Raw genomic sequence first — 72,089 nt, forward strand, 5'->3', positions numbered from 1 at the left:
GTCCTTTGCCTTTTGCTCAATGTACCTCACTCGTCCTCTTCCACAAGGAAAAAGCTAGATAAAATTTGCAGTGGTTGTCGTGGACTACTTTTCTAAGAGGGTCAAGGTCGAGGCCTTAGCTATGATCACTAAAAAGAAGATAATGGACTTTATCTTGAGAAATATAGTTTGTCGCTTTGGGAGTATCATACGCGATTGTCAGCAACAATGGGAGACAATTTTACAATGTCGCACTTCGAAACTTTTATATGGAACTCTACATCAAGCACATCTATTCTTCACCAGCTCATTCACAAGTTAATGGCCAAGTTGAAGCAATCAACAAAATCATCAAAAGAAATTTAAAAATCATGCTAGAAGGACTTAAAGGGCCATGGGTTGAGAAGCTTATCAGTGTATTATGGGCTTACAGTGCAACATCTCACACCTCAACTGGGGAAACTCCTTTTCCTCTATCATTTGGTTCTAAAGCGATGGTTTTGATAGAGATCAAACTTCCTTCTCCGAGAGTAGGGCAATTCGACCTACAATAAAACTAGGAGTCCATACAACTCAACCTTGACCTATTAGAAGAACATCGAGGGACAACTCAACTCTGAACAACGAAATACAAAATTGAGTCACTCAATATTATAACGCGAAAGTCAAAGAGTGCAGCTTTTAAAGAAGGTGAGTTCGTCCTACGAAAAGTCATGCAGAATACCAAAGACGGGACTAGTGGAAGCACTGAAACCTACATGGAAAGGCCCATAAAAGGTTGCTAAAGCAGTCCGAGTAGGCACCTATGCCTTAGAAAACCAATATGGTAAACCTGTATGTCCTCCATGAAATGTTGAGCATCTTAAGGTTTATTACCACTAGCTAAGTGTTCTATTTTATTTTTGTTTCATATAAATATCATTTCACTTTTAACAAAGGTATTTGAATTGAACTTTATATACTTGAGAAAATTTTCTCTAAATCTTTAGAGATCTCCTCCACTGGGAGCCAAGTGAGTAGAAACATTCCATCAAGGTTAATCAAGAAAGTCGAAGGGTGATAAAATGAAAGCAGGCAAACAAGCTAAGCTGGTTGTTAAATCGAGGGTACTAAAACCGAATGCAGGCTATCTAGTAAATATAAACCCTAGGTGATTAAACTTAAAGCAGGCGAATAAGCCCAACTGGTTAACCTAAGAGATTTTATCATAAGCTAACCGAGAATTGCTAATAAAGAGTAATCAGCAATGGATGACTGACAAATAAAAGCCTACTGGAAATGACCAACCCGTGAACAACACAACTTTTGAATTAAACCAAGCAACAAGTACTCTAAATATGGAAGTCTAGAATTTCATTAAAACTTATTATCTTCTACTTTGAGATTGGGGCTACTGTTATGGGAAAATGAAGCTAGTTCTGACAAATGAGATACGAGTCCACAAGTAGGGAGGAAACTTGAGATGGGCTCAAGTTCAAGGAAAGAAAAGCACAGAGATCCAGAGGTCCAACTAACGAATATCACCACCAGACATGACCATGTCTAGGGTACGACCATGTCCTGGGCCCAACCAAGTCAAATATCTCGATCAGGTGTTGGTCGACCAAGTCTCGCCCAACCAATGCTAACCAGGTCTTAGTTAACCAAGTCTAGGCCGACCAATGCCTACCATGTCCTAGCCGACTAGGTCTCAGTTGACCAGATCCTGGCTGTCAGGTCATGGTAGCTAGCCGCGCCATGCATGATATTGTGCTCCACTAATAAGCCCAATGATGGGTCGACTCCCACTCGCTTGTACTGTCCGGCCTATAACAGTGGTATTTCAAAAGCCCTAACTATTTGAAAAGAGAAGATATTCTGTCAACCCAACCAAATATTCATCATATTACTCGATTGATAACAGTTTTATATCGATGCCTAGGGTTCTCATATCTATAAATTTTAAGAGAGAAACTTCACGATCAAGGCATACTACAAAATTATACTTATTGCTACGCTTCACACCAAATTCCAATTATGACTTAAGCATCAGAGTGTATGTGGCTAGTAAAACATCTAGGAGGTCACCCAGCCGAAGATGGCTCCAAAGTCAAGTACGCTTAACTTTGGAGTTCTTACGATTGAGTTATTGAAAAGGAAGGTGCACCTTGTTAGTATAGGTAGTAACTATCATTTCTTTTAAGCTTTCTTAACCATACTTCTATGGTCTCAGGATCCCTCTCATTCAGATGTGGTATCGATTCATTCATGTACCCCTCATTTCCTAGTCGGGCATCACATGTCCACAAGCTTCCTCTTGGTTAGTCCCTGAATCACATCATACTGGGGGAGGTTCCACTCTGATACCATTCTGTAATGCCCCGAGCCCCAAATTCCGAATCCTGGGCCTGGGGCGTTACAGTAGGTCTGTCGAATCATTTTTTATTCTAAAATATTGGTGCAAATTTGGTAAATCCCATAAGGCCAAATTTCTACATCAACATATAACAATTACTAGTATGCCCCATTTCTTTTCTTTTCTTTTTTGCTAATTATACATCGGTGCTAATCTTTTTTTAATTACAGTAAAAATATATTTTATTTTATTTTATTACTATATTATTGATAGTGAATATTTTTCATTATAACAATTTATTTAATATTAAGAAATAAAGAATAATCAAAATAAAATGAGTCATCATTTAATATAAAATATTATTAAATTTTTATTATTCTAATATTGAATTATAATGAATTCTATTTAAAAAATCTATTGATATTAATTAATAATAACAAAGTAAAATAACAAACTTAAAAAATTTAAATATAAATTTATAATATTTTATAATAAAATCATATCGACCTTGGGGCCCATGGACTAAGGAATGAAAATATGATTGTTGAGATTATAGGGGAGAAATGTGATTGAATCATTTGATTCCATTACAACAATTTGGTCAACACCATAAAAATGAATTCTCATTTCTTTGAAGTAAACATGACCTTATAGTCTGAAAAATAAATTTCTCGAATGAGAGATATGATAAAGACTGAGTTTGACCTATCTTCTAATTTAAGTAGTTAATTTTTTTATTTCTAAAACATTTTTTATTCTAATTAAAAATTACTTACTTGTGTTAGGTTATATTTTCTTAAGAGTGATTTTAGTCCCAAGTTTTATTTGGGTATGCACTATATTTAAAATGGTTCTACAAATACTAAATTATCAAATATGCTTTTTGGAATATTAAGTTGAAAGTAACCATTAAAAGAAAAAAAAGATTTAAATCCAATTGGATTATTTTCAAATTGATTTTTTATGTCACTAAACACTCTAGAAGTTTAAGAAATCACTTCAGCCTTCTAAAATCACTTTAAAAAGTTAATCAAAGCACACGCCAACACTTCAAACAATTTTCATTAGGTTATTTAATTAGCAAAAAAGAATGCAACGTATTCTTCATGAGAAAAGTGCATACAATAGAATTTCAAAGAAAAATTGACCAAACAAAATGCATGGTTTGCACATAATTTGACTGAGGACTTTGGCTAAAGATATTTCACATTAAATGAGTCAAAAGTTTGAAAAGGAAAAAGAAAGATGCCATTTTGTTAGGAAATGCATGCAATTAATGCATTGAAGATTTATCAGCTACATTTAACGCATGGGAAGGCAGTTTGGTGGGGCAGGTTTGTGGCGGCAGACTGATTTGGACTCTTCTAAATATACCACATTTGCTTTGATTTCTTTTTTGTTTTTTTTTTTTTTGTCTTTAAAATTTCTACTTTCATATTTATTTTATTTCTATTTGTAAGTAATTTACTTTGATCTATAATATTTTTATAAAAATTTAGTTTTATGTGATATATGTGAACTTGTATTTACAACCCAAAATTTGTCATAATTTTGGTAGGTGTCTTTGTTGTTCAAGCACTAAAATGAATAATGAATTACCTTCTTTTGACGTATCTTTAATTCAAGTGGTCATGAGTTCAAATCTCTTATCCTCGCTTTTCGTATTAAAAAAACAAAAAAATTATACACCTTCCCTTTTAATTAAATTCTCAAGCCCTCCTAATATTTTTTAAGGTTCGTGGCTTGAGTCTAGAGAAGCCTTAGGACTAGAGTTTTGATGTTTTTGTATCATGTTTGAGGTTAATATTAATTGTATTTGCTTTGATAATTTATATTTATGTAATTATCCATGTTGCATTATATAAAATATCATATTTATTTTTGAGACCTATGTATATGATCACGAATAAAATCCTAGAGTTCATAGTACAGTACAAGGGGGCTATTGGGCCTATCATCAAAGTTGGGCCTAATCCTGAAATCATCTGAAATGGCTAATTTTAGGAAGGAAATTCTATAAATGTCCACCTTTTACATTTATTGTCAGAGCTTTGATTTTCAATTTTTTTTCCAATATTGCCCTTATTTAATGTAAAATTTTAACATTCATTTTATAATAGAAAACAATTTATTTCCAAATAGGTCTATATTGAAATTGATGAATTAATACGTTTTTATTTGTGATAATGTCAATAAAAAATTGGTTATATTTTAATTATATTTTGTAATTATATTTTTACCATTTCAATAAGTATCTAAACTTATTTTAGATTGGTAAAATTGTTGGGAATCTCTTTCCATTTTTTATCACCTTTTGAATTTCTTCTTTTGTCTGGTGGTTTACCATTCCTTCCGGGTGGTTTTACATTTTTTTTTTCCAATCATCCATTGACTTTATATTTGTTCACTATTATATTTCGGGGACCTTTTATAATTTCTCGACGACCCATCCCTTTTTCCGCAACATATTTATATTTTCTAGTGACTCAATATTTTTTCCTGACATATTAATTAGATTATATAATATATAGCTTGTATTGTTATATAGTTATATAATATATACCTCTTTAAATATTATATAAATAGTACTTATTTTCCAACAAATAATTCCTTTTTCCGACGAACATTAGATAATATTATTGTTATGAGAGAGAAAAATGGAGCTGACAAAGCGACAGAAGAGGAGCTTAGGCCAAGAGAGAAGTGCACGAAAAGGTAAGCTCTAAAATATGTCAACCCGGGTCGACCACAGCCAACCCATGGTCGACAGAGAAAAATGGAGCTGACAAAACGACAGACGGGGAGCTTAGGCCGGGAGAGAAGTGCACGAAAAGGTAAGCTCTGAAATACGTCAACCCGGGTCGACCACAGCCAACCCATGGTCGGGGCCGACCATGGGTTGGCCGTGATCGACCCCTACGCAGTATAGTCCTAACAAAAAAGAAGGTCTCGGGGCCGAGAACCCTCCATTGGTCTTCTCCCGACCCTGCGCAGCCCAGTCTCACTCTACCTTGACCCAACCGTGGATTTGTGATTGGACCCATTACGAAACGTACGAGCCCTAGAAGTCCAAATCTAGGGCACAGTAGGATTCAACTTGGGTAATTCCTAAAGAAAGGAGGATTCGACTCCTATAAATAAAGTGGAAGCAAAACCTTAATGGTATGTTCACAATACCCTACACTCTATACTCAATTACTTTGATCCTAACTTAAGCATTGGAACCTGTGTGGTAAGTCTATACTCAACACTAGTCTTAGTGTTGTTTTGTTTTGCAAGTCTCGTCATTCTCTCTATTCTAGAAGATTGGTGCGAATTTGGCGGAGTTCCATGAGACCAAATTTCTTGCATTTACGTATATGCCTTTTAATATAATCTACAATTAATATGATAAATGATGATGCAGAAATTCGGTCTCCTCGGATTCTGCCAAATTTGCACCAATCTTCAAGAATAAAAGGGATCGACGAGACCTGCAAAACAGAATAGCATTAAAGACCGGTGTGACTCTTGCCACACAGGCTCTGATGCTTAAGTCAGAATCGGAGTAGTTGAGTATAAAATTTAGAGTGTTGTGAGCATACCTTTAGGGTTTAGCTTACTTCCCTATTTATAGAAGTTGAATTCTGATCCCTCTATGGATTGTGAAATCTGAATCCTGATACATCTAAGAAATCTGGTTATCATACCTTCTCCTGAATCATAAGGCCATCAAGATATATCTTCCCTTTTGAATTCCTTAAATAAGGGGAATTCGAATTGTAGAAAGTAGAGATTTTCTCATCCATAACAATAGTCCCCACTCTCAAAGTTGAAGATTGTCAGAGTTCTGCTTTGAGAGTATTTTGTCGTTCATGGGTTGACTATTTTTGTGGAATAGCCTCTTTTTGGTCGATGTTGATAGTCGTCTTAATTAGGCTGACTTTCCTAGTCCTCAATCTCTTTTATTGTAGTTGGATACCATCAAGTCTCTTAGCATTGAGAATACTTGTCGTCAGTTGTCGCTTTTTATGGGCTGACTGTCATAGCCGCCATTTTCTTTTGTTGTAGTTGGCTACAATCGAGTCCCTTAGTGTTGAGAGTATTTGTCGTTATCAGTTGTCGTTTTTATGGGCTGGCCTGTTATAGCCCCCATACACTTTTGTCGTAGTTGATTGTAGTCAAGTCTCTTGGTTTACTTTTGGGTTTCCAACCTACTTGGCTTTTGCCAATGGTTTTATACCTTGATCCCAGTCGATATCTTTTTTGTTGTTGTTGGTTGTCGTTTTATGGACTGGCTATCATAGCTCCCATTCTCTTTTGTTGTATTTGGCTACAATCAAGTCTCTTAGGCACTGCTATACGGTTAGTTTTTACCGTTATATTTTGGCCTTGGGATTTAACTTCTCAGCAGGGTCAGTGGTACTTCTTTGGCTTTCTAACCTATTTGGCTTCTGCACATGGTTCTATACCCAAGATTCACTCTTGGGTTTCAAACCTTCGCCAATGGTTTTATACCCTGAGTCTAGACAGCCTTGGGTTTCTAACCTTTTAGCTTTTGCCGGTTTTTTACCCTAAGTTAATCAACACCCCTGGGTTTTTAACATATTTTGGTTTTTACCAAATGGTTTTCTACCCCTGGGTTTCATTGATTGGTTAGGCTTGCTTGCTTTTTGTTTTAACCTTGCTGGCCTATACGCATGCCTTTTTCAGCACCTTAGGATTCTTTTCCCAGGTTTCACTGATTGGCTTTTAGCTTATCAGTTTGCTTCTAGGTCTGTCCCTGTTCGAGTTCCTTGACCAGCTATTGATTTACTTACCCATGCCCCCACTTGAGGATTTTCATTTAGAGTAAAAGATAAATGCTCAAGTAGTAAAGATGTAATTATATTTTAGATGTCAAAAGTCTTATTCATAATATATAAAGAGATAATTGCTTAAGTCATAAGTAATTAATTAAATTTCAGATGCTAGGAGCTTTTTTAAAACTCAAATGAGTAAGTATCTTTGGAAACATAATATCAACACCAAAAAATCAGTCTTAAATTATGCGATCTACCAAATATGCGGTTACCAGAAAATTAAATCTAAACTCTCGTAATCATAAACAACCAGAATTACACAGCAAACTTACCATCGCCTAAAGTAGAAACACCGTATGTTAATCATTTGCTTTTTCTTTTCTGGGATTTGTTGACTCGTTTATCCCACAAACAAGATTTCTTGTCTGCAACCGTGTATATTCGTCGAAATTGATTTCATGAGCTGCTTGTCAGGGAAGGTCAGCAATTAGCGAAAATATATCGAATCCTCGAGCTTCTCATCGAAGGTGAGTAATCGCCGGAATTAGACCGATTCCTTTATTTTCATGTTGGCAATGGTGAATAATCGCTTAAAATAGAATGATTCCTCGAGCTTCTAGTTGGCGGCTTCTTTGTCTTGTGCATATATTTTAACAAATGCGGCCAAATAATGCTTATTTCATGTTGATTACGCAAATAAGGGTCGAGTATATTTTGGGCAAGAAATCGAAAATCAAGGGTGTTTGTGCCCAGAATTGAATGAGCTCGGACACGATTTAGATCGGTATGCTCAGGACGAGTTATGGCCAACGGTCCCGCGCCTTCCTTGAACACTTCTTGAGACCTGCAAAACAAAGTTAGCACTCCGACGAGCAAGTTAGTTCTCGTCCGAGCTAACCTGCCGAGTCTACTTGGGATTGCGTACCTTGCATTTAAGGTAAGGGTTCCTATTTATAGAAACTGGGCCCGACAGGGATTCTGACGCACCCTAAAATCGCGGCGTGTTGTCGGGCACGGAAGGGACACTGTTGCGGACTCTGTATCAGCTCAGCTCGGCACCATAGGTCCTACCCTGATTGCCGACCTGAGTATTTTGGAGCCGTTTACTTCATTTCGCCCTTGCGTTTAACCAACCCACCTTTTCGATCATGACACGTGGCAAGCCAGGATTCGCCTCCAACAAAGGGGATGCTTGTTTGAGTGGTTTTTCCAAGATTTAAGGCAAGATTTTTGCATGCTTGTTTATAACAAATAGATTTGCATGGGTAATTTAGTAATTTATATAGAAGCTTTTACATCAACCGGCCCAATTATTGACACAAACTTTATTTTATTGAAATTAGGCATATATGTTATTAGGATGTAAGAAATGGTCTATTTGTGTAACTATCCCTAAAATAAAACACAAATTTTTAATACACTTCACATTAAAGTAAACTGGCATGAGAGACAGAGACCAGAGTTTGGAAGATAGTAACTCGAAATGATAAATATCACTACGAAGAAAATTGCCAATGGTAGATAAAAACATGTAGGCAAATCCTCAATTTTTTTTTGTCGACAATTTTGTCACGATAAAACTGATGGCAAAGAAAATTGCCGACAGAAATTTAATTTTATTGCCATAGGCTGCTATGTTGATGAAATAGAAATCGTGGGCATATACACCTATGCCGACAAAATGACATTGCGCCAGCATAAGTGTATATGTTGACGATTCCTATTTTGTTGGCATAGCAGTCTATGACGACCAAAAATGGATTTCATCGCGAAAAGCTATTTTGAAAAATAAATAATTGAAATGTACAAAATAATTTTAATTTCAATTGAAATCTAAAAATGATTTTAAAAAATATATATCCTACCCTTGACTCCTCAAAATGTGAAGAATTGTGGTCTCATCCTTCCAATGATTGAAAGAGGTTTGTTCGCACTTCTCTCTGCCTAACTCTTGCAACTTACTGACTTCGCTCTTATAACTTACAGGGATATCTCCACAACTAAAATTTTTTATGAGACGCGGAGAGCTGCTTCTCTCTGTAGCCTCCAAGTATTCCAAAACCCATGGGGCAGGTCCCAACTCGCTCCTAAAGAAGGTTGCTCGCAATTAAAGTTTGAGCTCTTAGGTTTTAAAAGTGGGTCATGGTCAAAGTTTGACTTCTAAAGTTCCCACTTCTTGATTGAGGACCCCAAAGCTGCGCAGCACTCCCTAGATATCTTACTCTTGAGTCGTTTGCTTCTCCTAAGCTTCCTTAAGGGGCTCTGCAGGTTCCGCCCCCTCCCAGACTATATGAGGTGGTCCAGATCGCTTCTTCCACTACTCAGCCTGAGGAACAGCAAGAGGGTAGCAACACGTCACCTTTGTAGCTCGTGTCTACTCCCCCTACTGGGTCGCCAATTGAGCGCTTTGGTGAATCAATCGGACCCTCAATCAGAGAGGTCGAAGTGAATTTGTTGTTCTCCCTCATCGTCTAAATATATTAGGTGTTGTCCATGATGCACAACATTGAGCATCGTTGTCAATGATGTGCGGAGGCAAGTGTCACCCTCCATGGTGGCTTCATCGAGTGGTTACCTTTGTTAGTCTCTAGACCTAATAGCCAACGTAAGTTTTATCTTTTCCTACTTTACTTACTTTGCCCCCACACATGACTCAATCCATTGTTTTCGTAGGCGCTCATGTCTTGTTGCTATAGTGTGGTGATCATTATTTTGGAGCTGGGGAGGCTGGGTAGCCGTAGCAAGCGTGGAGTCAACTAGGTCATTAGAAGTAAGGACCTCGTTTCTAGGGCAGAGGAAGCCCTAAAGCGGGTTGCGGAGCTCGAGCTTGAGCTAAAGACTTCGGATGACCTCTCCACAACCTATAGGGGGAGGTCGAACAATTCTGAATGCAACTATAAGTATAGCCTTAATCCTTGTGAATGCGACTTTGTTTTATACTACAATCGATTATTTTGGTATACACTTACATCGATTTTCACGAAGTTGTGGATATGCAACAAATTTTTGGCGTTGTTGCCGGCGACGAAGTTTTCTTTAGTTCGATTTGAGTTATTTAGAATATGGAGCTTAAAGAGCTCTCTTAACCTCTCTCATATTGGTTTTTATAGTAAATGAAAGATTTCCTTACTTTGGAATTTGAGTTTGACCTAGAGATTGAATGAACTTTTAGAAGGAGAAGGGTCAAGCAAAGATTACAGTGTAGAGAAGAAGTCGAGATGAATCCACTAAATCCACAAATTCAACCCGAGTTGGGAGCAAAGAGACTACTAGGTGATGTTGCCCTAACACCTCCTCTGAGCGTTGTTTTGTTAGCAGATGATATAGAGCAGGAAATACGAGCATACACGGCCCCAAATTCTATGACTTCAACCAAGTAATTACAAATTCTATTATTGAAGCTGATAAATTTGAGCTGAAGCCAGTTATGTTCCAAATGCTCAAGACCGTAGGACCATTTCATGGACTTTCATAAGTTTGGAGGTGTGACAACTCTCTATAAGAGAGTATTTTGTGGGATAAATTGGGCAATTTTGGTGTGAAAACGTAAGAGTCCTTAGGTAATTAGCAAGAAAAGAGAAGCATTTAGCTAAATAGACGCCTAAGCTATTTAGAATTCTCAGTATCCCAATTTGAATGAAATTGAGCTGATTATCTTGTTATTTTGGCGTAATTTGTAGAATTAAGAACATTTGAGCTAGGAGCTATGAAGGCGGCTGAAGTGCTGCTAGAGCCTAAACAGAGTTTCCATGCTGGAGCCTGTCGAGCCTGCTAGATGCTCTAGTATATGTGATTGTGCAGTAACTTGTTGTCCCAGTTGTTAACCGTGTTCGTGCAGCTTTCCAGTGTTGCCCAAAAAATAAAGGCATGATACAAAATGGAAATAGATGCCTAGCCGCAAAAGGGGAGACAAAACAGATAGTCATTTTTTTACATCAATTTCAGAGAACATTCCTTACCCAATCACTTAGCTGGGGAATTTCCACCATTACTGAAGCTTCTTTACTCAACAGACTTCATTTTTCTTCTACTCACTGTTTTATTTTCTTTTAACTTGAACTAAACCCCACCTTCGGGCGGGATGAACTTGGTCTAGCTTCCAATTAACTGTGTTTTAGTTGCTTTTATTGCTGATTTAATAGAGCTGTTTCAATTCTTTCATCTTACTGATTTTGCTTGGTTAGCATTATTAATTTGTAAGCTCATTTGAGGCTTGGAAAAGTCTCTTTAATGCATGTTTTCCTCTATTTGCGTTCGATTCCTCTCTTTGAAATAGGATGGTGCATACTCAAGGATAACGCTCACTATTTAGTGCCTATAAACTGCTCATATTGGTTGTTCATTTCACAGCGGGAGTTGGAGTGAACATATTTGGGTATCTCGAGAGAAACCAAAGTCTGTTTGGGCATTCAACATTTGATTTTGCTAGAGCATAGTTAGCCGTGAGTGAGAGCAGTAGAGTGATTCCCCCTCGATGGTATACATCACATCACATAACTCATTTTAGTTTGTTCTCTGTTTCAAATGCTCCAGCACATAATCATATTATCATTTTTGTTCTTGCTCATTTACTATCTTTATCATTTTCTATTAAAATATTTATAATTTATTAATCTTATTTTTATTTTTCTTTTGGGTATTCTGTTTTACTATTTCAAAGTATGGCCTTAGTCCCTGTGTATACGACCTTGTTTTATACTACAACTGATTATTTTGGTGTACACTTGCACCAGTTTTCATATAAGTTGTGGACACGCAACACGCGGCCACCTGAGTTGTGAGAACTGCCTAGTAGGGAGGAGCCGCACCCACACCCACTCGTCCAACACTTGACGTAGATCTACGATTGGCTGTCAGCCAGAGACCGTTGTTGTGTTCAACTGATCGCACAAATCTCGTTGTCGGTAGGCCTGCAGATCTTCGATTGCGGCCCTTTGCTGGCAATGTTCCTTTGAAGGACCCATCGGATTTCGTCCTGCCACTAATCGATTTGTACGTCTCTTCATGATCAGTGGCCGGACACGAGTGCTTTCCTCGTCTTGGATCCTACTAAAGCAAGGGATCTTCTGTTCAGCAACTCTCAGCTCAGGATCATGAAGTCGGATTCTCCTTATCACTTGGTAGTGATGGTGGAATGTTACGCATTAGTTGAGTCAGCACCGTCATTTCTGCGCACAAGTGCGCTACTACTTGCAACTCGACTCTACATTGGCCCAGTTTTACTCGTATTTCTGCCAACTCGTCTTCCACATGATTGATTTGATCTACCTTTGAATGGCTTCCTTGTGATCCCACGTGACCCCCTTTGATCCAAGGGTGAGCGCCTAGGGTCGTTTTGGGTGGTAGCTCTAGTATTTCGTCGAGTGCTAGCTCTTTTGCCAAGCTATCCTGGTCATTGTTATTTTATGGATCGCTTTGTGCCATCTTCCTCAAAGAATTGGACTACAATTTCGTTAACACATTCCCACAGGCAGCACCAGATGTTCGTCCATAAAAATGTCCATCCAAGCAATAATACTTATCCATTCTGTAAGTCGGGTGACCTGCAAAACATAGGTGTAGCAGTTTGATGCCTGAGTCAATAATGATCAGAGAATTGTGTAGTATATTCAGAAGGGATTCTAACATACCTGGATAATGGATTACCCAAACCTCTTATAGGTGATTGAAGTTGGAATTGATTGGTAAGGAAGGGTGAGGTTCTCCCCTTTAATTTCGGTTGTGCCAGACTGGTGATGGGTGCAACCACGCTCAGTCAAGTCCGCCCTTTACGCATGCTAATGGTAATAACGACAAGGCAAGGTTGACCTGGCTCGTCCCTACGGTCCTGCTGAAGTCAACAGGTCGGCGTACCCCATTGGCTATTCGACACGTAGCTGCCAAGTTTTCCCTTCATAACACCTAATAGCAAACATGTTTTCTATAGTTATATTTCAAGGAAAAGGTTTGCAGACAAACTTTAATTTTATGGAAAAGAATTTCTTAATAGATATATCAAACCACAGTTATGCTGATAAGAATTGACCATGAGTGAGTCCAAAAGTTGAAGCCATGAACCTCGAGATAGAATCCATGATAGCTAACAACCAAGAGGAACCATATGTAATTGAAGATTTTGATACAAAAAAGAGGTATGAAACCATAAACCTTGAGATGAAGTCCACATACTTGAGTTCTATCCAGAGGAAAAGAGGTGTAAACATGAAGGCAAGGACCTTCAAAGCGTGACATATGACCGAGGCTGAAATTACAAGGAGATTGTTTCCATTGTTGTCATGTTACAAATTAATATCAAATAAAAACTATATCATATTTAAAATTGATTTGAGTGAAATACAAGCATAATAAATAAATAATCCCTTTTAATCTCTCTAAATATTTGTGGGTCTCAAGGATATGGTAATTCTCCAATCCTTATCTTATTTATTTCGTAGCTCTCCTTCATTTTTCGAATATCTTGAAAGGTTAAAAATTATATATTGGGAAAAAAAATACAAAAAGCTAAGATAGAGCTAAAGATCTCATTAAATTGGTTTACTTTTCTAACGCGAAAACATCAATTGAAGATGGTGTTTAATGTTAAACATAGGCCTTATTTGATCTCAATTTCTGATACCGTGTTTGTTATGCTGACTTGTACCATCATTGTTGGAAAATTTTTTATACTCCCTTCCTTTACACCACAATTTTTCATTTATAAATAATTTTTTAATGGTTCTTGTTGGTAGACCCCACATCATTTTCAAAAAATGTTGACGTGACACACTATAAATAGTATTATTATAAGAAATTTTTCCTAACACTAAGGAAAAAAAAGATGGGAAAGATGCCGAAGAAAGGTTCATATTCCAACGAAGGTAGTCAAAGAAAAAGATGATCAAATTACCTCTACACAACTATTCCGAAATTGATCTATTTGAATATGCCTCTACAAGAAATAGCATAATTGATTTGTCTTTTTTACCTATTTATCTAAGCTATGAACTTAGATTTGGTAGAGTTGTAACGTTTGGGTAGAGAAGTTCATAATACTTCTTCTTGTGTGGTTATATTAACTAGTATTCATTTAAAGTTATCATATTAACAATAAAAATCAAACCAAAAAATTAGTACAAAAATAACAACTAACAATAACTCAAGTATTAAAAAAAATGTCAAATTATAAATTTGGGCTCTATGGCTTTGGACATGGTTTTAATTTGATCCTTATAATTTTAAAAGTTTCAATTTAGTTCCTATAGTTTGTCATTTGGCCTATGTGAAGTTTTCAAGTGGATAAACAATAGCGACTAAATTAACACTTTTAAAATTTTAGGGACAAAATTGAAACTATACCCAAACTATAAGGACTAAATTTGCAATTTAATAAAAAAAAAATTCAGTCAAACCAAATATGATACCTAATAATGAAATTTGTACAAGATTTCCATTTTTTCTCTATGGTCACTGGTGTGATGTTACTATAACCTCTTAGTAGAATTTTATTTAATTCTTTCAATTTCATGATTTGATGGAAGTGATTGGAATATACAAATTATGACTTTTAATGAATAAAATATCTATTCTATTATCACCGCACGGAACTTATCCTTTTGGAGCTGACGTAACAAACTCCACGAACCTCCCAACGGAGCCATGTATATTCTAACCATGAAAATATTCGAATTTAGGCCCCAAATAAAACATAATGGCACACAAATTTAGCACCAAAATATCCAAAATTCAATTTAAAAAAAATATATCTAACATGACTAGAAGAATCTAACAAAGTGAAAAAAAATAGTATCTTCCTACTTTATAACAAGCCACAAATCTTAAATCTCAATTAATTGAAAGTATTAATTTCACCACTTATACAAGATTCAAGTTTATTTCATGAAATCAAAATAGACAAATCACAAAAACCACCCCTAAACTATGGTGGTTGTTGCAATTACACCCTTAAACTTTCAATTGTAAAAATTAAACACTCAAATATTTATAAATGAAAATATTAGACTCCAGTGAAATTTAAACCCTTAAACTTTAATCTCTCTAAACATTTATGGGTCTCAAGGATATGGTGATTCTTCTTATCGAGTTTATTTTGTAGCTCTCCTTCATTTTTCAAAATTTTCGTGTAGTCTTTTTTATTATCTTGAAGGGCTAAAAATCAAACCCAGTATCAAATAAAAGGGAAAAAAAAATGTAACATAGGGCTAAACATTCCATTGAATTGGTTTCGCTTTTCCAACAAGGGATGTCTTTCCGGCAACTCCCTCGTAAGAAACTTCATTAATTTTTCCATTCATATTAAAAAAAAAAATTGTAATTACTATAAAAATGATCAAATAGACAGCCAAAAATAATAAACTTTTTTTTTTATAACTAGGAATCAGAGCTTTGCTCTCCTATATCCAAAGGAACCTGTAAGAGTTTTGGTATTAGGCTCATCGGAAGGTGGGACCTCTAAGCTAGTATGACCAAGAGATCTCAAGTTCTTACCAACCGAACAAACATTAAAATAGCATCTAAGAAAAAATAAAAATGAAACAAAGCAACTTAAGATTAATAAAGGGACATGTGAAGCCCCAAATGAGACTCTAACTCCAACAGGGATCTGGTGCACCTTTTAAATACAGAAAAGGAGAGATTCCATGACAACAAAAGCATGAAAGTAGAAATCAAGATAAGGAAGGAAGGGAGAGTATTTATTTCAAGAATTGCATGCCTTTGGCCCTCTACGATACAATAATGAATGACCCAGAAGAAAAACACTCTTGAAAACCAACTCAATTATAGTCCATCCGTTGCAGTATGATGAACTTTTGCTGATCCGCCAAGTTAAGCAACCCCAAAAAAATAAATTCCCTTCCTCAGATCTTGTAAATGTATGTTTTTTTTTGTTTTTTCCCATGTGAGCTAATAATGAGGGGCTTTGACTTCACTTTGATTGATACAAAAGCTTGTACTGCTTCAACAAAGGAGGAATTGAAATCAATGAGATTGATTAACGTGTAATCAAAATATATATATATTTGATTGGGATTAGATAAAATCGAACTGTCTATAGGCTAGCACTCAAGTATAGAACATAATTGGACATTTTTAGAACCGTAGCTTCTCCACCAAGCATGTCATTTTGCTGACCTTTGGAAGGGTAGTTCTGTAAATTCACTTGGAGAGAATGCAATTCTTATGATTGTGTCCCTACTTTTGCCACCTCTTTTTTTTCTTCACCACCAAAATTTCAAGTCCAAGAGCAACAACCACTTCTAAAGACACTATAAATGTATTCCAAAAGCACCACAAAAGAACTATAATCACAATTTTCCACTGCTTCTGCTTCAAGGCTCTCGACTCTCGGTCGAGGCAAATCGACAAATATGGCTCGAATGCTTACTTTCCTGTTCTGTCTCTCTTCCTTGACGTTTCTTTATGTTGCCCAAGCAGAAGGCAGAGCCCCTCATGGGTTGGTATACGAGAGCCCAGTCGCGTTCTCTCCAATGGCATATGATTTCTTTCATCCAAGCACCCAGGATTCTAATGCCAAAGACCCATGTGCTGCATCCAAATGCTCCCCCCTACCCCTTGCAGCCCAAGTGAAATCTACTCCTGCACAAGAAAGCAAATACTCCACAACAGTCCAAAAAGGCAAGCACCGACTTGAGGCTGGTGGGATTCTGGGGATTGTGTTTGGCATCACGTTTGCTGTGTTTTTGGCAATGGGGGTCTACTATGTGTTACGAATCCGCCAAGCCAACGCAAACCGAGCAATTTCTGCACAACCAGGCGCTTGACATGCTCACTACTCAATGCCAACATGTTTATGAGATTAGACAAACACTTTGTCACTTCTCTTCCTCTCTTTAGTTTCTCATCTCTTTGTTCTTTATTTCTCCATGTTTGGTGGAGGCTATGGCTATACATGTTTTATAAGTAGGAGGCTATTCTAGAGCCATCATCTAATTAGTGCTCCCTAAACTTTTCTTCTTCATCCCCCGACCCCGATATGTAAAAATTGAGTTTATAAATTTTTTTCTCCTTGAAAATTTCTAGCTCTGATTCTTCCAATAAGGCAGACATGAACGCACGTCCCAAAAAAAAAAAAAAAAAAATTAAACTCACCACATTTGAATGAGACCTTCCAGAAACTGAAGTACATCCAATCAATTATGCCAAAAAATGAGGAAATAGTAAATACAAAATATGTACCATTACCGCACTAAATGTTTCATGTTTGCAACAAAGAAGTGACAACAAAAGTTCTAACCTCAATATAATGAATTTGAAAACTCGGGCCAGACAAAAAAGAAAATGACCGTTAAATGAGAAAAAGTTTCACTTCGAGAACACATATAATGCACATGGTTCCATAGAACAAAAGTCTACAAATATAAATAATTAAAGTCCTGCAATATTACCAGATCAGTGCCAATTGGATCATAATGACAAATGAAACAGGTAACCATTAGCATTGCACAAAAAATGTTTGATCTCACATAGAAGACTAGGATCCATTCAGCTTTCAAGAGGCTCAAAGTTGGAGATTGTAAATATTTTAATGGTCAATTAAATGGTTGAAGGATATCAAGAGTAACTAAAAATATGAAGTACAACATTTATAATCCTATTACTTTTCTGTCTCACAAACTGAGATGTCCAACACAGATGAAAATGAAGAAATTACTCGATATATCTTAACATGCATGAAACTAAGAGCCTGTTCCGAGGATCCGACCATCTGGTACCCAACATTGTTCGACTGGCACAGAATCTTATGAATGATATTAAGAAATAAGGGTTCTCTCATTGATCTGAAATATTCTGAAGGGTGGTAGTTGTGAAAGAGACTTAGTTGCCGGTCTGTACTAATCTTATCCATTAGTAGCCGTTAGTAAGTTATTATTATTATTATTTTTTTAGAAGCAATTTCATTGATGATATAGATTATAAAAGGGAGAGAACCCATGAGAGGGGTTACAAAAAAAGCTCTCCAATTTACTAACAATGAAGCAAATGTTGGATATATTTAGTCACCGAACAAAAGGAAAAAAGTGTATGAAATATGTAGAAATTCCAAGAGAGGATGCTTCTCGAATGTTTGAAGGAACACTTATATATTCTCTATCTGTACATATATAAATTGGTTACATAATTTGACTATTATAGGCAGACCACCCAACCTTTGATTCATTATGCTACTTCATCCACCACTATTTCAGTTGGCATCTAAGAGCCACCGGTAGACCGTTTACTTCATTACAGATATGCCTGATGATCTTCAAATTAAATTCCTTCATGCCCGCCCACATGAACATAGCTCAAAAGTTTAGACATCTTGCTTGTTCTCTAGAGGTAGGAGGTTCAACTCGTCATCCCCACATTTGTTGAAAAGAAAAACTCCTTCATGCCCAAAAAATTATGAAAAATAATGCCGAGAAGTGAAGGAGAAAGAGAAAGATGGAGTTATGCAGTTGGTGACATGGCTTACCTTCGGCTTCAACCTTCCTTTTACAGAAGATGGCCACCACTCAACATAATTCTAATCTGGCTCCTAAATTTTGTGATACCAAATTTTGGAGCTTATTGGGAAGGTTGCGTACAAACTCCAGTTGTCGAAACATACAAAATACATCCTGTATTTCATATTTCTCAACTGAAGAGAGCTACTGGACCAGATTTGGTCCCATCTACCATTCCACTGCAGCCTCAGCATGTGTTTCAGAGGGAAGATGGCAACCTTCATCTTTATTGAGTGTCCTTCCAGCAGCTGAATCGCTAGAGCAAAACCCAACAGGTTTTAATTCAATGGGAAGGGCAAAGCAAAGAGGATGCTGCTTGGGAACTTCCGTTGCACATCAATTTCCATCTTTCGATCATGAGGACAAGGTCAATCTAGTGGCAAGGGTAGTGATAGGCCTCAAGTCCATCACACCTATGTTAGACGTAAGAATCGTAAATGATAGAAAGGATGCGAGCAATTAGTAGCTTGGGTAGTTATGGGAGAGGCTTAATTGGTGGTTTGTAAAAATCTTATCCATGAGTTGCAGTTAGTTTTAAAATATATATATATGAGAAACTATAATTTCATTGAGAAAAATGGAAGGAAATACAAGGACATACAAAAAACCAGCTCTCAAAAGGAGTCCAACCTAACAAACATGCTCCAATCCAAAAGAATAAAACCTAACTAATAATAATTACAAAACGATTTTGAAACCGAAACCATAAATGGATTGGTTTTATGTGTTGGATGTATTTAGTAACCAAAAGTGTGTGAATTGTGTAGAAATTCTGAGTTTATAGACCTTTTTAATGTCTAAAGGAACATTGTATCTTCACTTCACTAGATAAATAAACTGATTGTGTATCAATTTGTCACCAAAGTCCAAAAGAAGCTCCAAGGATGGAAAAGGCTCCTTCTCTAGAGGGGAAGACATACCCTTATTCATGCCTGTCATTTAGCCCTCCCACTTACAATGTCTTGAGAAGGTTTTTTGTGACTCATTTGAGAGACCTTACTTAGTAACATGGAACAAAGTCTCCTGCCCTACATCCTCGGGAGACTTCAGTTTGGGCAACATCTTTTTGATTGTTGGCTGAATGACCGGTACATCAACTCTTAGAAGGGTCCTTGAAAAGACATTTAGAAAGCGAAACCCCATCACTTCCAGAGTCTCTTATAAAGTGAACAGTAGCCGTAACATCATAGTATGACTATTTTATTTCAAGGCTAAAACCAAGAACTTCAGGATTCACTCTCCCTGGTGAGCAAGAACTAAAGGCTCCTTTCCTCCCCCGTACAGGAGTCATGGCATTGGCTCTTGGACCCTTCTAGATGCATCAATTGTACATTTCTCCATCAAAACTTGGGCTATCTGGACCTTTATCCAGTGTTTTCAAGGCGCAAGGCGCACCTCAAGGCAACGAGCCTTGTTATCGCCTTAAGGCGAGAGGCGACAAAAAGGCGTCGCCTGAGTGAAGTGAGGCGCACTTAATAAAATAATAAATAAATATTATATATAGCAATTTTATGTATTAAAAATAAAAATATTTATAAATCTATTTAATGTACAAATAAATTTTAACTTAAATAATTAAGTAAAATAAAAAATTTTAATTTAATAAGATATTAATAAAATTAGTGGTTAAATAGAATACTAAAATTAAATAAAACTTAAATCATAAATTAACTTAAATAAAATAATTTATTTCACTCTTGCCTGCAAGATGGCAAAGTAATTGCATGCAATTAGTGCCTCTAAAACCTAAAAGGGAATAGGAAAAGACTCCACCAAACCTCAAATACCAAAATCTCTTTAATTCTACTTTTTATTCTTCTTCTACTTCTTCCTCTTTTTCGATTCTTCATCTTCAGTTCTTCTTCTACTTCTTTCCCGAGCACAACCCGTTCATAGGTGAGTGAGACTAGATCTTTTGGTTGTCTACAAAGAAGGAGATGACTTCATAATCGTACAATGACCAGGCAAAGACAGTGGCGGTGGTGGCAGTGAAGGATGAAGCAGTAGTGGCGAAGGAGGAAGGTTTTCGGGTGTGGGTATTTGAATCTTTGGGTGTGGGTTTTCATCTTTTTAGGGGTTCTTTCATGAGTTTTTAACACTATAACAAAAAAAAAAAAAAAAGAGTCGCCTTGCTTCTAAGAGGCGCTCGCCTCACCTTATGACAATGGCGCCAAGGCGCAACAAGGCACACAAAGGCGAGCGCCCGATTGAAGGCTCTCGCCTCAGCGCCGTTCAAGGCGCGCCCAGGCCAAAATGCCTCGCCCTCGCCTTAGGCGAGCACCTGGGCGCGCCTTGAAAACACTGCCTTTATCCCATTGTGATCTCTTCCCAAGTTTATGGAAAGGTAAATTTCCCAAGATAAAAGATTTTTCTCCTGGGAGGTGCTCATGGACACCTGTGACAACATCTAGAAAAGATGACCCATGTTGGCACTTTCTCCTAATTGTTGTCCTCTTTGCAAACAGGAAAGTGATTCCCAAGACCATATTTTTGTCCACTGCTCCTTTGCACCCGTCTTTCAAAATTCTCTTCTCGAGGCATCCAGTTTAGATCTTTCTATATCAAGGACATCTATTACACATCAAGCAGACTTGTGGAGAAAAGACAAGTTGAGGGTTTTGTCTTTGAACTCTGTTCATCATGTTATTACTTCCATGAGCCAAGGACCATATAAAGAATTTGGATTTTTTTGGAGCTTCGCCCCTCCCAAATAATTTTGCTCAAGCCAAAATCCAGAAAGACATCAGAACACAAGACACTTTGATGGCAGATTTAACCAAGAAAAAAATCAAAAAAAATAAAATCTTCCACCCTTCAGGAAAAAAATCAAAAAGAATAAAATCTTCCACCCAACAACTCTTCACTGAAAAGAATTTAGAGTTAGCAATGAAATAAAGATATAGTAAAGACGTACATAGGCCTTGCGAGGATATCCACAAATCTTCCTGCAGCCTGATTTTGTGGCCATTTCCAACTTGAACTTAACATTCTTCTCCAAGAACATCTATATTAGAATCCATATAAATGAATTAAATTTACCCAACCCATCAGCTTAAGCTTTTGAGTTGAATGGTGGTTTGTTCATTCTTAAGCTGATGGGTTAGGTAAATTTAATTCATTTATATGGATTCTAATACTCCCCGTCACTTGTGGGCTTGGAAAACAACATCAAGACCCAACAAGTGGAAATTATAATAAATGGGGAGGAACAACAACGCAAGGGGTTGAAACACAATCTAGTTTTATAAGTATTTTTCCAAGGGCTACAAGACCCTTCCACCATCCATACCCGAGAAAGCCAAAAGAAAGCCTCCATCCCATACTTGTTGATCACAGTTTTCCATAGAGCTTTGCCCGCTTGAGTTTCAACAAAAAGGCCTTTGTTATTCTTTCTAAACTCACAGATACTAAGACCTCCCATGGATTGAGGGATTAGTAACCTTTTTCCAGTTAACTAGATGGCTCCCACCAGCTCCATCCCAAATAAAATCTCTAACCATTTCCCCCAAGGTATCAGTAGTCATTGCCAGAATGTGAAAGATGGAGAGGTAGACAAAATTGAAAGAACATATTTCTCTAAGATTAATTTCCCTCCTTTGGAAATAGGAAACCATCTCCATTTTGCTAAGTTTCCTTGAATCCTGTTGACAACCAGAACCCAAAAGGAAAGAGTAGAAGGCTTACACAAGCAGTACCTAAGAAGCATAGACACTTAAGTTTCGGTAACTTATCTGCGTCTAACACATGCCACACACTCGAACACTCCAACAAAAAAATCTAGGACATGCATTAGACACTCTAATGCTCTAACACATCCTTGTTGTGCCTATGTCCTAGATTTTTGAGAAATGATGTGTCATCGTGTCCGTATTATGTGATATTCGTGTCTGGTGTCCGTCCTTCTTAGAGCAATACTCTTAAGGCTGGAAAAAGGAAAGGAATCAGTGCTACAACGGAAGATAGCTGCAAATCTTTGACCATGTCTTTTCTAACATTCATGCCTATCAAGGCTCATTTTTGAAGATTAATGCTTAGACCCAAAGCTTGTTCATAAAACTTAAAGAATTTCCACCAATTTTTCAAAGGGGTATTTTCAGCATATTGAATACGAGTTATATGAACTTTGTTCTTCCCAACTAAGAAACCTTCAATAATGCTCTTTCTTCTACAAACCTCAATGAAATGACTAAATGAGTATACAACAACAAGAGTAAAGAAGAATGGGAAAGTGAATCCCTTGCGTTATATCCCAAAGCTAAAAGTTTGCCTCTCAAGTCTCAACCTGTCATTTATCTAGAGAGAATAGTGAGCCCATAATCCCATGCCCGCACCAAATACCAAACTCTTTTTGAGCCTGCATCCAAAAACAGTCAATATCATAAGCCTTTTCAAAGTCTATCTTCAAATTAAGCATTCCAACTTCTTGTTAACATACTCATCAACCTTATCATAAGTGTTTTCAAAGGATATATTATGTGAACCTAGGAAGCATGAACACTCCATTACAGGTGGAGTGTCCATATCAGATGCGTATCAGACACCAATACGTCCGGACACGCTCCGAACACATGTCCAACACGCCATTTGGCGTGTCCAATATTTTTTTTTTATGTACAGACACGCCCTAGACACATGCAGACACGTGGGGAGAGACACGGGACACAGCCCAACAGGCCTGGGCCCAAATTTCTTTGAATAAAAAAAATGAAAAAAGAAAAAGGAAACAAAAAAACACAAAAACCCTTGTTCTCTTCTTCGATTCACGTCTGCTCTCCTTCTGCCTTCCACACCAAATTAACAAAATCTTATCGTCAACCCTCACTGCCACCAACACCGTACCCCTTGCCACCCTCACCGGCAACCATCGCCGCCGCCATCTCCGGCCACCTCTGCCTTCATCTCCGGCCACCTCCGCCACCATCTCCAACCACTTCACCCGCCATCTAGGTTCATTTGTTTTGTTTCTTTTTTTGTTTTACTTTTTTTTTTAATTAATGGTTAGTAGTTAGTTATTTAGTCAAAAGCTGAAGTTTTTTTCTACCCAATCAACTCCAACCGAGCCATCAATTTCTAATTCTAATATTGAGGATGATTCAAAGCCACTTTGGCACTATGTAACAAAGCATCAAAAATTAAATGAAAGAGGCAGAAATATTTCATGGCAATGTAACTTTTGTCATGAGAGTTCTTATCCAAGGGTTAGGGCTCATTTATTGGAGATAAGTGGCTAAGGTATTGGAATTTGTCCTAAAGTTACACCAAAAGATATCGCCGAAGACGAGGCAAAGAGTCGTGCCACTCAAAAGACTCCGAAAAACATTCCTTTACCACCTTCAAGCATAACCATTGGTGGAGTTAGTATGAGAAATGCTCCTACTCAAGCCAAACAAAAGGAAGGGTGCTTCAAGTACATTAGAAAAGTCATTTAACATGGCATCAAGGGACCAATTACATGCACTAATTGCTCGGATGTTTTATTCTTCGGGGTTGCCTTTTCATCTAGCAAGAAATCCACACTTCATAGGTGCATTTTCTTATGCTGCAAATACTTTATTGTCGAGATATTTGCCACCTGGATATAATTTGTTGAGGACAACTCTTCTTCAGAAAGATAAGGCAAATATTGAGAGATTATTGCAGCCTATTAAAGACACATGGTGTAAGAAGGGCGTAAGTATCGTGAGTGATGGCTGGACACGACGATACGCCAATTTCTAAAAACATAGGACACAGACACGTTGGAGTTTTTTTAAGATAATATATGCATATGAATTGATTATAGTAATACTTTTGCATAAATTAACCACATAAATTGAACAAAAACAAATCAAAATATACTTAACATCACAAAATCTAATATCCAACCTACATTACACTTTATATTTCAAAAGAAGTAAAATCGATCTTTCATACCAAAAAAAAACTAAAACTTTCATCATCTCATCTCAAACTTCCACAATGTCTTCATCTCGATCACTACTAGGTCCACTACCATCACCATCATCGGTAAAAACCACAGCCTCTAAATCAGGTTCATCCAACGATAAATTAGCTATTTCAAGCATGTCAACGTCCTCAAAAGAATCAAAAAAATCTGCAGCAATGTCCCATAACTTTGTCTCTCCACGTAAATATTCTGGAATTCTTCTTCAAGATTACTATGGATGAATATCAAATCACTGCACGTTGTGGCATCATCTTGTTCCATCTAACAGAGTCAATAAATGAGTACGTGCTCCAATTTCTCTCACAACATAAGGATGATGAAGGTTGCACTAGTAGCTTAAAAGCAATTGATTGAAGGATAGGTGCATAGACACCATGGATGGCCCACCAATTTTTAGCATTCATAAGATATCTATCAACCACAGAGTCACAATCAGAAAAATCGTTTGACCTCTTTGAAATACTAGCAATTTCCAAGTTCACTTTTGCATGGGCTTCGGCATTAAAAAAATTTCAGACACTTAATCCTTTCACGAATCACTTCAATATCTTTATGTGGATGTACTCGATTAGGATCCTCTCTACGCCATGGCTCACTATAGTACCTAAATATAAATTTCGAAAATTTTGAACTCTTAGATAGAAATCACAATATAGATAAAATGAGAATAGACAGAAAGATGTAACAATGAAAATATACCTCGGATTCAAACAATGTGCCAGACAATGGAATGGTGTATTATTCTTGTTCCAACGATCGACAAGAATATTATACACTACATCATAAAAATAGGACACTTTATCTCTACGTTTTCCTTCGTGTCTATAAAGTTTCGTCTTCACCTTTTCAATCATACTATCCCACATGTCATACACCAAATGAAAACTAGGTCGATCTGTTTCACAAATTCAGATCGTGTCATATATTGTTGAAGTGAAGGAAAGGATACAATCAATTTTGTCCTACCACATATCATCCAACACCAACTCTTTTACATATCTCGCTTTACCCACGTCATCATCTCTATAACATGTCCATTTGTCACTAATAACCATTGCTTGCCGACCTCCTTTAATGAGTTTAAACCTCTTAAGCATAATAATGTGATAGGAATGGCTTGAAGGGTAATTAGGGATATTAGTAGGGTATTGAGGGTACCTTAGTAATTAGACATAGAAAGTTGTTAGGGGGAGTATTATAAATAGAGTGAGGGTGTAAGAATGAAGGTATCCAATTAATGAGTATGGTTTTGGCTTGAGTGATATCTCAAGAGGGAGGGTCCAAGTACCTCTAATACTTGGTAGCTATTGTAATTCGTTTATCTTTTATCTTTCAATATATTTCGAGTTCTATCAACTAATAGAACCCGAAGAAGAAATATATTGAAATATAACAAAGATATAAGAACTACAATAACTACCAAGTAATTCGAGGTACTTGGACCCTCCACTCTCTTGAGTATTCTTACTCAAGCCAAAACCATACTCACTAATTGGATACCTTCATTCTTACACCCTCACTCTATTTATAATACTCTCCCTAACAACTTTCTATATCTAATTACTAAGGTACTCTCAATACCCTACTAATATCCCTAACTACCCTTAAAGCCATTCCTATCCATTGTTGATGCAAAGCGTGTTTCGACCACAAAAAGCAATTTCAAAGATAGAAACTCATTAAACATTGCAAGTCTCATCGAATGATTCATAATGAAGTTCTTGACCACCATTACATCCAACAGTTGTAGCTATCCAACTACATTCTTCATATACTACCTGATTGTCTTCAACATTTTTTTGGTACACATATATTCTTCAATGCCAGATTGAGAGTATGAACTACACATGGTGTCCATATAATTGTCAGGAATTGTGCTTCAATAATCTGCCTTATAGCCTTACAATTAGCAGTATTATCATGATTACTTTGACTACATTTTGAGGTCCAACTTCAGTAATTACTTCCTTCAACAAATTGGCAATAAAGTATTTATCTTTTATCTCACTTGAGCAGTCAACTGCTCTTAGAAACACTGGCTTACCATCTAAAATTGCCATAAAATTTATCCAAGGTCTTCTTTGAGAATCACTCCGGCCGTCACTCACGATACTTACATCCTTCTCACACCATGTGTCTTTAATAGGCTGCAATAATCTATCAATATACTTTTTCTTTCTGAAGAAGAATTGTCCTCAACAAATTATATTCAGGTGGCAAATATCTCGACAATAAAGTATTTGCGGCATAAGAAAATGCACCTATGAAATGTGGATTTCTTGCTAGATTAAAAGGCAACCCGAAGAATAAAACATCCGAGCAATTAGTGCGTGTAATTGGTCCCTTGATGCCATGTTAAATGACTTTTCTAATGCACTTGAAGCACGCTTCCTTTTCTTTGACTCAAAAGAACTTGAGTAAGGTCATTTCTCACACTAACTCCACCAATGGTTATGCTTGAAGGTGGTAAAGGAATGTTTTTCAGAGTCTTTTGAGTGGCACGACTCTTTGCCTCGTATTCTAATTTTTGATACCGGCACTATCTTTTGGTGTAACTCTAGGACAAATTCCAATACCTTGGCCACTTATCTTCAATAAATGAGCCCTAACCCTTGTAAAAGAACTCTTCTTTATAACATGGCAAAAGTTACATTGCCATGAAATATTTCTGCCTCCTTCATTCAATTTTTGATGCTTTGTCACATAGTGTCAAAGTGGCTCTGAATCATCCTCAATATTAGAATTAGAAATTGATGGCTCGGTTGGAGTTGATTGGGTTTGACGATTATTGCTAGAGGTAGCAGATGTCATCTAATATTAAAACAAAAAACCTAAAAAAAGCTTCAGCTTTTGACTAAATAACTAACTACTAACCATTAATTAAAAAAAATCAACAAAACAAAAAGAAATAAACAAAAAAAAAATGAACCTAGATTGCAGAGGTGGTCGGAGATGAAGACAGAGGTAGCCGAAGATGGCGGCGGCGATGGTCGCCGGTGATGGTGGCGGCGAGGGTCGACGGTGTTGGTGGCAGCGGGGGTCGACGATAGGGTTTTGTTGATTTGGTGTGGAACGCAGAAGGAGATCAGACGTGAATCGAAAAAGAGAACAAGGGTTTTGTGTTTTTTTTAAGTTTTCTTTTTCTTTTTTCAACTTTTTTATTCAAAAAAATTTAGGCCCAAGGATGTTGGGTTGTGTCCCATGTCTCCCCGCGCGTGTATGTAATTTAAAAAAAAAATGGACATGCCAAATGACGTGTCGGACACATATCCGGATGTATTGGTGTCCGATACGCGTCCGACTCCACCTAAAATGGAGTGTCTGTGCTTCCTAGATTGCAAGGCTGTGGGGCAGATTATTGAAGCACAATCCCCCACAATTATATGGACACCATGTGTAGTTCATACCCTCAATCTGGCATTGAAGAATGTATGTGCACCAAAAAATATTGAAGACAATCAGACAGCATATGAAGAATGTAGTTGGATAGCTACAATTGTTGGTTATGTAATGGTGGGTCAAGAACTTCATTATGAATCATTCGATGAGACTTGCAACATTTAATGAGTTTGTATCTTTGAAATTGCTTTGTGGCAGAAACACGCTTTGCATCAGCCATTATTATGCTTAAGAGTTTTAAACTCATTAAAGGTGGTCTATAAGCAATGGTTATTAGTGACAAATGAACATTTCATAGAGAGGACGACGTGGAAAAAGTGAGATTGTAGAAGAGTTGGTGTTGGATGATGTGTGGTGGGACAAAATTGATTATATCCTTTCCTTCACTTCACCAATATATGACATGATCCGAATTTGTGATACAGATGCCCCTAGTCTTCATTTGGTGTATGACATGTGGGATAGTATGATTCAAAAGGTGAAGACGGCAATTTATAGACACGAAGGAAAACATTGAGATGAAGTGTCCCCTTTTTATGATGTAGTGTATGATATTCTTGTTGATCGTTGGAACATGAATAATACACCACTCCATTGTCTGGCACATTCTTTGAATCTGAGGTACCTTTTCATTGTTGCATCTATTTGTCTATTCTCATTTTATCTACATTGTGATTTTTATCTAATAGTTCAAAATTTTCGAAACTCATATTTAGGTATTATAGTGAGTCATGACTTAGAGAAGATCCTAATCGAGTACCTCCACATAAAGATATTGAAGTAACTCATGAGAGGATGAAGTGTCTAAAGAAGTTTTTTAAAGCAGAAGACCGTGCAAAAGTGAACTTGGAATATGCTAGTTTTTCAACGAGGTCAAACGATTTTTCTGATTGTGACTCTGTGATGTGGCTGATAGATATCTTACGAATGCTAAAGATTGGTGGACCATCCATGGTGGCTATGCACCTATCCTTCAATCAATTGCTTTCAAGCTACTAGTGCAACCTTCATCATCTTCAGGTTCTGAGAGAAATTGGAGCACATACTCATTTATTAACTCTGTTAGACAGAACAAGATGATGCCACAACATGCAGATGATTTGGTATTCATCCATAGTAATATGCTTCTTTTATCAAGAACTCCAGAATATTTATGTGGAGAGACAAAGTTATGGGACATTGCTGTAGATTCTTTTAATTCTTTTGAGGATGTTGGCATGCTTGAAATAGCTAATTTATCGTTGGATGAACCTGATTTAGAGGTTGTGGTTTTTATCGATGATGGTGATGGTGATGATAGTGGACCTAGTGGTGATCAAGACGAAGACATTGTGAAAGTTTGAGATAAGATGAAGAAAGTTTTAGTTTTTTTCTTATATAAAAGACTGATTTTACTTGTTTTTAAATTTGAAGTGTAATGTAGGTTGGATAATGGATTTTGTGATGTTAAGTATATTTTGATTTGTTTTTGTTCAATTTGTGTGGTTAATTGATGCAAAACTATTACTATAATCAATTCATATTCATATATTATCTAATAAATAAATAAAATAAAATAACTTGTCCCCAACGTGTCCGAGCGTATCGTCGTGTCCATGTCGTGTCGTGTCGTGTCCGTGTCCATGCTTCTTAGATGTGAACCAAGGAAGCTCCACTGTCATGCCTCAAGGACCCATAACGAGATCAAGAGCCAAAAAGCTTCAACAAGCTTTACTTTATCATGTTCAACACATGGTGAGCTCGAGTAGTGATCAAAAAGAGAGATGAAACTTTTCAACTCAACATCTTCCAAGTAGAGCTTAAGGGAGGCGTTGCATTAAATGAATTCTAAGTTCATTTAAAGGAGCTGACTCAACTTGCATTCAATAAAGCCAAGTTGGATTCAAAGATCTCAAGTTGCATTAAATGAACTTAAGTGCATCTCAAGCTTCATTTAATGTAAGTCAGTCATCAATTAATGGAACTATACTTAAAGCTACTTCAAACTACTTCAAGTGAAGCTTCATTTACAATTGAGAGGTTACAAAGACTTTGAAGCTGACCAAGATTTCAATTCTCAGATTCAAAGGCCTTTTTGTCATATTTTCAGTTTTATAACCTTTCATACTTGTATTCAGATCAAAAGAACCCCAGTGAAATGGGGGAACAACCTAAAGGTGTAGGGTAGAGAGAACCCTCCCCAAAACTCTATACAATCCATGCTCTCCAATCTTGAGTAAGCAAAAGAATATTGTAGTTAAAAAATCTTCCTATGGGATAAGGCCCACCAAGAAGCTATATTCCTAATATTCACACAAAAAGAATCAAACGAAGTCGACTTATCTTCAAAAAGACGACTATTTCTTTCTTTCCAAATGTGCCAAAGTAAAGCCCGTGCTGCACAGCTCCAAAGAACCACTGCTTTACCTTAGACATCCTCCCTCAAAGCCTTCAGCAATAAAATCCTCTATCTTGCTACGGATACAAAGAGAAACATCTATGAAAGAAGCAATTCTCCCCCAAGCCTCAAAGACAAAAGGACAAAGCAAGAAAAGATGATCAACCATTTCCATATTCTTCATACACATGCTGCACACAAAGGGGGAAAGAGCCCAATGTGAAAATTTCCTTTGAAGCTTGCCTACAGTATTTAATCCTCTGTATAACTTATAAGAGAGTCCAAAGAAAAATTTTGACTTTCTTGGGAGCTTTGAAATTCCAAATAATATTAGTTGTAGCCGAGTTCAATTTGGAAGAGTGGGAAGTAAAAGCCATGAACGCCGAACTTACAGAAAAGATACCGGAGCGATCGGCCTTCCAACACAGTTTATCCCCACCACTCCCTAACACCACCCCTTCAATCTTGGTTGTGAACAAAGCCCATCTGTTGAGCTCCCTTTCAAGAAATTTCTTCAAAAGCCCAAATTCCATGTCAAGTTTCTACAATCCTGCAATCTGCTATAAACCAGTGTTTTCGGGGCACAAGGTGTCATGGTCATGCTTGTCCACGGCCTGTTGCCTGTGGCCGCATGCCCATAACAACCTCTTTCCACATACTTTTATGCCATGTATTTAGTTTTACTTGTTATTTTGTTTTCCTTGTACTTTTGGTGGCGAGTGACTCCTCGCCACTTTGCATGTTCACGCCTGCCAAAGGCAAAATGCTTTATAATCTACCTTTGGGGGTACACCTAGTCATCCTCCCTACATTGCGTTGTATTCTTGTCTTGCCGCTAATCTATTGTCTTGCATCCAAGCTTACAACAACTTTCTAAAATGTTTTCAAACGTTTTCCAAAACCTTTTTCTCTAACCCCGTTTTCCAAAACCGTTTTCTCGAGAACGGGGGCGGAGGTTGCGACATATAGCCTTTGTGCCACCGGCTATTCGTTTCCGCATTGGCTGACTTGCTAGTGGGTGAAAGCAAGTGCCGCACAATCGCTTCGTGAGTGCTGTTAAAGTGCGATTGTGACAGTTGGTATCAGAGCCTAGTTGGCTCCTCGAATTGGAAAACAGCAACCATGTCCGCGACAAAGCAGTTGAGCAAGTCCCACGTCGACAGACTCGTTGAGATCGAAGAACAGCTGTTGTTCTTGAGGGAAATCCCTGACAACCTTAGATATGTGGAATCTCGGCTGGATGAGATCTCCACCAAAGCTGACGGAATTGACGTCGTGAATGCCCGCATAGATGGGCTTGCTATACGGGAGTTAATGCTTCGGGTTGAGACCCTTGAAGACAAGGTTAAGCGAACCGATAACCTTGAGTGTGGCAAAAGCTCATTGAGCTCAATCGCCCACATGGAGGAGCGTGTCGAAGAAATAAACATCTCCCAAAAGACTATTGTGCAGATGGTCAGTGAGCTGACCGACGACTTCAAAGCCACCATCGACGACATGAGGGCGGAGATTGCCGAATTAGGCACCAAAGTAAATCTCACCATGAGAGCGGTGGGAAATCAGGCCCCAGCTGGGGGACCGATTCAGTTCAACAAAGTGAAAGTTCTCGAACCCAAGCCGTTCTGTGGGGCGCGAGATGCTAAAGTTCTTGAGAACTTTATTTTCGACCTTGAGCAGTACTTCAAGACGACAAGCACGGTGACAGAGGAATCGAAAGTCACACTAGCCACAATGCATCTTGCTGACGATGCGAAGTTGTGGTGGAGAGCGAGATATGTAGATGTACAAGAGGGCAGATGTACCATCAACACGTGGGAAAAACTAAAGCAGGAACTCAAATCCCAATTTTTCCCGAAGAATGTAGAGATCCTTGCCCGCTGTAAACTGCGTGAATTACGACACACAGGAAATATTCGAGACTATGTAAAGCAGTTTTCAAGCTTGATGTTGGACATCCGCGATATGTCCGAGAAAGACAAGGTATTCGCCTTTGTGGAGGGCTTGAAACCATGGGCCCGGGCCAAACTGTATGAAAAGAAAGTACAAGATATCCCTACTGCTTACTCAACAGCCGAACGACTGTTCGATCTTAGCAACGATACATCACAAGAGTAGAGAAAGACCCAAACTTGTTCCAGTAGTGGAAACAAACCCGCTAGATCGGGGTCCCCTAAAAGTGGGGGAGCTGACAGAAATGGAGGAGACCGCAGACCCTTCCAGCAGAGAGGGGGAAATACATGGAGAGGGCCAAACCCACAAAACAATAACAATCGGACAGGACCATCCTGCTTCATTTGTAAAGGACCGCACAGAGTATACGAGTGTCCGAATCGAGCTGCCCTCCGGGCCTTCCAAGCCACACTGACGAACGACCGAGCGACTGAACGGGAACGCCCCGAAACAGATACTCCTCCCGAAGACGTCGACGACAATCCCCGTATGGGAGCACTCAAATTCTTATCGGCGCTTCAGAAGAAGGCCGAGAAAGTGAAGGAACCTCTGGAACGTGGTCTGATGTATGTGGAGGCGTGGGTCAATCAGAGAGCCGCAAAAAGCAGTATGGTAGATTCTAGTGCCACCCACAATTTCATGACAGAAACCGAAGCATGTCGGCTGAACTTGCGATGGGATAAAGATCCAGGAAAGATGAAGGTGGTCAACTCGGCCGCCCTCCCCATCATGGGAGTTGCCAAAAGAGTCTCAGTAAAGCTAGGGACATGGAGAGGACAGGTCGACTTCGTGATAGTGCGGATGGACGACTTCGACGTAGTATTGGGGATGGAATTTCTGCTAGAACACAAAGTCATCCTCATGCCCCTCGCTAAGTGCCTGGTTGTAACGGGTTCCGATCCCACAATGCTAGCAGATGGCGGGCCTCCGCTTTTCTTTTCATTAATGAAACCTGCCAGTTATTTATTATTCACTCAAATAAAAAAGACAAAAAATGAGGTCTTTGTTCAAAAAAAAAAAGACGTGGGTGGCATTATGACTGGGGTGTCAGTTAGAAAGGTTCTTACAATGTTCGTTCAAATCAAGCAGCATTCTTTTTTTTTTTACTTAAGGAGGGCTTTCTAAGAAGGGCTTGGGACCTATGAACGAAAGAAACAAAACAAAAAACATGAAAGAATGAAGCAGAATGAACAGGAGGCGTCGGAGGAAGGACTGACGAACTACTTACTTGTTTGGTTAACTACTTTACTGACTTGGGGTTCTTTCTCGTAAGTGGTATACCTACACCAACCGGTTAGGTTGACTTTGACTTTGGAAACGCTACGTTGGACCGGGTGAAGAATGAAAAACGTCCGCTAACGCCCTTTGTTTGAAAGGGATAAGATCTTTTTTAGATCAGCAACGAATGTCTTGTATCTATGAAGAAAGATTTCTCCCCGCGTTCAGACCCTGAATGCCATACCTTGCTGAAGGCGATTCTCTCGCGAATCGCGCATAGTTCCGTTTGACCGAGATGTGAATGCCCGTGATCTGCTCGGTATAGTGATGGATTTCATGGCCGACGTCTAACCGGCACGAATACGCCGACATGAAACGAGTTCCCCGCGAAGCATTTTTCTTTCGTCCTCGGATGTTCAGACGTTTTGTTAAGACCAAAGAGGCGGGCGGAAAAGGGGGGAAAGCTCTCCGTTCCTGGTTCTCCTGTAGCTGGATTCTCCGGAACCACAAGAATCCTTAGTTATAATGGGATTCCAACTCAGTACCTTTTGAGATTTTGAGAAGAGTTGCTCTTTGGAGAGCACAGTACGATGAAAGTTGTAAGCTGTGTTCGGGGGGGAGTTATTGTCTATCGTTGGCCTCTATGGTAGAATCAGTCGGGGGCCTGAGAGGCGGTGGTTTACCCTGTGGCGGATGTCAGCGGTTCGAGTCCGCTTATCTCCAACTCGTGAACTTAGCCGATACAAAGCTATATGATAGCACTCCATTTTTCCGATTCGGCAGTTCGATCTATGATTTATCATTCATGGACGTTGATAAGATCCTTCCATTTAGCAGCACCTTAGGATGGCATAGCCTTAAAGTTAAGGGCGAGGTTAAAACGAAGAAAGGCTTACGGTGGATACCTAGGCACCCAGAGACGAGGAAGGGCGTAGTAAGCGACGAAATGCTTCGGGGAGTTGAAAATAAGCGTAGATCCGGAGATTCCCGAATAGGTCAACCTTTCAAACTGCTGCTGAATCCATGGGCAGGCAAGAGACAACCTGGCGAACTGAAACATCTTAGTAGCCAGAGGAAAAGAAAGCAAAAGCGATTCCCGTAGTAGCGGCGAGCGAAATGGGAGCAGCCTAAACCGTTGTTCAGACAAGCATCAAACAACCAAGCGGAGTGAAGACGATATCAGCACTTCAACTAAAGAAAGGTCTCGCTCGTGACGAGCCAACGTTCATGGCCATCCCTGTTGTGGAAGGTGGAAATTCTGAAGAGCCAGTTCCCAGAGAAATTCAGCGAGTCTTAAATGTGTATGCCGATGTAATACCAGACAACCTACCCAAAACTCTACTTCCAAGACGAGGGATAGACCACGAGATCGAATCATTACCGGGGGCAAAATCGCCCGCCAAGAACGCCTATCGGATGGCTCCTCCCGAGTTAGCCGAACTGAGGAAACAACTTGATGAGTTACTGAATGCTGGATTCATCCGCCCGGCTAAGGCTCCCTATGGGGCCCCAATCCTTTTTCAGAAGAAGAACGGAAGCCTCCGCCTATGCATCGACTATCGAGCATTGAACAAGCTCACCGTCCGCAACAAGTACCCTTCGTCAATCATCACAGACCTTTTCGATCAACTCCATGGTGCAAAGTACTTCTCTAAGCTGGATCTGCGATCTGGGTACTATCAGGTGCGCATCGCAGAAGGAGACGAACCGAAGACGACCTGCGTCACTCAGTATGGGGCCTTTGAATTTCTTGTCATGCCCTTCGGCCTTACGAATGCTCCCGCCACCTTCTACACCTTAATGAACCAAGTGTTTCACGAATATCTCGACAAATTTGTGGTGGTTTACCTAGATGATATAGTCGTCTACAGTCCAACCATGGAAGAACACCAGGTGCATTTACAGCTTGTTTTTTAGAAACTCAAACAGAACCAGTTGTATGTTAAACGGGAAAAGTGTTCTTTTGCTCAAGAACGCATCAGTTTCTTGGGTCATGTGATAGAATGTGGTCGAATAGGCATGGAAGATGGAAAGGTCAAAGTCATTCAAGAGTGGAAAATTCCGACGTCCATCACAGAACTACGTTCATTCCTCGGATTAGCCAATTACTATAGGCGATTCGTGGAAGGATTCTCGAAACGGACCGAGCCCTTAACGAAATTACTAAAGAAGAACCAAAAGTGGAACTGGACTCCGGAATTCAAGCCGCATTTGAGAGTTTGAAAAAGGCGATGATGGAGGGGCCGGTGTTGGGAATTGCAGACGTCACACGACCATTCGAAGTCGAGACTGATGCGTCAGACTTCGCCCTGGGAGGAGTGCTTCTCCAAGACGGTCACCCCATTGCATACGAGAGTCGGAAGTTGAATGATGCTGAAAGGAGGTATGTCGCCTCCGAGAAAGAGATGTTAACAGTAGTCCACTGCTTGAGGGCCTGGAGGCAATATCTCCTAGGGGCCAAGTTCGTTGTCAAGACCGACAACAGCTCAGTCTGTCACTTCTTCAACCAACCGAAGTTGTCGTCCAAGCAAGCTAGGTGGCAAGAGTACCTTGCCGAGTTCGATTTTCAGTTCGAACATAAGCCGGGTTGAGCAAATCAGGCAACAGATGCCCTTAGCAGAAAGAGCGAACATGCGGCCTTGTGCATGTTAGCTCACCTAAAAGCGAGCAAGCTAACTGGATCCATTCGTGAAGCCATCAAAGAGAACTTACCGAATAACCTAGTTGCCCAAGCGATAATTCAGTTAGCCAACGAAGGGAAGACTAGACAGTTTGGGTGGAGAATGACCTCCTCTTCACCAAAGGTAACCGTTTGTATGTTCCTCGTTCTGGGAACCTGAGAAAGCTCCTACTTGGAGAATGTCATGACACGATGTGGGCAGGCCATGCTGGATGGCAGAGAACTTATGTCCTGCTAAAGAAAGGCTACTACTGGCCGAATTTGAGAGACGACGTGATGCAGTATACCAAAACGTGTCTCATCTGCCAACAGGACAAGGTCAAGCGAAACAAAATTGCGGGTTTACTGGAACCCCTGCCAATCCCATCACGACCGTGGGAGAGTGTGTCTCTCGATTTCATCACCCACCTACCTAAAGTCGGGGAGACAGAAGCGATCCTCGTGATAGTTGACCGGTTCTCTAAGTATGCTACCCTTATTCCAACTCCGAAGATGTGCTCGGCCGAAATGATTGCACAGTTATTTTTCAGGAATGTTGTGAAACTATGGGGTATCCCTGAGAGCATCGTGAGCGACAGAGACGGACGCTTCACAGGGACATTCTGGACAGAACTTTTCCGCCTATTGGGATCCAATTTGAACATCTCTTCGAGTTATCACCCACAGACAGACGGACAGACGGAACGCTTCAACAGTATGCTGGAAGAGTACCTCCGCCACTTTATTGATGCTCGGCAAAAGAATTGGATCCAGATGCTCGATGTAGCTCAATTCTGTTTCAATTGCCAAAAGAGCACCACCACGGGAAGAACCCCTTTCGAAATCGTATGCGGGCGACAACCTGTGTTACCTCATGTTGTCGACCATCCTTATGTGGGCAAGAGCCCTCAAGCCTACAACTTCACTAAGGAATGGCGTCAATCCACCGAAGTGGCTCGAGCATACCTAGAGAAGGCATCTAAACACATGATAAAGTGGGTAGACAAAAAGCGAAGGCCATTAGAATTCCAGGCAGGAGATCAAGTCCTCGTGAAGCTGAGACCTGAACAACTTCGTTTTCGAGGTAACAAAGACCAACGCCTTGTGCGAAAATATGAAGGACCCGTCAAACGTCCTTCAGAAGGTGGGCAAGACATCCTATAGGGTTCAACTACACCCGTGGATGAAAATCCATCCAGTAATCCATGTGAGCAACTTGAAGTCTTACCACCCCGACACCGTCGACCCTACACGAAACGAGGTAACCCGTCCAGCAGTCACGTTGACAAACAAGGTTGACAAAGAAGTTGAGTCAATCTTCGCCGAAAGAACACGCTGAGTAGGAAGACCACGAAGGGATGTTATAGGAATTCCTAGTCAAGTGGAAAGGGCTCCCAGATGACGAGATAAGTTGGGAGCGTACTGAAGACCTGAAGACAGCTGCAGCAGCAATTGAAGAGTTCGAACAGCGACAGTTGACGGGGACGTCAACCATTTAAGTGGGGGAGAATGTCATGGTCATGCTTGTCCAGGGCCTGTTGCCTGTGGCCGCATGCCCATAACAACCTCTTTCCACATACTTTTATGTCATGTATTTAGTTTTACTTGTTATTTTGTTTTCCTTGTACTTTTGGTGGCGAGTGACTCCTCGCCACTTTGCATGTTCACGTCTGCCAAAGGCAAAATGCTTTATAATCTACCTTAGGGGGTACACCTAGTCATCCTCCCTACATTGTGTTGTATTCTTGTCTTGCCGCTAATCTATTCTCTTGCATTCAAGCTTACAACAACTTTCCAAAATGCTTTCAAACGTTTTCCAAAAACCTCTTTCTCTAATCCCGTTTTCCAAAACCGCTTTCTCGAGAACGGGGGTGGAGGTTGCGACATATAGCCTTTATGCCACCGGCTATTCGTTTCCGTATTGGCTGACTTGCTAGAGGGTGAAAGCAAGTGCCGCACAATCGCTTCGTGAGTCCTGTTAAAGTGTGATTGTGACACAAGGCGCACCTCAAGGTGACAAGTCCTTTGATCGCCTTGAGGCGAGAGGCGATAAAAAGACGACGCCTGACTGAAGTGAGGCGCACTTAATAAAATAATAAATAAATATTATCTATAGTAATTTTAGTAAAAAATAAAATACTCTAGATGCAAATATTTGTACAACCATTTAATGTGCAAATAAAGTTTAACTTAAATAATTAAGAAAAATTTAAAACTTAAGTTCAAATATTTAAGAAAAATTAAAAATATAAATTCTAAAAAAAAAATTAGTAGACAGTGGTTAAATAGAAAGATATAAAAACATTTGTATTTAAATTAAACCATGCATTAAAGCTTATTGTCATTGGGAAGTGTTGCCACCAGATGGCAATTTTATTGCAGGTGTAAATTTTCTAGCACTAACACTTGTTTAGTGTGGCTTGGAAATATAAAAAAAAAAAAGAAAAGGAGAGCGGCTTGGAAATGTAAAAAAAGAAAAGGTGAGTGGCTTGGAAATGTAAAAAAAGAAAAGGAGAGAAGAACTGAAGCGACATGATTTCAATTTGCAGGTTTTTCAAATTTCTCTTTGATTCTTCTTCCATTACTCTCCAACTTCTTCCTTGATTCTTCTTTTTCTCCAAGTCTTCTTCTTTGTCTTCTACTGTTCTATTGTTTGGTTCTTTTCTTTCTTAAATTTTAATTCTTCTATTGTTTGGTTCTTTTCTCAATTAAAGAATTGACGAAGAAGAATTGAATAATTGAAGAAGAATTGAAGCAGACATAGGAAGAATCAAAGAGAAAAATCGAAAAACTTATAATACAAGGACGAAAGTGGTGGACACAGCGAAGGAAAAAGCCTTTCGGGTGTGGGTATTTTGATTTTTGGCTGTGGATATTCGGTTTTCAGGGTTGTTTTTCGTGGGTTTTCAACATAAAAAGAAAAAAAAAGAAAGCAGCGTGAAACGCCTCGTTGGCTCGCCTCGTCATAAGCGAGGGCACGCCCAGGCGCACCAAGGCAAGCGCCCAGTCGAAGGCGCTCGCCTTGGCACCATTTAAGGCGCTCCCAGGCGAAATCGCCTCGCCTCTCGCCTGAGGCGCTCGCCTGGGTGCGCCTCGAAAACACTGCTATAGACTTTCCTTTTTTAAAAGACAAAGCGTACAAGTCAGGTAAGATAGTTGAAAAAGGTTACTAATCTATCCAAGGATCCTCCCAAAATCTTACTGTTTCTCCCGCTGAAACCTAGAAAGACTTTGGAAGGATTTTAGAGTCACCCAAATATCTCTCCATGGTCCTCCAACAGAGAAGCCTTTTGAAGGATTTGTCCACCAAATATAAGAGTCCATCCCATAAATAAAAGCTATCACCCATCTCCAAAAACTTTCCTTTTCCACTGCGAACCGCCAAAGCCATTTCATGAGCAGCGCTTTGTTTCTAAGAGTCAACGAGCCAATCCCGAGACCCCCTTGTTTGTGAGGCAAAGCGGACCAAGACCATTTCACCAAGTTACCCACCCGGTCTATGAGCCCCTCCATTCCATATAAAATCCCTCATAAGCTTATCCATCGATTTGATCACACCCTTCAAGGCTTTAAGAATCGAGAAATAATAAATTGGGATGCTATTAAGGACTGATTGTGCCAGAGTAAGCCTACCACCTTTAGAAAGCATGAGGGATTTCCATTTTTGAAGCCTATCATGCATTTTATCCACTACTAGCACCCAAAAACTATTCGACCGATGGTTTCCACCGAGAGGGAATCCCAAATAGGAAAAGGGAAGCGAATCCACTTTGCATCCAAAAGCTGATGCCCAAAAATTAGTCTCAATCAAGGAACAGTTTATACTAATCACAGCTGTTTTGGACACATTCAAGGAGAGTCCCGAAGCCAACAAAAACACCTGAATTGCACCCTACCATTTATGCATTATTTGAACCGAGAAAGGGCTAAAAATAATCACACACATCATCTGGATATTGAAGGTGAAAAGCCTGTGAGAATGTTCCTTTCGTTACAGTAGTGAATAAGCCTGCTCAAAGCTTCCCCACAATCGTGAAAAGGAAAGGGGAAAGAGGATCCCCGTGTCATAAACCTCTTCTAGCCTTAATTTTTCCCCTAGGTTTACCATTAATCAAGACCAAAAAGTTTGTAGAGGAAAGACATCCCCTAATCCACTTACCCCATCTATCCTCAAAACCTTTGGAATGAAGGGCGACATCTAAAAAGTCTCAATCTACTTTGTCGTAGTGATTTTGAGGCGCACCCGGGCGCTCGCCTCAGGCGAGAGGCGAGGCGATGTCACCCAGGTGCGCGTTGCAAGGTGCCCAGGCGAGCGCCTTCAACCAGGCGCTTGCCTTGGCGCGCCTCTCGCTTGAGACAAGGTGATCGCCTCGTTGAAGGCGGGCGCACAAAAGGCCGACCTCAAATGAAAAACCCTAAAAATTATCCAAATTCTCCTTGACAGCTTCTTCTTCTTTGTCTTTTGTTCGCCTTCTTTGTCTTTTCCGGCAACTATTTGCCTCCGTCGATCGTCGAAATTAAAAAGAAAAACATTAGGATGGAAGAAGAATGAAGAGTTGAAGAAAGAAGAATAAAAAGTAGAAGAGTGAAAGGAAGAAGAAGTATCGAAATTAGGAAGAAGAAGATTCAGATGCAAAGAGAAGAAAAATAAGAAAAGAGGGAGAAAAGCAAAAGGCAGAATTACATTTTCAAGAAGCATTCAAGAAGCATTAAATGAGGGCCATGCATGGTATTATTTTCAAGAACATTTAGTGCTAGTGCCATGCATGGTGACAAATAAACATATGGCAGCATAAATGGGTTATTGCCATTGCGTTTTACGATATAAAAACTTTTAAAATTTTTATATTTTTTTCTTAATTTAAGTGAACTTTTATTTAAATATTAAATTATTTTTTAAATGTTTTAATGTTTTAAAAGATGTAAGTTAATATTTTTACCTCTTTTCTTTATTTTATCTATTTCTTCCTTTATTCTGGAGGGCTCTTTTCTTTATTTTATTTGATATATTTACTGTTTAATCTTATTTAATTTTTTTATAACTTTGGCACATTTCATATATATATTATATATATATAAAAGGTGTGCCTTGCTTCACTTAGGCGTTGCCTTTTTATCGCCTTTCGCCTCTCGCCTTGAAGTGCGCATTGCGCCTCGAAAACACTGCTTTGTCATATGCTTTTTCAAAATCCAGCTTAAGAAGGAAGTTTCATTTAACTGTTTTAAGTTACATTTTAGCTAGTGGGTGTTATGGCCATCATGTAATTGGGAGTTACAACCTTTCAAATGCCTTTAGACTACTTTTAGGGTTGTTTTGGAGGCTATAAAAAGCCTAGCTTGTTCACTTGAAAATTCAGAATTTTGTTACTGAGTGAAAGTTGTATTTTGCTTCATAAGCCTAGAGCTTGTTATTCTTTGCAATTCTTGAATGTTAGATTTGCATGCTAGGAACATTCAAGTAGCCTTGATCAAGATATCTTGTGAAGTGGTTCAAATCTTTGAGTTTAGGAACAAGTTTTCTCTACTCTTGATATTGATCATCAAGGTAATTCGTTCCGGCCATTCCTTGGGTTGATACAACTTGAATTTTGGGTTTTGATGTTTTGTTTTATAAAGATTCTAATTCTATTAAGGGTTCTAATAATCAATTACACTAGGGTTCTTTATCAATATGTTGTATCATTAGCATGGATAGCCTACATACATACACAGTGTATGACATGATCTTAGATAGCCTGGTCAATCAGTCAGACTATTAGTAAACAACATTTAAGTCGGAACAATCAACTTTATTGGCTAGTAAAAATGGTACAAGGTAAAATCCCAAAACCCCAACCTTAAAAATACTAGTTACTAGCAGCTATGATATCATATTTGAAAACTCTAGTGTGAGAAAAACGTTCAGGAATTAGATTTTTGTAAGTGTAGAAATTGGTAACCCGTAGATACTTATATGTACACCTGTGTTTCATCATTGCAAAAAACTAGAACCATAGCTGCTAGTTAATCATCTCCTTTATATGTTATTATACAGTAGTAATTAGTCAACAATTCATGAGCATATCTAACAACACAAAGTATAAATGAGTGCATTCTCATGTGTCCTTATTTGAGGAGCTCCTACCATCCTACCAAGTATTTTACTACTGATCTGCCAACAATATTATTTTATGCAAGTGAATAGTGATGAATAACTGGGTTAAGACAACTACACTGTTTGATTTTTTTTTTTTAATTTACAATTGGGTCTTATGTTTAGATGTTCCAGTTTATTTAGCATGATAGCCCATGAACGCTACATTTTGCTGTTAATAGCTATTAGTTAGTCCATAGTCAAAGTTATGAACAAATCTAAGTTATGTGAGGGAATACTTTTGAGTTGCTTAACCTGGTCGTTATCAGCTCAGTTATGGTAGAAAGCCTCCATATGTTAAAAAAGTTATCATATCTGTTCAAAAGATTTTTAGTAATCTAAAATTATAAGATTTTAAGTTTTAAACTAGTTAGTCCAAAAATATGCTGAAAAATCTAAGTCGTGACACTATGTACTCCACTGCGTAATTTATGACAGATCAAGTTTACACTCCAATATAAAGAAGGTTCAAACATATGCATACATTCCTAGATTGACAGATCTTGATGACAAACAAAACAGATTATAGCAAGCATAAAAAAAATACAATATCATCTCACATAGCAATAAGGTATACCTTTCATATTGGGTGTGAATTCTTCACTCTTCGTGCAACATGTAAATATGCAACAAATTGAACAATTACTCATGCAGATATTTCATATTGAAACACAGGTTTCAAGGAAATGCAATGCTAGATAGGGGTGAGGGAGAGGGAGAGTAGACAACTAAAGGATGGCTTCAGAGCTAACAGTTGATAATTTAAACAACACGACTTCTCAAATAAATGATAAAGAGTAACATTTCCGGGAAAAAAGAAGGTTTTATTGTTTTGTAAACCTTTATAGTCATGGCTTTGTTCCATTCATAACATCAATCCTTTAGTAATCCAGAATGCGAAAAATACAAAATTTATAATTTCGTTTCCTTACATATTTCATGAATTGATGTTTAAATACGTTGATGAAGAAATCATTCTCAACATATCACCATCCCCGCGAACTGAGAGCCTGAATCATGGGTCCAAATGTCTGGTCAACAGCTCTATTCCATAGGTGCGAAACCTCTGGACCATATTTCTTTGCTACTACAGGTTTTCTCATCTAAATTATTTTCAAATAGGATGCTATTAGATTCATGGATAAGCTGCTATATGGAATTACAAATTCAGAGAAAAAGTACTTGCATTAAGGAATTTTCCATCGTTGGTAAAAAAAACTTGGGCCAATAACAAAGTTTAGATTAAACATAATCTCAACAATTCCTTAGAAATAACATCATTCCTCACTGTACACATTGGATAATTTCATTACATTATCCCCTTATTCCCAAACATCCAAACATCAGCAATAAAAAATTGATTATTAAGGTTACAGAAAGGGAAATTTATGCATACCGGAGATTGGTTGGCGGGCGGATAATTTTCCGAAATGGACCTATATAAGCTTTTCCGTTGCTCAAAAACGACAACCCCGGCGAATACGCTCCCCAATGCAGCACCAAGCAGTCGCTCCTGCAATGAAATCCAGATTTCCACCAAAAAAAGGGAAAGAAAATGAGATCAATTCAACGGGAAAGAAATCGAATCACCTCCGCCGAAAATTCATCGAAGTAAGGGTTGCATTTTTACCTGAGCGAGTATGGAAATCATGGTTGCATATGCTTCGCCGCTTAATTTCTCAGACGGCGAAATAAAGAGGAATTTTTGGGGCGAAATTATCGAGGGAGGCGGCCACAACGATGGGACTGAGGAAAATGACAAAAATTAACGGACTTTAAAATAGGATTTCTGAAGATTTTGTTAAATTACAACCGGTGCATTTTCCAGAGGTCGAAATATAAGGAAACCTTTGTGAAAAAAAATATATATATAAATTGAAATAAAAATCAACTCAAAAGGAGAATATTATTATTATTATTCTTTTTCTACATGGAGAATATTATTTATTGTTTGCTAAAAATAGAATCATTGTTTACTAAAAAGTGTCTGCTAATTGTAAAAAAAATAGAGCTAATATTATTTTAAATTAGAATAATAATACATTTTAGAACTAAGATTATTTTAAATTAGAATAATAATAAATTTTAATTTATTTTATTAATAGTAAATATTTTTTATTATATGAATTTATTAAACATTAAAAAATAAAAAATAATTTCTTTTTTACTAAAACATTCCGGGGTGGGGATTTGAACTCAAAACTTTTAAGTCGTAGATAAGTGTCTTAATGAGCTATTCATAAGTTTGAGTTTTTAATGCAAAAAGCTTACTGTCGGGACATGTTTGACTAAGAAAACGATCCTTTTTCCAACATATTTTATGAAAAGTGTGTACATATTTTTAAAATATGGTAAAACGAGAATACTTCTGAGTAAATTACAATGTAAGGTGTTTGGAGATAAATTGAGATAAAATGTGGTCAAACTTGACAAAAACTCACAAATTTTTACCCTATAGGAACTATGACTGGCGCATTCTCGCAGTACTAACAAAACCCACGTTTTGATTATGAGGGGCATGGAAGTCATCTCACATGTGGACAGGTTTAACAAATTCAGCCCAATCCAAGTTAAATTCGTCCAGTTGGCAAAATCTCAACCATTTCGCCCTATATAAAGGGAAACACCCTCGACTATTCAACAATCAATTAGCATCCATTTCACTTCCGATGATAGTTTAATTTTGTTGTTCTTTTCTATTGTTGTTATTTTATTATTTTCGAAACTTTATCGTTAATAAATCATTGTTTCATTTTCTTGCTTAAATTCAAGTTCGTTTCATTTGTTCTTCATTTATTTCAATCCATTAATGTTCTTTAGCGAGTTTTAAACTCCCTTCAAGCTCAAAATAGAAGAAGGTTACGCTAAAATTCATTGTATTTAGTTATTCTTTAAATTAATTCAATGGAAATTGTTTCTCTTATTTCTTCGAGCGTTTTTATTCCTTTAATTATGCACTAATTTAGTTTTCAATCTTTACGTGGAATGCTAGCAAAAATTCTTTAATTTGAAGAGCAGTAAGACAGAATTGGACAAATAAGAGTGCTCCACCGTGGGCGATGTAGATGCTACATAGTGGGTTCTCATCCTTCAGAGACTACGAGTGTAATAGGAGCATCCGTCGACAGCTCGACTTGCATGTGTTAAGCTAAATCGCTTTCAAGCTTTGAATCAGTGATTTGGGGAGATACGGACCCCCCCTCGACCGGCTTGCTTGACTTGCTTCTAGGCTTAGGGAGAAAGGCGCATCCTGGTCTGGGTTGGGGGGTTCCAAACCTTAACACAATTGGAAAAACGCCCAGTATGCGCCTAACGTATTTCTAGGTTGGTTTCTAAAAACTTTTCCTTAAGTCCTTTCTTAGGTTAGCCACTGGGAAATTGATCTATACACTGAAGCCTAATATGGAGAAGGTTAGGTTATGTAAAATAATAGGAAACTGATATGAGATGTAACTTAGACATAAGCGCATAAATCATGTTGCTAAACATAGGCTCTCTAACCCATAAAAGCAAATGAGTTGATAATTACATTCTAGGATTGTAACTACACATAAACATATGATAGTAGGTTACTCTAGGATCCGAAACAACCAAAAGCGGTTCATGAAAGAGAAGAACTCAGATTTCTAGAAAGTGTCGAGTAACACCTAGTGCTTTTTCATCTAGTGTGCGTTTTCTCTCAAAATTGAGACAGGAAGCAAAGAGGCTGTGTTTTATAAAGAAGCTTTGATATTTGCAAACCAAAATCCCAACTTTATCACCCATTTTCTCTCATGAAACCCAACTGCATATTGAAACGTTTCATTTCATTAAATTCATTTTGAAGCAAAAGTCCCTGAGGATTCGACCTTGCAATTACTTTCTTGTATTACTTGCGACCGTGTATGTTTGCACGTGTCTCTTATCTTTTGAGGTAGATAATATCCCGAACAAGTTTTTTGCGCCGTTGTTGGGGATTTATTTTCAAAATTATTTTATTTTTCAGTGAAACATTTCATATTGTGATTGTTGCATACCTCTGTTCTTTGAAATTTAATTGTTATATCTAACCTTGAAGGATTGAGTTTTTGTGGATGAGCACAGGATTGGGCTTGTAGAAGTTTGATCCAGAAATGGAAAGAAACCTTAGAAGGATAAGACGTGGGCAGAAGCTAAGAAGAAAAGGAGGAAATAAAAAAGAGAACATTGAAATGGACAAGAATCCATAAGATCCACCTATAAATGGATACATGGAAGGCCAAGGAGCAAACTATGTCGGAGAAGTTCCTAATCTGATCCTATTAGCTAATAACGAAGATGTGGCCATGCGGAAATATGTCACTCATGCGTTCAACAATATGAATTCATGGATAAGTAATCCACTACCCCAAGCCACACAGTTCGAGCTTAAGCCGGTCATTTTCCAAATGCTACAGACAATGGGACAATTTGAGGGATTAAATAATGGAGACTCCTATTCCCATCTTAAATGTTTTATTGAAACTGTCAACACATTTCAAATCTTTGGTGTTTCTGAAAGATGCATTAAGACTTACATTGTTTCCTTTCGCTCTCAGGGATAACATGAGGACATGGCTGAATGCGCTAAAACCAGATTCAATCACCATTTGGGCGGAACTAACGTAGAAATTTCTAACAAAGTACCACACATTGACAAGGAACACAGATCTTCGAGAAGACATTTTGTCATTCCGACAAAAGGAGAATGAGGCAGTGCAAGAAGATTGGGAACGATTCAAAGAAATGGTTATAAGATGCCCGAGCCACAGATTGCCCACTTGTGTACAAATAGAAGGATTGGATTGCCATCTAGAATGATGTTGAATACGGTAGCCAACAGTTCACCGAGTTAGAGAAGTTAGTCAATGAGATCGTAACTGTTATGGATGAGAAAATCCCTATTTTCTACAATTCGAATTCCCCTTATTTAAGGAATTCAAAAGGGAAGATATATCTTGATGACGTTATGATTCAGGAGAAGATATCCTATATTCAAAAGAAGAAGATATCCTGATTGCCTCAAGATTCTCCCCAGATTCAGATAATTAGATTTCCTAGGTGTATCGGGATTCGAATTCTACAATCCTTAGAGGATCAGGATTCAACTTCTATAAATTAGGAAGTAAGCCAAACCCTAAAGGTATGTTCACAACACTCTACACTTTATACACAACTACTCTGATTCTTCTGACTTAAGCATGGGAGCCTGTGTGGCAAGAGACACACCAGTCTTTAATGCTATTCTATTTTGTAGGTCTGGCCTTTAGTGCTATTCTGTTCTGCAGGTCTCATCGATCCCTTTATTCTAGAAGATTTGTGCGAATTTGATGGAACCCAAAAGGCCAAACTTTTGCATCAACAGTAACTATTCTGAACAAGATGATGGAGATTAATGATCAAGGAGAATCGAGACGGGCATTCCCAAAGAAGCAAGCATCAGCAGGAATTAGAGTTAGACACTGCAAATTCTATGCAAGCACATATGGCAGCCATGAACAAATGTTGAAAGCATTGATAGTAGAGAAAGCCAATAAAGCGCTTGCCGCTACTTCATCGACCATTTCTGAAACCTCTCCTGTTTTGCAAATTTCTTATATATCTTATGTTTATTGTGGTTGTTGGATGCAATTTCTTCCTTTAATCACACATCATTAATATGTCACACTACTACGAGCTTGGACAAGTACCGAACTTGGCACACGACCAGCTCAGTAAGAAGGGTTGCTCAAAATCCGCTGGGAGAGTAACCAACTCGTGCGTACGGCTTCCTATAATTAGGGGAGGGTAAATCGTTCATTTGAATTTGAAAGGAAATTGCTCCTACACAAAGGTAACGGTCATATTATTGTCTAGATAAGGATTCCAAAAAGAGGTGAAAGGGACGAAGATTTTTCTTAGACAACATTTTTCTTACAATTTGATCATAACTTACAAAAGCTTCGGAGTGCTAACTCCTCTTTTGCAGGTATTATCTTGGAGTGTTCTAGAAGATCTATTGTGACTATTGCGTTTAACAGGTAGGAACAGTGATGATAACCACTTATATGAGAATTGTCTAGCTAATCCAGCGTCCGTTTATTATGTGGGTCAATGTGGCCTGTGGAATTTCAATCCATATTCGAACACCTACAATCCTGGTTGGAGGCACCATCAGAATTTCTTTTGGAGTAATCAAGGAGGAGCTAGTAGCAGTGCACAAGTAGCTGCTCAACAATTTAAGCAAAATTACACTCCTCCTGGATTTCCTACCTAACCTACGTCACCACCACAACAATACAACCAACAGAAAGCGCAGAATAATAATCAGCAAGGTGGTAACAATAGAAGTTTGGAAGCCTTAATGAAAGAGTACATGACAAGAAATGACATTGCCATGAGAAATCTAGAGATGCAAGTGGGGCAGTTGGCAAACGAACTGAAATCATGATGAAGTAATATAAGACAGTCACAATAAGAAGAGGATTAACCTATGACAGGCCCACATTTCTAGATGAAGAAACCAATGCATCTACACCTATACTTGCATCCATACCTGCACCACAGTCAGAAGAGCAAGCTGAACCAGTAAGTTCATATGAGAAAGGTAAGAAAACCGACAAAGGTAAGGAAGTAGCGTCTGGCACTACTTCGTAGGTAGGTAAGTTTAAAATTCCTCCATATTTTCCTCCAAAGTTAGTTAAAAAGAATTATGATAGTCACTTTAAAAAATTCTTTGAAATATTGAAACAGTTGCATATAAACATCACTGATAGATGTTTTAGAGCATATGCCTAATTACACCAAGTTTCTAAAAGATATAATTTCTAGGTGTAAGAAATTAGGTGAGCATGAAACGATAGCCTCAATAAAATGCAGTAGTGATGCTTTAGGAAAGCCATTGCGTGTCAAATGTAAGGATCCAAGTAGTTTTATTATCCCTTGTTCGATAGGTGGTAAGAATTTAGGTAAAGCATTGTCTGACTTAGGAGCGAGCATAAATTTGATGTCCCTTTATGTTTTTAAAGAGTTGAATACAGGAGAATCTAGCCCCACAACTATAACTTTGCAATTAGCTGATAGATCCATAAAGAAACCAGAAAGGAAAATATTGGATGTTCTTGTTAAAGTTGATAAATTTTTCTTTCCCACGAATTTCATTATTTTAGATTGTGAATCAAACCTTGAGGTGCCAATCATCCTTGGGAGACTATTTTTAGCAACTAATGACACTGTATTTAATATTAGGAAAGGAGAAATCACCATGAAGGTCAATGATGAGCAAGTACGTTCAACATCTTTGGTGCAATGCGTCTGATAGCTCTCAAATAGAGAGTGATTATAGGTCAAGCTAAGGGCAATTGTGTGCTAAGAATGTGAGATACAAGCTAATTAAGCCACAAAAACGTGAGAAATTCCAACAGAAACCTTCAATGCATAGATTCTTGTAGATTCATTAAATTTTTAGTGAATGATAAATTGTGGATGTTTAGTGCAGAGAGAAAAGTATGGTGCATTCGAAGCAGGTGAGTCATTAGTGGAATAAATTGGTGCTGCTGAAGGCTAAGGGCAAAATGGTTGAAGTTGGAAGCGGACTAGCGCTTTGGAAGCTATAGAGCAAAGGCTGGAGCAGTAATTAGATTTCACCCACGCTGTTAACGTGTTCGTACAACGTCCGTACATTGTCCGTATAGCATCTGCTTGAAGTTCTTTGGTGCCCTAAATTAAAGGCCCAGTTTTCAAGGCAAAAATAGGCCCCAGCCTAAAGAGGGAGGATTGTTTTAGACCTAATTTGGAAGCATCGATTTGAGGGAAACATTCTCTAAAAGACGTGGGGTCTCCATTGACGACGAAAGAGAGAGAGAGACGCTGATTTGGCTCGAGATCTTCATTGTTCATTTGGGGAAGCTTCTGGGTTTTCTCTCTATGCCTTCTAAAATGGATTCTTCTTCCACCTTTTCATTTTCTTATTTCTGTTTCATCATGAACTAATCCCTCTTCCTTCGGGGAGGGATTGAAACTTGCTGTAATATATGTTGAGCTACTGTTCGCATTTAAACTCTTATTTAATAGTAGTGAGTTTTATTTTCCATCGTTCTAAATTTGTTTGGCCTACGGGTTTAATATGCAAGCTGATAGGATGCTTGGGAAAGCTTGTGTGTGGAATTACTGCTGTTAGCCATAGTTTCTGCTTTCTTTCTGAAAAAGAGTAGTGAATACCTAGGAATGGGGTTCACTCTGCGGTGCCTATAGATTGGTTTAATGCTTGTTCTAACCACAACGAGAGTTGGGTTAGAACATTTGCTGGGTAACTCGGAAGAGAGCCGTGAGGGTCTGGGCTTTAAGAGTGAGCCACATTAAAGAATGAGCCACTTATTCTATTGGGAACCAACGGAGATTGAATCCCAAAATGAAGGAAGTGGTCAAGAAGGAGATAATTAATCGTTTAAATGTCGGGGTGATCTACCCTATTTCAGATAGTGGCTGGGTTAGCTCGGTTTTTAATGCGTTCCCAATAAGGGTGGCATGAGGGTGATTACCAATGATGGTATGAGTTGATACCGACGAGGACTGTGACTAGTTGGAGAGTATGCATGGATTACAGTTGATTGAATAAGGTAACTAGAAAAGACAATTTCTCACTTCACTTTATTGACTAGATGTTTAATCGTCTTGCATGAAAGGAGTGTTATTGTTTTTTAGACAGTTATTTTGGTCATAACCATATCACAATAGCGTCGAAAGACCAAGAGAGAACTACTTTTATATGCCCCTACGAGATGTTTGCATTCCAGTGGATGTCGTTTGGTCTTTGCAACACCCCCGCTGCTACCTTCCAAAGATGCATGACTGTGATATTTTTTAATATGGTAGAATAAAAGGTAGAAATATTTATGGATGACTTTTCTGTTTTCAGAGAATCTTTTGAAATTCGTTTGCAAAACTTAGATGTTTTGAAAATATGTGATGTAGAGACTAAGGTTGGAGAGAATCCAATGTTCAGTATTCTCATTATTAAAGTCTATATATATAGACAAATATACAAGGTTGACCTAATCCTATAAGGAGAAGGTAAATGACAAATTAATATTAATACAAGAATATAAAATATACTAATCTATATACTCTAACACTCCCCCTCAAGTTTGTGCATATATGTTAATCATGCCCAACTTGTTGGACAAATAATCTATTCGTGTTCCATTCAATGCTTTAGTAAACATATCTCCTAGCTGATCTCCAGTCTTCACATACCCTGTAGCCGCCAATCCTTGCTGTATTTTCTCACGTACATAATGACAATCAACTTCAATGTGTTTAGTTCGTTCATGAAATACTGGATTAGATGCAATATGAAGAGCTGCTTGATTATCACACCAAAGTTTCATTGGAGTGGTGATGCCAAATCCCAATTCAGTCAAAAGCTGATGTATCCATACTAATTCACACACCGACTGTGTCATAGCTCTATATTCTGATTCAGCACTCGAATGCGACACCACGTTTTGCTTCTTACTTTTCCAAGAAACTAAATTACCTCCGACAAATACACAATATCCTGAGGTTGATCTTCTATCTTCCTTAGAACCTGCCAATCAGCATCTGAAAAACATTCAATATTAAGATGACCATGATCTTTATATAACAAGCCACGTCCAGGAGCACCTTTCAAATAACATAGAATATGTTCCAATGCGATCCAATGGTCAGTCGTACGAGAACTCATAAACTGACTCATAATACTGACTGGATAAGCTATGTCTAGCCTCGTAACCGTAAGATAATTCAGCTTCCCTACTAACCTCCTATACTTCTCAGGATCTTTCAACAACTCCCCTTCCTTTGTAAGTTGTAAATTAGGTATCATTGGGGTACTACGCGGCTTAGCAGCTAACTTTCCTGTTTCAGTTAACAAGTCAAGTACATACTTTCTTTGTGACAAAAGGATCCCCTTCTTGCTCCTTGTTACTTCAATTCCTAAGAAATATTTCAACATTCCCAATTCTTTAGTATGAAATTGACTATGAAGAAAAGACTTGAGTGATAGTATGCCTGATAAATCATTACCGGTAATCACAATATCATCAACATATACCACTAGTAAGATAACACCAGACTCAGATCTTTTATAAAAAACAGAATGATCTGACTTACTCTTCTTCATTCCAAAATTCTCAATCACCTGACTGAATTTTCCAAACCATGCTCGCGGACTTTGTTTCAATCCATATAAAGATTTACGAAGGCGACATACCTTTCCAATCTCCCCCTGAGCAACAAAACCTGGTGGTTGATCTATATAAACTTCTTCTTGAAGATCACCATGGAGGAATGCATTTTTAATATCAAGCTGATGCAAGGGCCAATGGTGAATAGATGCCAATGAAATGAATAACCTGACAGAAGTCAATTTAGCAACCGGAGAAAAAGTATCAGAATAATCAATTCCGTAAGTCTGCGCATATCCTTTAGCAACAAGGCGAGCTTTCAAACGGGCAATTGATCCATCCTGATGAACTTTAACAGCAAACACCCATTTACAACCGATAGGTTTCTTTCCTACAGGAAGAGACACTAAATCCCAAGTACCATTGTCATCTAAGGCAGTCATCTCCTCCAACATAGCAGCCCGCCAACCAGGATGAGACAAAGCTTCATGAACAGTTTTAGGAATAGATACAGATTCAAGGGATGTAATAAACGAATAAGTAGATGATGATAAATAGTTATATGAAACAAAAGAAGAAACAGGATAAGTACACTTACGCTTACCTTTTCGAAGGGAAATAGGAAGGTCATCACTCGTTCCTGGATCCACAGGCAAAGAAGCTGTTGGTATATGGCATGAGTCCGTAGGAGGTTGCCGACGAGAATAAACTTGAGTAATAGTGGGGAGAGAAGGATCAGACGCAGAGGGAGATGTATTGCTAGGAAGTTCTTCAGTAGAAGTAGAGAGAATAAAATAGACAAGAAAGGTATCATCTTCCTGTGACTGCTCCCCCTGACTGGTACTCAAGGACGATGAAAAAGAAGTATTTTCAAAGAACGTAACGTCAGGAGAGACAAGATATCTATTGAGATCAGGACAATAACATCGATATCCTTTTTGAACACGAGAGTAACCAAGGAAAATGCATTTCAATGACTTAGGGTCTGATTTGGTGAGCTGGAGGCGAACATCCCGAACGAAACAATGCAACCAAATATTTTAGGTTTAATAGGAAATAAAGGTTGCGTAGGACACAGAGTACGATAAGGTATTCCACCCTTAAGAACTGAAGAAGGCATGCGATTAATCAAGAAGCAAGCCGTCGAAACAGCATCAGCCCAAAAGTATTTTGGAACATGCATTTGAAACATTAAGGCTCTTGTTGTTTCGAGAAGATGTCTATTTTTCCTTTCTGCAACTCCATTTTGAGACGGAGTATCAACACACGAGGATTGATGAATAATACCATGTTCACTTAAATAGGAGCCAAGAGCACCAGAAAAATATTCCTTAGCATTATCACTCTATAGAACTTTAAGAAAGCCACCAAATTGAGTTTGAATTTCAGCATGAAAGTTACGAAAATGAGAAAGTAACTCAGAATGATGTTTCATCAAATATAACCAAGTTACACGAGAGAAATCATCGACAAAAGTAACAAAATACCGAAATCCATTTTTGGACTCAATAGGACAAGGACCCCAAACATCATAATGGACTAATTCAAAAAGAGCATTAGCTTGTGTATTGACTCTAGGATAGGAAGTGAGACGATGAAACTTAGCAAATTGACATGACTCACAATCTAAAGAATGTAAACTATGAAATTGAGGACGGAGACTCTTTAACACGGAGAGAGATGGATGACCCAAACGACAATGTTCTTCGAATGGAGTTGGCACTCGAGTGCAAATGGTGGCTGTAGGTATTTGTGTATCAAACGTGTAGAGGCCATTAGATTCACGCCCTTTACCAATAGTCTTCTTCGTTGTAAGATCCTGAAATAAGCAATAACCAGGAAAGAATAAGACACAACAATTGAGATTACGAGTAAGTTTACTGACAGAGATCAAATTAAAAGAAAATTGTGGCAAATTTAAAACAGAGGTCAATGAAAGAGTTTTGGAGAGATGAACTGTGCTAGAGCCAAGAACAAGAGAAGTGGTGCCATCCGCTATTGTAACATCAGGTAAAGATGTAGATGGTGAAAAGGTAGCAAATAAATTGGGGTTACCTGACATATGATTCGTAGCACTAGAGTCAATGATCCATTTTGACGCGGAGGAAATAAGACATTTATTGGTATTACCTGAATCAGCAATGATAGTGATTGGATTAGAGGATGATGCCATGAATGACTCTTGATACTGTTGGAATTTAGCAAACTCTTCCGTAGAAATCGTTACCATTACTTTCTTCTCAACTTCAACAATATGGACACAAACAAAAAACGGCACTAAAACAGACCAAACCAAATTTGAAGGAGGAAAGGGAATCGAACTAAACCAATTGAACAGAGCCAAGTGAACCAAACCAATTGAACTGAAACAAACGAACCAGACCAGAATCGGTATAAATCAACCAAATCGAACCGGAATGTGACGAACCAGGGCGAACCGAACTTGAACCGGATGAACCAAACCACTTGAAACCAAACCGGTTGAACTGGACCACTTGAACCGGATCAGGTGTTTTCTGAAACCAGAAACCCTAAGTGCTACCCCACGACAACCCGAGGGGTGAAGGCGACGGGTGGCGACTGGCGGTGACGAAAACACATGGCGATGGCGTTTGGCGGCGAGATGAAACCTACGAACAACAATCGGAAAACAGCTGGCAAATCAGCAAACGACAGCGGTCGGTGGCGGCAGCGGTTGGAAGTGGTGGCCGGCGATGGTGGTCAGCGGCGGACGGCGGTGGTGGTCGGTGGTGGTCGGCGGTGACGGCGGTCGTAGTGAGTTGTGTTGGATAACAATAAACAAAAACCCTAAGGGACAAAACCCTAATGGGCACAAAATCCTAACAGGCATCAAAACCCTAACGGGCATCAAAACCCTAATGGGCATCAAAACCCTAATGGGCAAGAAACCTAGAGCTCTGATACCATGTAGAGACTAAGGTTGGAGAGAATCCAATGTTCAGTATTCTCATTATTAAAGTCTATATATAGACAAATATACAAGGTTGACCTAATCCTATAAGGAGAAGGTAAATGACAAATTAATATTAATACAAGAATATAAAATATACTAATCTATATACTCTAACATGTGAAGAGAGTAATTTTGTATTAAATTGGGAAAAATATCATTTTATGGATCGCGAACGAATAGTTTTGGGTCATAAAATTACAGGAAAGGAATTGAAGTTGATATGACAAAAATATATTTGATTGCTAAACTACCCGCCTACTTTTGTAAAAGGTGTTGAAGTATTCTAGAACACGCGAGCTTTTATTGCCGTTTTATTAAAAACTTTGCACAAACTTCTAAACCCCTATGCCAATTGCTAGAAGTAGATTGCCAGTTTTACTTTGATAAAAATTGTTTAAAAGCTTTTGAGAATTTAAAAAAAGCAGTTAGTTCAGCACCCGTTATAATTGAACCTGACTGGAATTGCCTTTTGAGCTTATGTGTGACGCCAGTGATTTTGCAGTTTGTGCTATGTTAGGTCAACGAAAAGGTAAAATTCTCCATCTCATTTACTATGCATGTAAAACATTGAATAGTAGTAAGTTGAATTATACTGTGACTAAAAAAGATTTTATAGGGTGTAATATTTCCATTTTATAAGTTTTGGTCATATTTAATTGGGACTAAGGTAATAGTGTTCACAAACTATTCTATATTGAAATATTTATTTGCAAAAGAAGAAGCTAAACCTAGGTTGATTAGATGGATATTTCTACTCCAGGAATTTGATTTTAGAAATTAGAGACATGAAAGGTATTGAAAACCAAGTAGCAGATCATCTATCTAGGTTAGAGTCTTCTTTAATTGCAGCATGGTAATGGTGAAATTAAAGAACATTTCATTGATGAACATCTGTTAACAATTTCTGAAGTCCATGGTATGCAGATTATGTGAATTATCTAGTTAGTAATATAATTCCTAATGATTTAAGCAAACAGCAGATTAAGAAGTTCTTTCATGACATTAAATTCTAGCGGAGTAAGAACAAACGAAGATTTTGGAGGCATGTCATAAATCGCCCTATGGAGATCCTCCATAGTGGTTTCTTCTAGCCTTCATTATTTCGAGACATACACTTGTTTGTCCAAAGCTGTGATTGATGCCAACATTCAGGTAATTTGACTTGGAAACATGAGATGCCCCTCAATCTGATTATGGAGGTTGAACTATTTGATATTTGGAGCATCAATTTCATGGGTCCATTCCCACTATCGTTTAGTAAAAATTATATACTTTTGGCTGTTGATTATATGTCTAAATGGGTTGATGCTTTGGTCACCTCTACAAATGATGCCAATGTAGTTTCTCTCCTTCTCCAAAAATTTGTTTTTACAAGATATAGAACTCTGGTGTTTGATCAGTGACGAGGGCACTCCTTTTCTTAATAAAGCGGTGATCAATTCATTGAAAAAACATAATACATAACGACCCAACTTTTTGGGACTTAAATTGTCTAGGACGTTACTACATGCATATTTTCAATATTTTAAAAACCTTCAGAAAAAAATACTAATAATAAACAAAATAAATTAAAATGCAATCTCATAACATAACTTTATAAAATAAAATTAAAAAGCTTTATTTGGGATCCCATAGAAAGTTTTACAAATAATAATAATAATAATAATAATAATAATAATATTAAGATAAATAAATCTTAATAAATAAAATAAAACATGAAACTAATGCATAAGTGAAAAGGGGGTTCGTATTAAAATACTCAGTAAGTAATCCAGCTAACGGGATTAGACATGCATACACATACATAATGTAACAGAAACATATGGGATCTAAAACTTTATCAGTAAAGTTCTTTGTCTTTTCTTTTGGTCAATGTGAACAATTAACCTAACCTTACACAGACAATACCAACTCCATTATGGTACATAGGCGGGTTTCCTAGGAGACTCTACCCTAATTGATGGTAGCCGACACCCAGTCAACAAAGTCAAGTCTCACCCAACTAGGTCATCAATTTCACTCTAGTCTGCATTACAGAAGGGCAGTTGCCACAAACTTTTTATAAAATGAAACATTTTTACATTCATGATGATGCATGAGGTCCCATAATTAAACATTTTGTAATGCATCACAAGAACTTTACATAACATTAAATTTACAAATAGCATCCATCAAATAGCCATTCAAAATATCATATAAAATTTCCAACCTAGTCCTAAGACATTCTGAATGTAGAGTCACTTACCTTAATAGCAATCCAAAATAAATGTTGGCTCAATCTACGAAATCTAGTAGCCCGGCCTAAATTTCCCAAAAAAGTAACTATGATTAAAAACAATAAAATTTAATTGAAGAAATTTAAGAGTTGGTATTTACGACTCACCAAACCAAAAATTTAATCGTGGCTCACCATTGAGGAGTAATTGATTGACGTTGAATGTGTGTGCACGAGGAAGGAGAAAAGAAAACAAATTTGCGAGAGGGAAAATTGAGACAGACGAAAGGGAAAAATGTATGACAGCTTAACAATGTATCACCCGTGATGACAATGGGAGTTACCCCACGTCAAATGAAACATCCCACTCCCCATTGCAAGAGAGTTTTATTTTATTTCAAATTAAAATTAAAATTAATAAAATTAAAATTAAAATGAATAATAATAATAATAATAATAAATATATATAATTAATTAATTAATCCTCTAGTTAACAATTAATTAATTAATTTATATACATTGATCCCTTGAGCAATTTGAACATTTCAAATTCTTCAAAAAAAAACTTAATCCTCATTTTACTCGTTGTGAGCTAGTAGGAGATCTAATGGACCTACAGATCAGAAGTTCCAACGATACGAGATCAATCGGTCAAACTGATTACCCAAGTTAATCAACATTGGTTAGTTACGTGTCACTTCACTAAAGACCCACAACTACAATCTTCTCATTGCAGAATATTTTCATGTCCACCGCAGCTACAATCCTTCACGAGTGCTCGTAACTCAAGTTGGGTCAAATTACCATTTTATCCCTAAGTTACATCTTACTCCTTAAATACCACTGCTCCTCTAATGAACAATCCGGTTATGGTCCGACCAATAATCGGAAGACTCTCTCGAGCCAGCGAGAGGGTGGGGCCCCTTGTTCAAGTCCAGGAGTCAGCATTTAAGAGAACACTCATCTACTCTCCTAAAGTCGAGGAGGAGTGATCTCCATCTTGTGAAGTTCTGTTTCCAATTCCCCACTCGGTCGTCCCCAAAATGGTAGGAATGTTGAGTTGGCAACTCAGGCTACTCTCACCCATACAAATCAAAGGACGAGCCCTTACGAGCAGGAGTCCATAACTCACTCAAGATTGGGAATGAGTTGCCTGGTCATCCTATGAAATAGCAATCTGTTAGTCAACAGCGTTATATCTAAAGATTGGTTATTTCGCTGTCCGGTCTTATACAAACTCATTGTATAAGATACCACCACTCGCATGTCTCCACACGAACGACCTGGATCGAATCGTCTGTAACATTTACAAAGTGGGTCGTATCTATAGTGTTGTCATGATAGGGTACCCAGCCTTATCCATATACCATAGATACTTTAGATTATTCCCGAGACATTATCCACTTGTATATCGAGGGTATATCAAATATATGTCCAGTATATATATTGTCCCGGTTACATGATAATAACCTTGGATGTTTAGTTTATTGGATTTAGACAATGCAATGCTATGTATTCAACAACAAATTGATTGAATAAAACTTTATTGAATATAAATTTGTTTTTATATAATTACAAACTACGAGTTTAGGGCAACACACCCAACAGTAAGATAACAGTAATATCAAATAAAATTGTTATCTTCTCTTATTAAAAATAAGCAGAAATTACAAACAGCAAATGAGGGCAACAAACATAAAGCCCCATACGCAAAAGGGGAATAGAAACAGCACCAGGAAAATGGGAGATCCTAAAAGGGTGACGCTGGAGGGGGAGCAACAAATTGAAAGTCGCCGCGTCTAGAGCATCAAGGTAGAGAAAGAAGGTGCTGGATATGCTCCTCAAACTCACGACTACCGAGCATCTACCAGAAGCGCTCGAAGGCATCAAGAACGCGTTGCCACTCTTCAAGATACTGATCTTTCAGGCGAACCCGCACAAAGTTCAGCCCTGTACGTTGAAACTCTTGCTCAAAAGCACGAAAACCATCCGTGCCGTGAAAGTGAGAATTTACAAGCTCTGTGTCATCCAAGATGGCCTTGGCTTCAGCTAGAGCCACTTCGAGACTAGCGACCTTGGTAGACTCTTGGTTTAAAGAATCCAGAGCACTCTCCTCAGCCTTTTTGCTTAAGGACAATTCGGCCGCCACCATTGCTTGCCCCTCTTCGACTTTAAGCAATTTATCCTCAGTTTCCTTCAGATGCTCCACCAGGTCCATGATCCAACTGTCCTGAGAGGTCGCCTCCGCGTGTGCCATCTAAAGGTCCTCCTCGACCTTCTTACGTGCCGCTTCCCAGCCTTTTAAGCGGGAGACTCTATCTCAATCACTTGGGCCATGCGAAACTGGACATCCTCCTCCAGCTCACTAATGCGGGCCTTAACAGAAGTTGTTCTGCACTAGAGGCGGTCTAGCTCTATATGCAGACGAGCAGCTCTATCCTTTGCCCGCGATGCATCTTCTCGGGCAATGCACTTCTCCGACTGAATCTACTCAGCCTCAGCGTGAGTAAGGATGGGTCGGTCAGCTGCACTCAACAACGCTTGGAGGCGCTGTACCTCCGCTTGATGCCGCTGCTCCCAAACCCCCTTAGCCACCAGCTTATCCCGTATGGTCAGGTATAAGGCGTGAAAACGACCGGCTAGTTGGTAGAAATAATCCAAAAGGGCATCAAGCAAGGAACGAGAATAATTGAAAGAGAGGAAGAGAAGAATATCTCACGTTAACTGCATCAAAAGCCTCATCTCGGCACTCCTGCATGACATGGAAAGGCGAGGCGACGAGCCCGTGGTCACAAGAGTGACGAGCCATCTCCTGAACAGATACTCGAATATCGTCCATGAGTCGGAAAGGGTTCAAAGGGGTCGCCTCGTACGGGGTGTTGTAGAAGGCCCACGTGACATCCCCGTCACGCTGAGGACAAGGAACCACCGATAGGGGGTCCTCAGAAAGGGGACCGTCGAAGGCCTACGATCGGAGAGCAAGCCCACGGTACGCACATTGACTACACGGCGGACCCCACCATCATGGGCTAACCTCGCAAGGCGACGCCCTCAGCATGCACGACATCGTCTTTTGCCGCAAGCGCCCCGCGCGCGCCTCATCAAACACCAGCACGCACTGCCGCACGCCCCTTGTCGCCAACACCCAGCCTGCGCACGCCTACGCTTGCGCCTGCCGCCCATGCCTGCACGTCCGTGCCTGCCCAGTATCCTTGTGTGCCCTTGTCCACCGCACGTCCTTGCGAGCGCGCCACAGCCCCCATGGGCACCCCCACCATTTGATGTTGCCACCCTCATGGGTGCCCCCAACTTGCGTTGCCACCCGATTTTCTCTTATTATGTTGGATTATTTTGTGGGATTTGATTTTGGTTTATTTCTTTTAGATTTAACAAAATTAAATTCACTTTTAGGCAAGTTTATTACTTTTTAGGAATTTATCAATTTTTAATTTCTTTTTTAATTTTGTTAATTTCCTTTAAAGGCCATGGGCCTTATATGCCCCGTCTTGTATTGGGCACCTTAAAACCTTTGAATTTGAATAGAATTGAGATTGTTTTCTCACCTTGCCGTGTGCAAACCCCCCCCCCCCCAAATATCGATTCCTTTGTGTGGTTGAACTTAGCTAGGAAGCTTTATTTTTACCCTTGGAGCATGCTTGTTTGATTGGTCATCAAACTCGTGGAGTGTTTCCAGCCTCTAGCATAGTGACTATTTTGTCTGCTCAAGGTAACGACTGCAAAGGTAATCCCTCTAACCCTTAGCCTTTCGGGTTGAACCATCTCTATGATTGGATTCAAGTGGCTTGTGACTCAAGGAGCTCAATACGCTTGGGTTGTCGCGTATCATTTGGTATCAGAGCTTAAGCTCTAGACTGGGATATATGTTATTTTTCTGTCTTTAAATTTCTTGTCTTTGTCTTTACTTTCCCTTGATCGAAAATCTCATAAAAGTTCTTGATTGTTCTTGTTCTTTCGCGTGCCAACTTTTTCTATCATTTTTGCATAAGATTTTTTTGTTTCGAAAATTTCTTTAAAGTGTATAAAACTTGTTTGTTTATGTTCAACACCTAAAAATCTTTCCAACAAACTAATTTTCACTTTAATCCGAGCCCTATAGCCAAAGTTATCAATTTTTCTTCGAACCCCAAAATTTGAGAGAAATCTGCAGAGAGCACAAACTGAGAGCCAAATTAAAAAATCCATAACTTTTTGCTTCAAAGTTCAAATTTATTGAAACTAGTGTCATTCAAAAGATCATTGAATTAGCTTTTGAGAGAGCTCCAAAATCAATAATTTTTGATCTGTGGTTTGGAAGTTATTGAGTTTTTTGGGAACACTATTTTCTGGAAAATCCTGCAGCCGCCGAGAGAACACAGTCCCAACTTCGACGATTCATATCTTACTGACATTTTTATTGAATATAGTCAAATCAGATCCCAAATTAAAGGTTTTTGAAAGAGCTTTCCAGAGACACCAAGATTGCAGCCATCCAAGGTCTACAGTGAAAGTTATCGATGAAAGAAGAGGAGGTGTTCAGGCAGAAAACTTTCCCATATTTGAAGTTTTTTGAGAAAATCTCTGGGCCGTCAAATCTTGTTCAAATCGATTTATTTTTTACGAGTAATCCTAATATTGTTTATAATTTAACTTAAAAATACTTTTGGATTATTTTGACCACTTTAGACAGCCCAAAAGAAGGAGGACAGCCGCCTAGTCCGCTAGGCCACCCGAGAAAGACCATTTGTGCAGCCCCATAATTTCTTTGAGAGAGTAGCCCCCTCCGACGAATTCCAAACCTTTTGGTAGCCCACATACGTTCAGTACACTCGTTGTACTTCATTTTACCACTGGTTTGAGCCTAATCCGAGCCGTACACAGCACGCACCCTCACCCAAAGTCACCCTATTTACCGCAAAGGCCACTGTTTTGTTGGTAAGAAATTCTTTTGTGTGTGTTTGTACTACGAGTAGAAATTTTGTACATCTTTAGAGTTTATTTTTTATTTTATTGCATAGTTTTTTCTTTGTTTAGCTTTGGCATCAATTTATATATTGTTGTAGAGTCCTTATAACCAAGAGTATTAGGCTCAAGGTTGTCTTTTATCTATCCTTGTTTATATCTTGCTTCATTCATCTTGTAATATCATTTGTATCAATTCATTGTGTTATATCATTTTGTATTTGTTAATCACCGTTTGATCCTTGTCTTTGGTATCATCTGTACCATTGACCCTTGAACAAAAAAAAAAGTACTTTTGCTAAGTTGCTTGTAGGCTTGTACTCAATTGTTCCAAAGTCGATTCGCCACGAGCATTCAAGTGAGCATCTCCAAAGGGCGACATCTACCCTACCAAATGAGAGAAGTCGAGAGGACAAGTAAGGGAATGAGTGATAACTTTTCTTTATTACACTTGTGTAGGAGGGAGTCAAGATTGGAAATTTCACAAGGAGCCACCACCAACTCCCAAGAAGAAGGAGTAAGTCCACAATGTAAGTATTCATTAGATGCTATGAGATCTCTCAATTCACAATCTAGGGAAGATTCCTTTGAGGAACATAAAGATAATCTTTTTTAAACTAGATGCATAATAAATACCACACCTTGTAGTGTTCGTGTTGATAGTGGTAGTTGCACTAATGTAATTAGCACCTATATAGTGGATAGATTCAACTTAGCCACCATACCACATCCATGTCCTTATAATTTGCAAGGTTTAATTAGTAGTGGTGAAATAAAGGTCCAAAATCAAGTTAGAGTTTCTTTTGCAATAGGTAGGTATAAAGATGAAATTATTTGTAATGTTATACCTATGGATGTTTGTGACCTTTTATATGGAAAACCCTGGCAATATGACAAGAAGGTAAAGTATGATGGTTTTCATAACAAGTACTCATTTGAAAACAATGGCAAGAAAACCACATTACTTCCCTTACCTCCAAAAGAAGTGCAAATTTACCAAAGAAAGTTAAAGGAAAGAAGAAAGAAGTTCACAACCAAGAAGGCTACCAACATTCAAATGGAAAAGGTAAGAGCCCCCAACCAAGGTGAGAATGTCGAAACCTTAAGGTAAGTTCAAATGAAATTGATGGTAATTTGCATTGCGATGATATGCATGTTGATCATATTTTATTTGATTGCAATGACTTACATGATTCTATGCCTATGGTTGAAAAGGAAAGTAGTGAACTTGAGAATTGTAAGACCATGCATGACATTACTATTCCAATTAATAACAAGGAAATGCATGATGTTTTGCCACTTGTTGAGGAGGAGATTACTAGGAAGGTACTTTGTGATTCAATGCACTATATTCATTGTCCTTTATCTACTGAAAAGTTTTGTGATTGTGAAGTATCCAAGCTTGATCAACGAATTTATGAAGATCAACAAATTGAAAGTGAGTTGGAAAGTATGAGAAAAGATGAGTTGAAAGAAAGTAGCTATGGGAGGAAAGAAGAGGAAAGGAGAATGATCCACACATACCATGCAAATCAAATTTTGAGGAATTGTTGGATAAGGATCCTTACTTTCAAGCTATTATGTTTTATCCAAGTGCGTGTATTGTTTTGAGGATTTTGCAAGAGATTTCAACTCTTAACTACAATCATGGTGGGAACCAAGTAGAGTTGAAAGCTATGAATAGAGACTACAAGATGGAGCTAAAAAGAGTCATCCTACTGTCCTCACATGATCTTGAGATCACCTTACAAGGTATGTATAAGAAAAATATTAGTGTTGAAAATACTAACTTGCTTTATTTTTGTGTAGGTGATCATGAACAAGTAGAATTTTGACCAAGAATCATGGAGAAATACTTGTTTAAAAAGTCTTCAAAACATCACCATGGCAGAGAACACCAATTGCTATGTTGGATAATTCAAACGGCTTGTATCAAGAGGAGGACAAGGAAATCAAAACATAATGGCAACAAACCAATTGATTGGGTTTGGAAGCATTGTTGGAAAGAATGAAGAAGCTTTAAAAGGAAATTCAAGGGAAGACCGACGAGCGCATCATTGCCAAAAGACTTCAAGAGAGCTCTACAACGTAAGTATAATGTAAATTTTGATTTTGAAGTCACTAATTTGCTTCTTTTATGTGTAGGTTACAAATTTGATTCGAGGACGAATCATTTTCAAGAAGGAGGAGATGATGTGATCATATTCTGGAAAGAGATCCAAAAATCAACGCACAGCAGTGAAGAGGAAGATAAATACGGGGAAGCCACATAAAAGAAGGATGGATTTCAAGGAGGATCCAAGAAAAGAACTACGATCGGAGAGCAAGCCCACGACGTGCACATTGACTACACGGCACAACCCACCATCATGGGCTAACCTCACAAGGCGACGCCCTCAGCGTACACGATATCGTCTCCTACCGCAAGCGCCTCGCACGTGCCCTACCATAACCCAGCGTACAGCGCCGCACGCCCACCTACTCGCGCGCCCCTTGTCGCCAGCACCCAGCCCGCGCACGCCTACGCCCGCACCTGCCCAGCACCACTGTGTGCCACTATCTGCCGTACATGCCTACGTGCCCACCCCTACTCCAAGCGCCCGCGCGCCTATGCGCGCAACCTCACCTGTCCGCGTGCATCACGCCCAAGCGCCCGTGCACCCCGCACGCCTCACCATGCCAACACGCTTTGTCTGCCAACCCGTCGCACGTCACCAGCCCATGTCCTTGCGCGCGCGCCACAACCCCCATTGGCACCCCAACCATTTGATGTTGCCACTCCCATGGATTTCCCCAACTTGTCTTACCACCCACTCCATCACTTTTAAGGAAATAATTTTCTCTTATTTTGTTGGATTATTTTGTGCGATTTGTTTTTGGTTTATTTATTTTAGATTTAACAAAATTAATTTCACTTTTAGGCAAGTTTATTACTTTTTAGAAAGTTATCAATTTTTAATTTCTTTTTAATTTTGTTAATTTTCTTTAAAAGCCATGGGCCTTAGCGTATAAATAGGCTTGTGCCCCCTTTGTATTGGGCACCTTAGAGCCTTTGAATTTGAATAGAATTGAGATTGTTTTCTCACCTTGTCGTGTGCAAACCCCTCCCCCCCCCCCCCCCAAAATATCGATTTCTTTGTGTGGTTGAAATTAGGAAGCTTTATTTTTACCCTCGGAGCATACTTGTTTGTTTGGTCATCAAACTCGTGGAGTATTTCTGACCTCGAGCATTGTGAGTATTTTGTTTGCTCAAGGTAACGACTGCAAAGGTAATCCCTCTAACCCTTAGCTCTTCGGGTTGAACCATCTCTACGATTGGATTCAAGTGGCTTGTGGCTAGAGTAACTCAATACGCTTGGTTTGTCGCGTATGAGGAAGTATCTCCACCGAAAGGCTTCTCCCATCAGCCCTGGTAGATGGACTCGAAGAAATAAGGGTCGCGACACTAGTCAAAACAACACTACCACTGGTGCCCAGGTCGCCTGGAGAAACTTGCTCAATTAGAAGGAGGGGGCCGAATTACGAGTTCGTGTCTCATGGGTAAGACGGACGATGGCTTCATTAGAACTGTAAAAAAACTAGTAAATAACTATAGCCGAACACCAAAAAGAGAAGAGCCAGCCTCCTTACCTGCCTGAACCACACGGGGAGCGGGACGCTCATCGTTGCCTCTGGTTGGGCCATCGGGGTTCTCGATCAAGCGATGTTCAACCTCTCACTCGTTGTAATAAGCGTAGGAACTCTTTAAGTCCAGGGGATAACAAGGATTTTCTTCAAAACGTTGTCCGTCCGAGAGGCGATGGGAAGGGCTTTACTCGGAAATACTACCAAGGAAAGTCAAAAGCTTTAAAGACCGTATCGGTTGAAGGAAAAAGGAAAATCATTAAGGACATATCGTGCTCCCTGAAGCAACAGAACACCCGTCCGACCACTGGGTCGTCGCCAACTAACCACTACTCTCCTACAAGGAACCAGTGATCCTTCCAGTTCTTGTTTGAGGTCGGAGTGTTGAAAAGCGTCCCTCAGTGAGAATTCAAGCTATAGAACCCGAGAAAGCCTCTAATAGACTTCATCAGGGTTATGGTAGACAGTAGTGAGAGAGTCATCTCTTCACCCCTTCCCAATTTCGGTAAAAGGATGACCAGTACCATCAAAGTTCCCCATGCGTTAGGAGCTAATGGAGCCGGAGCAAAGCCAACGAAAGCCAGGAACGCCTGAGCAAAAAGGGAGAGGGGAAACTTGACCCCATTCCAGAACATCTGTGGGTAGAAACTTACCTAGCCCGACGGAGGGGTATCTATCATTTTGTCCACAGATGGGATGCGCATGAAGACGTAGTTGAAGATGAGGTAAATGGTGCGAAATTTCGAAAGGTCTTGTTCAATGGCCAATGATGGATCATGGTTGGCGAACCGACGACGAGCCATGGAAGCAGTCAACTCATAAAGGAAGTAATGGAGTAAAGGCGCAAAGAAAAAGTAATCATCACCCCGCCTGCAGACGGATTTAAAAAGACCTCTGAGCGCCTTTTCGGATCCCAACGACATAGGCAATCGCCACCGTCGACTCCGTCGCTTCGAACACCACGTAAAGGACGCGATCGCCCGCGAAACGGCTGCTGGCACGTGTCCTATCACCAAATCGACCGTACGTGCTGACGACTGATCAACACAGTCACAATAACTCGTGGGCCCCGCTAACCGATTCGTAGAGATTCGAATGGAATGCTTACATGCTCTGTCCGACTCCAAATACTTTTGGACCCAGCCCACTAATCGACAAAGTGACCTGGCCCCAAAAGATGGCTAACTGTTATGGTAGCGTCCGAATAGGACACGCGTTCGTCCCTCCTCAAATAGGGGCCCACTGAGACCACCTTCTTAGAGAGAACGTTGCCGAGCAGGAAACGCATCCGCTTAGGAGGGGACGAAGAACTGTAAACGGCTACCCCCCGTACATAGCCATAGCTGGCGACGCGTGCTGTGGGTATGACAGGCGCATCCCATGGCCCTAGGCGACATACCTAGAAGGTAGAGGTAGCGAAACCACCCTGCTATTGTTGGGGACGCGCTCCCTTCTGTCCAACCATACAGTATGCGACATCCCTGCCACCTCCAATCGTCGTCCTTTCTGGTCGGCCCTCCAAGGCTAAAAAATGAAGGACGATCATCCTCACCAAGTAAGTGAAAAACCTGTCACTAATACCTCTGGTGTCTCATTTCTATTTCTATTCCGATCACTAACTTGATCGTTGGATTATATTAGGCGGGACACCACACCGGCGTCGAGTTCTTTGGTTTCAGGTCTAGTGGATCCTAGGTCGGACTGCTCGTCAGGTACCATGTGGCCCTCTGCCAAACATTGCCGTCAACAGTATTCGTGGGTGTTTCTTTGGCATTTATATTCTTGTATCATAATCATCATACAATCGACCCAATGCTTATTAAATCTTATCCATCCATAATTTTGTGCTACCTTACTCCAATTATTCATGAAAAGCTCACATAATTCAGCTTATACATTGTGTCAAAAACAACTACAACATATAATAATAAATTGGTTTCTCACTTGTAGTTACACTCCTATAGTTGTTAAATTTTTTTTCATGTCTGATCTCATCTTATGAACAACATACATTATTTAACAAATAATAATCACAAATCATTTCTTGAATCAAACACACATCAAAAAATATGTTTGAACTCACATACTTAGATGTAAAAAGCTTTAAAAGTAACATCTTCAAAAGTTTTAAGGATCCCTTCAAATGTATTAAAACTATCTTAATGCTTCCACCGATTTGGTAAATCTATTTAACACAAGCTCTATCTAGATAGTGAACCAACTCAATTTTAACATCAAATGAATAGTTCTTCTTAGTTTGTTTGTACCTATCAAGCATAACAGCACGTATCTTATAAGATCATATATTATTAGATGCATTAGAATAGATAAATAGTATTTGAATTTGACACTGACAAATTGATGCTTCTATAGTTGTAGATGATTTTGTTTGTAGGTGTTCAATTATCACATACATTTTATAATCATTGCATAATCAACATAGTACTTCTTAAACCTTATTTGTTCATAGTTTTGCTATTCCTTCCTCGTGAAAATAATAACTCACATAATTCAATTGATACCTGGATAGACAAAAAATCACAACACAAAAATAAATTGGTTTTCTCACTTGTAGTTACACTATAATATTGATTAAATTTTCTTGCCTACTTGATGCCGTCATAGGCTCAACAATACACTAATTGTACAAAAAAAATATTCACAAATCATTTCTTGTACCAAACACGCATGAAAACATATGACGTCACGAATCATTTCTTGTACCAAACACGCATGAAAACATATGACGTCACTAATATAGATGTAAAAAACTTTAAAGTAACATTTGAAAAAAGTTTTAAGGAACCCTACAAATACCTTAGCATTATCCCAATGCTTTTACTAATTTGATAAATCTAAATCTTTTCGACACAAGACCCATCTAGATAATGAGCGACCTCTATTTTACCATCATTTGATATATTTTCTTACTTTGTTTATACCTATCATGGATAAGAGCACGTACCTTATAAGATCTAATTCCACTAGATACATTACGGAAGATGAATAGTATTTCCTTTTGATATATATGAATTTGATGCTTCTATTTGTGTAGATTATTGTGTTTGTAGGTGTTCCATTTATACTGGCAATCTTGTATCATAATAATAACACAATCGACGCGATGCTTCTTAATCATTATTTGTCCATAGTTTTGCACTTCCTTCCTCTAATTATTCATGAAAACAATAACTTACCTAACTCAACTAATACCTAGGGTCAAGAAGAACAACTGCAACATATAATAATAAATTGGTTTTCTCACTTATAGTTGTGCTCCAATACTTTTTAAGTTTTTTCTTGCATGTTTGATGTCATTTTATGCTCAACAACACATATTATTTTACAAAGAATATTCACGAATCATTCATTGAAACAAACACAAATTTTAAAGTATGTTTGAAGTCACAAAAATGGATGCAAAAGTCTTTAAAGTAACATTTGAATAATGTTTCAAGGAACTCTACAAATAATATAACACTATCACAATACTTCCACCAATTTGGTAAATTTTAATCACTTCAACACAAGTTTCATGTAGATAGTGAGCCACTTCTGTTTTACCATCATTAAGATATTTTTTCTTACTTTGCGTATACCTATCATGGATAGCAACATATACTTTATAAGATCCAATTCCATTAGATGCATTAGAGGAGATAAATAGTTCATCAATTTGACTTGACAACTTGATGCTTCAATGAATGTAGATTATCGTCTTTGTAGATGTTCCTTTAGCATTGATATTCTTATATATATTACATTCATCACACAATCGTTTAAACGCGTACTAAGCTTTATTTGTCCACAGTTTTGCATTCATTCCTAATTTATTCTTTTATATTGATGTTGTTTTTGGCATTAGGTATCAGTTGAATTATGTGAGTTATTGTTTTCATAAATTATTTGAGAAAGAAAGTGAAAAGTTAAGGACAAAAAACTTACATAAGTATTATGACGATTATGTAATGATACAAAAATATCAATGCTAAAGAAATAACCACAAACACAACATCTAAACCTATAGAAACATCAAAGTGTTCAAGTCAAAGTGAAATACTATCTCTCTTTGAATGGATCTGGTGGAATTGGATCTTATAAGGTACGTGTTACTATCCATAAGAAGTATAAACATAGTAAGAAAAAATATCTAAATAATGGTAAAACAAATGTGACACTTATCTATATGGGGCTTATATTGAATATAAAGATTTTTATTTACTAAAATGTTACAAGCTTTCGGATAATACTAAGGTATTTGTAGGATTCTTGAAAACATTTTCAAATGTTACCTCAAAGTTTTATGCATCCATGTCTATGATTTCAAACATATTTTTCATGTGTGTTTGGCTCAACGTTTCATGAATATTATTTGTACAATAATGCATTAGTTGAGAATAATACTAAGCATGCAAGCAAAAATTAACAAGTGCAAGGGTGTAAATACATGTAAGAAAACCAATTTATTGTTATATGCTATTGTTGTTCTTGACCCTAGGTATAATTTGAATTACGTGAGTTATTGTACTTGACAAAGATGAAAAAGGTATATGTGTTGATATTAAAGCTTATTGAGGTATGTTGAAACTTTACCTTTTTTATGCATATTGTTTATCAATTTAGAGGGAGCAATTCTCTTCGAAGTAAAATTTATTTTAAAATTGCTTATAATTGATGCCTCTTGATTTTCTTGTTAATTTTTGTTTAGAAGTTATCTTGATAGGGGGAGTTTTATATGAGCTTATGCTAAATGTCTTTTTGTCCCTTTTAAGAGGGAGTGTTAAATTGCTTCAAAGAGGGGAGCTTCCATGTTTCTTTGTTTATTTTTCTTAATTATTCTTTTTTGATTGATTCCAAAAAGGGGAGAGGTATTAAGAAAAATGAATAATCTTGTGAGAAATTGTATTATAATTAAATTTATGCTTGTCTTGATTGTGCTTGTTATCTCACACACCACTTTGATTACATTTTTCTTGAGTGGTTTGTTATCATAAAAAAAGGGGGAGATTGTTCACTTTTTGACCGTTAATCTTGGTTAATTAATTTAATTAATTAATGTTTTGATGATAACAAACACACTTAATATTATTTGTTTTTGCTGTGTAAGAATTATTGTTATAAAACATAAATTTATTATAATTTTCAATCATATTATATGATTTACTGATAATACGTATTTGGTTTAACAAAGAGTTTTAATATTTTTAAGTATCCACAACGTTGAGCCTGAAACAACGATTCCAACGACTATTGGATCATCCAAATCGGAGCTCAAACGGAGAAGTTATGATCCAAACAAGTTGAAAGAAAAAATACCGAGAGGATGACATGGTAGGTTAATCCACCAAGTAGATCAATAAAATGGCGACATGTGGCGAGCTGCATTATTAAAAAAATGACATGTGATAAAATGTATTGTTTAAAAAAAAAGAGGGAGAGAACAAAAAAGAAAAGAAAAAGAAGAAAAGTAAATTAAGAAAAAAAGTGGCCGTTGGAAGAGCCGTTGGAGAGAGAAATTTTTTATTATATATATTATTTTTTATTCCATTCAATCTTCACCATTCATTCAAAATCATTTTCAATCCAATGACCCACATTAAATTGGATTTCAAACCAATTTCAAATTCTTTTCCTCCTCTATTTAAACCCCTCGTTCTCTCAAATTTTAATAAGAATTCTCTCCCACTTTTTTCTCCAATCTATTCATGTTTTTCTCTCTAAAATTTTAATGTTCTTGTAATTTTTAGTGAGATAAATTTTTAATTTGAGAGATCCTTGAGCTTCTAATTTTTTTTCCCTTAGCCAAATTGAGGGCTTTTATTTGTAAGAATGTTTCTTACAAATTTGTGAGCGAAAATTTGCATACTCATTCTTTGAGAGAGTTTTAAGT

General features: G+C 38.3%; 2 protein-coding genes, 1 long non-coding RNA gene and 2 pseudogenes across 3 annotated transcripts; 3 read left to right on the top strand and 2 right to left on the bottom strand.

Annotated features, from left to right (window-relative positions):
• Window positions 1-11,691: 11,691 nt before the first annotated feature.
• On the bottom strand, window positions 11,692-42,883 carry LOC148212352 (uncharacterized). The gene is made up of 3 exons (XR_015789618.1): window positions 42,860-42,883; window positions 12,726-14,739; window positions 11,692-12,638 (listed from the first exon to the last, which is right to left on the bottom strand). It is a non-coding gene; the product is annotated as an uncharacterized LOC148212352 (long non-coding RNA).
• Window positions 16,198-17,197, top strand: LOC148212353 (uncharacterized). The gene has a single exon (XM_088121413.1). The coding sequence runs from the start codon at window positions 16,461-16,463 to the stop codon at window positions 16,872-16,874; it is 414 nt and encodes a 137-aa protein (XP_087977539.1). The 5' UTR covers window positions 16,198-16,460; the 3' UTR covers window positions 16,875-17,197.
• LOC148212354 (uncharacterized) lies at window positions 22,058-24,660 on the top strand (annotated as a pseudogene).
• Window positions 27,834-29,611, top strand: LOC148212355 (uncharacterized; annotated as a pseudogene).
• Window positions 42,884-43,085: 202 nt separating the features above from the next.
• Window positions 43,086-44,094, bottom strand: LOC111023455 (uncharacterized). Its single transcript, XM_022300885.2, has 3 exons — window positions 43,913-44,094; window positions 43,679-43,795; window positions 43,086-43,385 (listed from the first exon to the last, which is right to left on the bottom strand). Exons 1-3 carry the CDS (start codon window positions 43,931-43,933, stop codon window positions 43,269-43,271), a joined length of 255 nt encoding a protein of 84 aa, XP_022156577.1. The 5' UTR covers window positions 43,934-44,094; the 3' UTR covers window positions 43,086-43,268.
• Between the last annotated feature and the right edge of the window lie 27,995 nt (window positions 44,095-72,089).

This window comes from Momordica charantia (assembly GCF_013281855.1).
Source record: "Momordica charantia cultivar OHB3-1 chromosome 3 unlocalized genomic scaffold, Mcharantia_2.0 BLBB01000003.1, whole genome shotgun sequence".
NCBI classification, from domain to species: domain Eukaryota; kingdom Viridiplantae; phylum Streptophyta; class Magnoliopsida; order Cucurbitales; family Cucurbitaceae; genus Momordica; species Momordica charantia.

What these genes read in the sequence shown, in the direction of transcription:
- LOC148212353 (XM_088121413.1), top strand. Translation starts at nt 16,461, where the DNA reads ATGGCTCGAATGCTTACTTTCCTGTTCTGTCTCTCTTCCTTGACGTTT.
- LOC111023455 (XM_022300885.2), bottom strand. Translation starts at nt 43,933, where the DNA reads ATGATTTCCATACTCGCTCAG. An exon ending in TGATTTCCATACTCGCTCAG is followed by an intron (nt 43,796 to 43,912) that starts GTAAAAATGCAA and finishes ATTTCATTGCAG; the next exon opens with GAGCGACTGCTTGGTGCTGC. An exon ending in CGCCCGCCAACCAATCTCCG is followed by an intron (nt 43,386 to 43,678) that starts GTATGCATAAAT and finishes AAAATAATTTAG; the next exon opens with ATGAGAAAACCTGTAGTAGC.